Source organism: Impatiens glandulifera, chromosome 1 (assembly GCF_907164915.1).
Source record: "Impatiens glandulifera chromosome 1, dImpGla2.1, whole genome shotgun sequence".
NCBI classification, from domain to species: Eukaryota; Viridiplantae; Streptophyta; class Magnoliopsida; order Ericales; family Balsaminaceae; genus Impatiens; species Impatiens glandulifera.
This window is the reverse complement of record NC_061862.1, coordinates 126,717,848-126,789,936: the sequence shown is the minus strand read 5'-3', so window position 1 is coordinate 126,789,936 and position 72,089 is coordinate 126,717,848. Positions and strand designations below refer to the sequence as shown.

General features: G+C 31.7%; 3 protein-coding genes across 6 annotated transcripts; 2 read left to right on the top strand and 1 right to left on the bottom strand.

Moving 5' to 3' along the window:
* Positions 1 to 15,210: 15,210 nt before the first annotated feature.
* On the top strand, positions 15,211 to 17,782 carry LOC124942720 (beta-glucosidase 44-like). The gene is made up of 11 exons (XM_047483273.1): positions 15,211 to 15,460; positions 15,552 to 15,607; positions 15,832 to 15,907; positions 15,975 to 16,046; positions 16,134 to 16,221; positions 16,333 to 16,622; positions 16,704 to 16,785; positions 16,864 to 17,084; positions 17,178 to 17,209; positions 17,296 to 17,398; positions 17,508 to 17,782. Exons 1-11 carry the CDS (start codon positions 15,211 to 15,213, stop codon positions 17,780 to 17,782), a joined length of 1,545 nt encoding a protein of 514 aa, XP_047339229.1.
* A 13,059-nt stretch (positions 17,783 to 30,841) lies between these two features.
* LOC124927043 (hydroxymethylglutaryl-CoA lyase, mitochondrial-like) lies at positions 30,842 to 35,355 on the top strand. Of its 2 annotated transcripts, none has more exons than XM_047467385.1 (7): positions 30,842 to 31,270; positions 31,347 to 31,526; positions 32,355 to 32,435; positions 32,539 to 32,702; positions 33,221 to 33,357; positions 34,095 to 34,210; positions 34,835 to 35,355. In XM_047467385.1, exons 1-7 carry the CDS (start codon positions 31,043 to 31,045, stop codon positions 35,087 to 35,089), a joined length of 1,161 nt encoding a protein of 386 aa, XP_047323341.1. In that variant the 5' UTR covers positions 30,842 to 31,042; the 3' UTR covers positions 35,090 to 35,355. The 2 variants fall into 2 exon arrangements, with proteins under 2 accessions (XP_047323341.1, XP_047323348.1); XM_047467392.1 differs by having other exon boundaries at positions 30,843 to 31,201.
* Positions 35,356 to 36,647: 1,292 nt separating this feature from the next.
* LOC124919740 (small nuclear ribonucleoprotein-associated protein B'-like) lies at positions 36,648 to 40,172 on the bottom strand. Of its 3 annotated transcripts, XR_007097602.1 has the most exons (3): positions 39,168 to 40,172; positions 36,966 to 37,030; positions 36,648 to 36,799 (listed from the first exon to the last, which is right to left on the bottom strand). XR_007097602.1 is itself a non-coding variant. In XM_047460065.1 (2 exons), exon 1 carries the CDS (start codon positions 40,024 to 40,026, stop codon positions 39,172 to 39,174), a length of 855 nt encoding a protein of 284 aa, XP_047316021.1. In that variant the 5' UTR covers positions 40,027 to 40,172; the 3' UTR covers positions 36,648 to 36,799; positions 39,168 to 39,171. The 3 variants fall into 3 exon arrangements, 2 of the variants coding, with proteins under 2 accessions (XP_047316021.1, XP_047316020.1); XM_047460065.1 differs by lacking the exon at positions 36,966 to 37,030; XM_047460064.1 differs by lacking the exon at positions 36,648 to 36,799 and having other exon boundaries at positions 36,806 to 37,030.
* Between the last annotated feature and the right edge of the window lie 31,917 nt (positions 40,173 to 72,089).

Here is a 72,089-nt window from a genome sequence, read left to right as displayed (position 1 = left end):
GATTCCGCTAATAACCATAGTTGTTATTAAGTATCTCAAATCCTAATTGTCGATAGGTTTGATAGATTGTTTTTATACGATTCCATTAAAAACCCTAATTCTAGTTAGGTATACAAAACCCTATCTGTTGAAAGGTGCGATAGATTGTTTTTATACAATTCTGCTAAAAACTCTAATTTTAGTTATGTATCTAAATCTTATATATTAATAGGTACGAAGATCGTTTGTACACGATTCCGTTGTAAGATTTGTTTATTAATAATCATAGAGATCATTTTAAAGATGATCTGTTAACAATCTTGTCTAATGATAATGACTTGAGGTCATACATACATGATCTAGTTGAATATCCTAATTGTAATTAGGTACCCTAAATCCTATTTGTTAATAGGTCGAGACGTCGTTCATAAACGACTCTGTGACTAAATCATATTGGTTAATAGGTCGAGACGTCATTCCTACACAACTCTGTGACTAAATCTTATTTGTCAATAGATCGAGACGTCGTTTGTACACAACTCCATGACTAAATCCTATTTGTCAATAGGTCGAGAGTCGTTTGTACACAACTCCGTGACTAAACCCTATATATCGATAGGTCGAGACATCATTTGTATATGGTTCCGGTAGAAATCTTATATGTTGATGGTGAGCTAATCGTTCGTACACAATTCTATTTGAAAACTACATTTGTTGATAAGTTGAGATGTCGTTCATACACAACTCTGTGACTAAATCCTATTTGTCAAAAGGTCAAGACAACATTTGTATATGGTTATGCAAGAAACTTTATCTGTTGATAGGTGCGTTAATCGTTCGTACACGATTCTGTCTAAAAACCCTATCCGTCGATAGGTCGAGACATAATTTGTATATGGTTCTGCTAGAAGCTCTATCTATTGATAAGTGCGGTAATCATTCATACACAATTCCGTCTGAAAATCCTATATGTCGATAGGTCAAGACATCATTTGTATATGGTTCCGCTAGAAACCCTATTTGTTGATAGGTGCGTTAATCGTTCGTACACGATTCCGTCTAAAAACCCTATCTATCGATAGGTCGAGACATCATTTGTGTATGGTCTAGAAACCCTATTTGTTGATAGGTGCGCTAATTGTTCGTACACAATTTCGGCTAAAAACCATATATGTTGATAAGTCGATACATCATTTGTATATGGTTCCGCTAGAGAACTTATCTATTGATAGGTGCGTTAATCGTTCATACACGATTCCGTCTGAAAACCCTATATGTCGATAGGTCGAGACATCATTTGTATATGGTTCCGCTAGAAACTCTATCTGTTGATAGGTGCGCAAATCGTTTATACACGATTTTGTCTAAAAACCTTATCTGTCGATAGGTCAAGACATCATTTGTATATGGTTCCGCTATAAACCATATATGTTGATAGGTGCGCTAATCATTCGTACATGATTACGTCTAAGAACTTTATATGTCGATAGGTCGAGACATCATTTGTATATGGTTCCGATGAAACCCTATCTATTGATAGGTATGTTAATCATCCGTACACAATTCCGTCTGAAGACCCTATCTATCAATAGGCCGAGACATCATTTGTACATGATTCCGTCTAAAAACCCTATCTATTGATATGTGAGCTAATCGTTCGTACACTATTCCATCTATAAACCCTATTTGTCAATAGGTCGAGACATTGTTTATATAAGATTCCTTTAAAACTCGATCTCTTAATAGGTAATACTTCTCCCAACATCATTAAGTCTAAATATCTCAAAATAAAAACCTTATCACTAGATGGGTATCCAAGCCTTGTTTGTTAACAAGCACAAAAGTCATTCATACATGATCCTGGCCAAACCCTATCACTCAATAGGTATTCAAACTCTATCATTCGAACAGATACAAGAAAACCCTATCCCTCGATAGTCCTCGACCAAAACCTTATCACTCAATCGGTAATCAAACCCCATCTCTTGAAAGGAAACTCAAGAAAACCATATCCCTCGATAGGTCCTCGACTAAAACTCTATCACTTGATAGGTAACCAAACCCCATCACTTGATTAAATACTTAAGCAAACTCTATCTCTTGATAGGTATCCAAGCCTTGTTTGTTGACAAGCACAACGATCGTTTGTACATGATCCTGTTCAAATCATATCTCACGGTAGGTACTTTGATAAGTTTATGTTCTTTAATAAGTTCATGTTCTCCTTGATAAATGTTCTATTCCCAATTAACAACAACACAAAAGCCTATATGTTGATAGCACCATGATCATTTATACACGATCGTTTTTAACCTCAGATGTAGGTGATCTTCATGGAAAGTTTGTTAACTCCTGCAATAAACATTGACGGTATCATGATCATATATACATAATCACACGATAGTAAAACCCAAAGTAAAGTTTGTCAACTTCCTCACCAAGACCTATTTGTTGATAGTCTCATGATCATTTGTTTATGATCACTCTGAAAATGTTACTTGTTAGTAACCTACATGAAACGTTACTAAAATTTTCATGTTCCCAACATATCTCATGATGTTAACCTTTAGCCTTTTTTTAGAACGTTGGGTTTCGTTGCTCCTATGGAGTGCGACTAATCCCCGTAGGTTAAGTACATAGCCCACAAACATACTTAACCATTTAACCAGGTACATAACTTTCCACCTGACGGGCTTAAACCCAGGACTTCATGGAGGCCTGGGGGATATCTACCTCTTGTTGTCTCTAGGCTAGAAGAGGGGATAACCTTTAGCCATTTATACATTATTAAACATGAATAATCTGTTGATATTCATGCTAGACAGGATTTATTTTAATACCTATGATTATCTTTAACCCATGGATTTTACGGACACTTTTTTAAGTTATGTAAAACAGGATTCCCAAAAATTATCCTTGTTAAGATAAGTATCACAGAAAGATTTCTACAACAAACGCTTGGAAGCACATCGACGAATGGTTATACACAGTATCACCAAGTCACTTCAATAATCAGCATGCTAAAGGTTCCATCTTTCTAAACCCCCTCATTATAAATTGATCTAGATAACCTAGTGTTCTATGTCATACTCGAATCAACGTTTTCAAAAATAGTTTGTTGTATTCAAACTCGATTCGAGAGGGACACTCTATAAGCACTAAAAATCTATACTCCAATTTATAATATTAAAATAATTATTTTGATTTACTTACAAATAAATAAAATCAAAATAATTAATTACATGGCCAAAATCCAATTTAAAACAATTAATTAGACTAATTATTGTAATAATTAAATCTAATTAATTAAGGAAAATGGTCAAAATAATAAAATAAAATTATTTGGGGTAAATATTGTACTCATTTATCTTAAAATAATTTTAGTCAAAATTAGGGATTAAAATAAATAATTAAGATAAAGTGAGGTACCCATTTTATCTCCCAAAATTATTTATTTAACCCTAAAAATATACAAAATAAAATAAATTGGTAAAATATTTGCCATATTTATTTTAATATTTTGTGTATTTAAAAAGATTAAAAGTAAAAATAAAAAGGTGAAAGAAAAATCAATTTCAAACCCTTAAGGTTTTAAAATAAAAATAAAATCAGTATTCAGGTGTAGCCGAAATCGGAAGAAGAAGTTACAGCTTGCCGAAGCTGCAGCCATCAGATGAGCATCGGATATTCATTTGACGCCCCATATATTCCCGCATAGCTCGTTGTAGCAGAAGGAGTGCCCTCCCGAGTTGTAGGGGAACAACTAACTAGACGTTAGTCTCGTTAGCCAAAACGCTAATGAAATGCCCAGACGATGACGGACCGCTGACGGAATGCCAGACGCGAATGAAACGACATTGTTTTGGCCTCTGATTGTGTTCTTCAATGCGACGCCACAAAGATAAGGATGAAGATTTGCGTTCAATTTCACCAACTTGCAGCTCAACCGTTAGTCAACCATGTTGACTAATTTAAAGGCTGAAATGATCACCCTACCACGGTGATCATTTTTCCTACATCAATAGAGATGATTCATCCTTATTTTTGCAAGTGGCCTCAAGAACAATCAAAATACCATTAATGAATTTTGGTTTATTCGGACCACTTGAAGCCTCCACTATTCACCTTCTAATCTTCGAATTTCAAAAATCCGCCATTAAATTTTCAAGCTTTCGAATTTTATGAAAACTCTGGATAAGGCCTTAAAGCTTGTATCTAAGCATCCTAACAACTTCTTTAAGGTCTAAGGAGTGTTGCATTTCACAATCCTCAATTAACACTTTATAGGTAATTTTAAATAACACGATTTCAACAAGAAATGGAGAGCAGAAACCCTAGGGGAGATCACATCAGAATCACGATCGTCGGCACGTCTGGCACATTCAGCACGATCAGCACGATCGGCACATTTGGTACGTTCGGAACAATCAGAATGGTCGTGCGAAATTTAGTTGTTTGATTTGGTCGTAGGTTACGAGAAATGTGGTCGGAGTCACGATCGTCGGTACATTCGGCACAATCGACATAATTGGCACGTCTGGTACGTTGATCTAGAAATTGTTCACTTGTATCACGAATATTGGGTCATGAAATCATAAATACAGTCGCTATGGTTGTTTGAGAACAAGTTTGGGGTTATGATTGCTCTAGGTCATCGATTGCTTTCAGTTCTTAAATCGTTGGGTTGTTAAATAGGATCACTAGTTCGCTAGTCTATGGTCATTCCTGGTTGTAGATTTTTCTTAGTTGTAAGTAAATTGTGTTTGGTTGAGTTGTTTGCATTCTTAATTTCCTGCATTCCAGTTCTTCTGCTAAGATGGGGAGAAAGAATATAAATAAGGCAAAAGAAGTGTATGATTTTGTGGAAATCAATTCAAGAAAAAAAACGATAGATGAAACAGGAAAAAAAATTGAATTCTGATAAACCAGAAATGTAGAAACAGGGCTCTTAGAAGATTGCGGAAAAAAATACATAATGAAACTAAAAGTTTTAAAGCCTGAAATCAAAAATGATGAAATATAGAAGGTTGGATACAACGAAAGGGAAAATATCTATGGACTCAAGAATCAAATTACGACATTGTTGTTCAAGGCAAAGAAATGAGAGATTCTTCTCAGTAATGAAAAAACACATCAAACGACTATCCAAGTCAATATTCACTATCTTCAGGATTAGAACTTACTAAAACAAGAGGAATACAAGAAGATTGTTAGCTAGTTTGTGATGCAGCGTGCGTGGCTAGGATGAACCTTTATCAAGATTCGTTGATTCTTACGAATACCGAAAGTCGATAGATATTGAGGAAACCTCGTTTTCTGATTAATAATCTTCCCCTCACAAAGTGTTTTAAGATTCTTTTAAATACTCAAACCCTAGCTTGCAAAAGAAATAAACAACTTTTAATAAATTGCAAAAAAAACACCCGAAACTAATAAAAATGCGATTTTGAGCCCCTAAACGTTTCCGCCCGAAAAACACTAGGCAATCGTCGAAATCTGACACTTGCGAGATATTTTCGGATGCTGCAACTTTCGCATAAACGCCTCTTCGACTCGCACCGCATCATTCCCCCCAGGGTAGAAAAGATTCGTCCTCGAATCTGGAACCGCATCATCCTCATCAGAAGAAGACTCACCCACAAAAGGAACAAGATGCTTCACATTGAACACATCAGAGGTACGCACATGGCTGGGAAGGCGTAAACGATAAGCATTGGGGTTGATCTTCTCCACAATCTCAACAGGACCAATCTTCTTAGCAGCAAGCTTGCTATATTCATGAGCTGGAAAACGATCCTTAATCAGAATAGCCCACACAAAGTCACCAACTTCAAAATCAACAGCACGCCTTCTCGAATCAGCCTTCTCCTTGTACTTGGCAGTAGCAGCAACCAAGCGGTCATGAGTGGTCTGATGAACCTGAGCCAACTGACCAACAAAATCCGCAGCAGTGGAATGAGGACGCACCTTGCTGGGCAGCGCTAACAAATCAAGAGGAGCACGCGGAGACAGCCCGTAAATCACATGGAAAGGACTGAAACCAGTGGAGCGATTAACAACATGATTGTGAGCAAACTCGGCCTGAGGCAGCTTCAGATCCCAAGCCTTAGGATGATCCCCAATTAAACTGCGCAGAAGGTTCCCCAAAGACCTATTAACAACTTCAGTTTGGCCATCAGTTTGCGGGTGATAGGCACTGCTAAAATTCAGCTGAGTATTAACCAAACGCCAAAGACTCCTCCAAAAGTGACTCACAAAGCGAGTGTCCCGATCAGAAACTATGGAGGCAGGAAGTCCATGAAGGCGATACACATCCCTGAAATAAAGCTGTGCAACAGCCACAGCATCAGAGGTTTTCTTGCAGGGAATGAAATGAACCATCTTCGAGAATCGGTCAACCACCACAAAAATCGAATCAGAACCACGCTGGGTACGTGACAGCCCAAGGACAAAATCCATACTGACATCAGACCATGGTTGAGTGGGAATAGGCAGAGGCAAGTATAACCCGGCATTAGTCGAAACGCCCTTAGCCAACTGACAAACACGACAACGAGCAACAAAACGCCCCACCTCTTTGCGCATCGAAGGCCAGAAATAAGAAGCTGCAAGAAGCTGGAAGGTACGATCACGCCCAACATGGCCTTCTTTGTGGAGTTCCTGAATCATCCTCAAACGCAGGCTGTAATCTGGAATGCACAGCTGCACACCACGGAAAAGGAACCCATCCTTTTTTGGGGTAAGAAGGGCCGGGACAGCACAGGGACTAAGGCTTTCTCGAATGTGTCCCTTAGCCAGCAAGTCCTCCACCTGTCTACGCAACTCTTCATGTTCTTTGGGACTCATGCGGTAATGAGGACGGTTGGGTAGGGCAGCACCTGGAACCAAGTCAATGTGATGCTGGATATCACGTAAAGGAGGCAAGGCACAAGGCAGATTCTCAGGAAAAACATCTGCAAACTCCTGTAACAGCGGCTGCACTGGAATAGGCACCTCAGAACTAGCACCACAGGTAATCAGCGAACAAAATGGAGCAAACACCATGCCCGATTCGACCATGGCGGTCTGAAAAGGACCCCGAGACAACAAGGTGGTAGGGGGGGCGCATGATGAGTGGGGGCAGCACCCTTCTTGGGCTGATTTGGCATCAACACAATCTTGACTCAGCCAGGACAGACGATAAGGCTTGGGGTGAGGTTCAGTGGACAGACCCAGCTTCGAAACTGCAACCTCATAAATCACATTCTCACAACTCCCAGCATCAATGATGAAGGTGCAAACTTTGCCACCGATGGTACAAGTGGAATGGAACAGATTATTACGTAACCACTCGTTGTCAGGAGCACGAGGGGTTAAACATGATCGACGAATCACCAAAAGGGGGCCAACATCACCAGAAACATACTCCTCCGCTGCCTCATCATCATAAACATCATACACTGGGGCTGAATCTGAAGGAAGAGCAGAGTCAGGATCCTCCACCTCAGTAAAAAGACCACGATTGGTGGACTTTGGGTTGCGACACTCTGCTTGGCGATGGCCAACTTCACCACAATTGAAACAACGCAAGCCACCGGGACGTCCCTGCGGGGGGGCTGTAGTGCTGCGAGGGGGGGCTGGGGTGGGATGGGCCGGCTGGGAAGAAGAACCAATGCCACTAGTGGGGACAACCTGTTTTCCAAAGCTACCCGAACCGCGCTTGGCTAGCTGTTTCTCAGCCTGTGAAGCACGCTGATGTGCCTCAGAAACAGTCAAGGGATCAAACATATTCAAAATATCCTGCAACTGGAGGCGAAGGCCACTAATATAGCGAGAAACCAACTGGAGAGGGGACTCAGACAGGTCAACACGAGCCAGAAAGGTGTAAAACTCAGTGGAATAGTCATCCACGGAACGAGAACCCTGACGAAGATTCTGGAACCGCTGGTACAGGTTACGTTCGTAATTATATGGTAGAAACGCAGCCCTAATATGCTTCCTGAATTTGTCCCAATTCGTGAGCTTTGCCTTACCATGACGAACACGTGTCTGTTTCAACTGCTGCCACCATGCTTGTGCACGACCATGTAAGCGGATCGTAACAAGGGGTACACGACGATCTGCAGGAACTTCCTTGAAATCCAGAATCTCTTCAACCTGAGAAAGCCAATCAATAAACTCTTCCGGTGGTAGACTACCATCGAACTTAGGGATGTCCACCCTGAAAGCCTGCTCCCAGCGATGATTGGGGCGTTCAGGGGATCGATTCCGAAGACCACCGAGAGGGTTTTCATCTGTCATCGTAACATCATCTTCAGGGTGGTGCATGTGCATAGATGCATCCATCCGTTGCGTCAACCATTCAACCTGCCGCCTCAAATCGTCGTTATCACGGCGAAACTCAGCGTTTTCACGTCGCAACTCAGCAAGGTCACCATCATCAGCACCAGGGGTAGGGTTGCGCGGCTGTCTTCGGGGCGGCATACCTCAGGGTCGACTGGAAACTGATACCAACTGATGCAGCGTGCGTGGCTAGGATGAACCTTTATCAAGATTCGTTGATTCTTACGAATACCGAAAGTCGATAGATATTGAGGAAACCTCGTTTTCTGATTAATAATCTTCCCCTCACAAAGTGTTTTAAGATTCTTTTAAATACTCAAACCCTAGCTTGCAAAAGAAATAAACAACTTTTAATAAATTGCAAAAAAAACACCCGAAACTAATAAAAATGCGATTTTGAGCCCCTAAACGTTTCTGCCCGAAAAACACTAGGCAATCGTCGAAATCTGACACTTGCGAGATATTTTCGGATGCTGCAACTTTCGCATAAACGCCTCTTCGACTCGCACCGCATCATTATTTTCGGATGCTGCAACTTTCGCATAAACGCCTCTTCGACTCGCACCGCATCAGTTTGTGGAAACAATGAGGGAGCTTATGAAGTGACCAAAAACCAAGACATATACTATCAGAAGTAATTCTAGTTGGAAAGTTAATGAAGTATGGAAGAAAAATTCAAGATAGAAATATGAAGAAGGGGAAAAATATAAAGGCAAAACTTACCTGGGAGATTTTAAACCCAAAGTTGAGATTTTTAATCTCCCTTTTGAGTTTAAATTACCTATTGAAGTGGAGAAAATGTATTAAAGAATGGGAAAATGTAGTTGTTGAGAACTACATAGGTATGAATCGTGTATCTTTCTCAGTCACTAAGAATGTTTTACTAAAACAATGGGAGCATATGGGACTGGAAAAAGGTATCAGCAAATATCCATGATCTCTATTTATTGAAATTCAAGTAGGGAACAAATCTGAAAAATATTCTGTAGTTGGGACACACATATATTGGGTCAAACTATATGAATTAGAAAAATGGTCTGAAGGTATGAACCTACTCAGCAAACCGAAGGAAATAGCTCATATTTGGTTCAAACTAAGGAACATTCCATCTCATATGTATAACGCATAAGAGCTTAGCCATTTCTCTAGTCTCTTGGGGAAACCATTATATATGGACCCAATAATGGAGGAAAGCGAACACATTACATATGCTAGGATAAGCATTCAAGTGCATCCTATAAGCACTTTACTAGCAAAGATGACAATAATTGATAGAAGAGATAAACCCACAAACATGGATATTACATATGAATGGAGGCCAAACAGATGTACGTTCTGCAATACTTTTGAACATCCCAGTAATAAATGTGTAAAAGAAATTGAAGAATAAAAGGAAACGCTAAAAGTTCGAGAGCAAAATGAGGAAGCTGAAACTGAAAAATCAGACAACGAGAATGAGGAAGTTAAAGATGGAGATGTAGATGATGGGAATGATGAAGAATCAAAGGAAATGAAAGATAAAAAATTAGAGAAAGAAGAAGATGAAGAGTCAGAGGAAGGAAAAAGGGAAAATCAGAGAAAGAAAGTGATAAGAATGAAGTGGATGATAGTGAAGATAAAACTTTAAAAGTAGACCGAAGCAAGTCAGAGAAAAATGAAGCAAATGAATGTAAAGGTAAATGTGAAATTCCTAAGATACTAAAACATAATTCCTTTTATCAGATTGGTGCTGACTCCTTTAAAGAAAAACTGATCCAAGGGAATAAGTCAATGATCACAAACAGTCATCATCTAATGCAACATTTCAATCACCAATAAAGAAACATAGAGCCAAACAAGTGATTAGAAAAAGTAGGTGGGCTGTGAGAGCAACAGACTGGGATCCAAAAGTAGCGGAAATGATATTAGCTAAATTGAACAATAATGTTAAGTAGTATGATTTTTATGCTTTAGTTGTCTGTAATCTCTTTTTTTTGTTTGTTTCTAATTAGATACTCTAGAGTCGTTTAATTCTTTTAATCAAAGCTATAGTTTGTCTAACTTTGATAATTGACAATTTCTCCCACTTTTGGGTTCTTAATGAAATAACGTTAAGTTATTTTCTAAAAAAAGGTCTAAAGAGTGTTCTTCAATTATTAGTAAGGATCCAATCACCCTCTAATTCATATTTATAGTTTTAAATTGAAATTTTTATATTTTAAAATGCATAAGCTTATGTTTTATGGTTGAATGATCCTAAGATCATAAACTATCTGTAATAATAGAACCGATCAATCGATCTTAAAAACAAAACCCAAATTTGAATTTTTAAAATCCAAAAATCGAGTTTGTTGTTCGTGGGTTAATTCTGTTGAATCACAGCCCAGAGAGCATCCCAGCATAATTTTAATCATGTTGGGCAACTATTTGGATCATGTTTCATCCATCTCAATCATGTTTGATCAAAATCAAAAAAAAATTAAATAATTAAATTTTTTGAGTTCTTGAATTGGTTCAAACACTTGTTTTGGTACCAACATGTTATATGTAGTTTAAAGAAGATATTGGATAGCTCTTTACACTTCAAAACAACTTTAAAATTAAAAACCCTAATTTTAATCATAAACTGTTTTGAACAAATTGATTACCATATAGGTCCATTGATACCTTGAGATTATGATCAACATGTTCCTCAAAGTTTTTTTAAGCTACCTAAACCCTTGGATCAACATACCCAAGATAAAAAATGAATTTAAAAAATAAACTTTTGGTGTTCTTGAGGACTGAGGTTTGTTAGCCTAAGATTGAGAGATCCGACCGAGGATCCTCGGTCCTAGCCAAACCTAGGACCGAGAAATTCGAACCTAGGACTGAGAATTTCAAAAGGATCAAGAGATCTGATCGATATTCTTGAGGTAAGACTGAGAAATCCAACCGAGCATTTTCACATAGGACCGAGAAGTCTCGGCTTAGGACCGAGGATTCCAAACTCGGGACCGAGACTCTCGAATCTTAGGACCAATATATCTAACTTTGGGACCAAGAATCCCAAACTTGGGACTGAGAATCCCAAACTTGGGACTAAGAGCTCCCAAGCCCAGGACCGAAGGACTTAGCCCAGAGCTAGCCTAGGACCGTGAGGTTTATACACCAAGACTAGTAATCTTGGCCAAGGATCGCGAGTCCTTAGCACCTAGACCGACGATTTATGGACCTCGACCGATAAAAATGAACATGAAGATAAGGACTCCGGTCCTAAGGCATGTTTAGTTACACTTTTTAAAATCCAAAATTACTTTTGTAATTTTGGGACCGCAAATCATTTTCTAAAAATCCCAAAAATTTAGAAAATGATTTCAAAATATTTTTGGATTTTTCCACAAAATATTTTTGACTAAGACATGTTTGTTTTTTTTTCTAAACCCTAACAACTTTAAAATAACTGATGTTCTTCAGGTATAATCCTTCCTAGTTATCAACAGTAATATGTATCAACATTTTAAATATTGTTGTTTAAATATTTTAAATAATGCTAAAACATAGAATCATGACAAGGACCAAAAGATACTTTGTTAAAACTTAAACATTATACAATCGATTTTCAAAAGCAACTTTATAAGTAGAGATCGTTTTTTAAAATAGGTACGGAGGACATACGGGAAAACCCTTTCCTGAATATCACTAAACTACGAACTAAAATAAACTCTAACCAATATGTTTGCATAAGTATACCAACTTTTATTGATTTTAAAAATTAATTAACGATTTTGTTTCAAAATAAATAATCTTTTAAATTATTTATGTTTAATTAATTTAAAGTAAATGATTTTCTAAAATCAAATTATGATTTGATTATTATAAATTATCGAATTACTTAAAGTTGAAATTCAAATTAATTATTTTTAATTAATTTTAAAATTTTATCAAGAATAAATGAAATATTTTAAAAATAAAATTTTACGCAAATTGAGGTTAAATTTTTCGAATCTCGAACTTTTCACGAAAACTAGCGTAAGGGTTTTTCTGAGGGTTATAAATATGAAGAATAAACTATATTTATTTAATTTAAATATTATATTAATAACTTTAATAAAAATAAAATTAATATATATAATAAATAATATTATTTATAAATATAAAATTTTATAATCATCATAATTAATAAAATTATCGTAATAAATATATATTTTTTAATTATAATATTGGACTGTTTCTTTATATAATATTAAAATTATTAATATATATAATAATATTATTAAAATTAAATATAATATACTTAATAAATTATATATAATATTAATAAATTGTATAAAGATAAATTAAAAATAAAATAATATAATCTATAAGAATAATTATAATTTTATACCAAATAATATATAAATTATATATAGTTATAAATTTATACTAGAAAACTAGCCGACCCAATTAATATAATTATATTATTTCAGCCATAGCAATAGTGTTATGCATCCAATTATTACATACTAAACACTATTTAGTATTAGATTAAAAATATAATTTTTTATCATAATAATAATAATTATTATTATTGAAACTAGAATAAAAAAAAGGTTAATTGTGTTTTACTTTAATAACAAATTTAGACTATTTTAAATAAATAGATTATACAATTTAATTATAAAAAAATAAGAGAATAATGTAAATAGTCACAAGTTTTAAAATAGCAATCCAAGATTTATCCATAATAAATTATATATGATATTAATAAAAGATAATGATAAATTAAAAATAAAGTGATATAAAATAATTATTTTACTTATAAAAAAAACTAGTTATAATTTTATATTAAATATATGAGATATAAATTATATATAATATAAATTTATATATAAATAATAAAAAACCTAACAAACACAATATTAAAATTTATATAAATAATGTTATACCTCTTATAATCAAATGTTAAACCGTATATGATTAATATATAAATTTTCATAATAATAATAATTATTATTATTGAGATTAGAAAAAAAAGGTTAATTGAGTTTTACTTTATTAACAAATTTGCATTCGTTTTAAATAAATACAGTATAATTTAATTAAAAAATAAGAGAGTTTAAATATTAATAAAATATATTTTCAATGGTTAATTATATGAGAATTTCATAAAAGAGGGAAGAAGGAAACAAGTTAATGCTGAGTGAAAAAAAGATGAGTATAATCTTTTATTTGAACAGTTTAAAGTTAGTTATTATATTTTTTTTTCAAATTTTTTTTTTTTTTTTTAGAATTTATTAACATTTCATTTCTTAAATTTATTGTTATCATTTGATGATTTAGAGTTTATGATTTAGGATTGAAACAAGTTTATATTTAATTTTATATTCTTTATATATATATATATTAATGATTTAATATATATGTATATAAATATTAAAATATATATTTATATTTTTTTTAATTTGATTTATTCACTTTTCATATTATTTGTAAATTGAAAATTAAATAAATAAATAAATTAGATAACATAAATATTTTTCATACAGGAGGTGATTAACATAAAATATATAAATATATTTAAAAATGAGTAAATAAGAAAATAAAATAATAAAATAACTAATTCTGAGTAAAATGAGAGAAACAATTAATAGGGAGTGAAGAAAGAAAATAATAATTTAAAAGAGAGAAGTTAGAAAATTGTAAATTCTAAATTCTATTAATCAAAATTTTGACTCCCTATTGTAAATAAATAAACTGTACAATTTAATTAAAAAAATAAGAGAGTTAAAATATTAATAAAAATATTTTTTCATGATTAATTTTATGAAAATTTCATAAAGAGAGAAGAGATAAACAAGTTAATGTTGAGTGAAAAAAATATGAGCATAATCTTTTATTTGAATAATATAAAGTTAATTATTATATTTGTTTTCAAAAGCTCTTTTTTTTTATAAAATTTAATAATATTTGATTTCTTAAAATTTTGTTATCATTTAATGTTTTAGATTTAGAATTTATGATTTAGGATGGAAACAAGTTTATATATATATATATTAATGATTTAATATATATATATATATATATATATATATATATATATATATATGTTAAAATATATATTTTTATATTTTTAATTTGATTTATTCACTTTTTATATTATTATTCATTTTAAATATATATATATATATAATAAAAAGAAAAATGACAGAGAATTGAAAAATTGGATGAAATTATCTTAATAATTGTCTTAATTGTGCCGATAATCAGTGCCTAATAAAAGTTACGTAAATGACCACTTCTTATTTTTCGGACAAAAATACCCCCATCTTGCGACGGCACGCTCGTCACGCGACGACACACTCGACGAATTAGAGTTCTGCCGCGTTACACGACGCATCGTCGCGTTATGCTCACATATTTTTGTTCAAAAAATAAAAATGATCATTTACGCAATTTTTATTAGGTACTAATCATTTGCGCAATTAAAGCAAAATATCATTTGTTTAAAAATAAAATAACAATTTTGTATTCTTTTCTTTACCCTTTATCTTTTTTTTTATAATAATAGGATATTAAGTCATTCACTCCTCATTTCTTATTAAAAAATGAGTAAATAAGATATTAAAAATAAAATAATTAATAGTGAAGAGAGAGAAACAGTAAATAGAGAGTGAAGAAAGGAAATAATAATGAATTAAGAGAGAAGTTAGAAAACTGTGGGTTCTAAATTTTATCATTAGGAAGTAATCAAAATTTTGACTCCCCTATTATTGTTGCTACACTCTATATAATTGTAAGAGAATAATTGAAGTAGTCACAAGTTTTAAAAAAGATCCGAGATTTATCAAAATATTCCGAAAAAAATTAACGAGGCATTTGACTCCTTATCCTTAATCACCTATAAAATGCACAATTCTCCTTACAATACCTACAAGTTACATTCTTCTTTCTTCCTTTTTAAGTATAAAGATGGAGAAAGTTTTGAAATTACTTCTATTTGTTATGGTTATCCAATTTGCAATGCAGAAAGTCCGTGCAAGGCAATTAATCATGCAACCGACTCCTCAATTTGAAATATTTAACACGGGTGGTCTCAATCGTAAAAGTTTTCCAGAAGGATTCATTTTTGGAACAGCTACGTCTGCTTACCAAGTAGAGGGGATGACCGATAAAGCGGGGCGTGGACCTTGTATATGGGACACTTTTATCAGGGATCATGGTGAGTGTTTATATTGTTTTATTTAAAATTGAAAAGTATTACTTCTCGTAAAACTTTGATTTAGTTAATTTATTTATTTGTGTTTCTACAGGAATTGCATCAGGAGCTAATGCAAGTATTACAGTTGATCAATACCATCGTTATGAAGTATGGAGATATTTCAATTAATTTCCTAACAAAATCATTTAAGCTTTAACTTCTAATAATAGAGAATTTCAAGAAGAAATATTTTATGATGTTTCTTTTGAATTGTTGAATCAAAATATTTACATTTTTAGACAAAAATGTTGTATTAATTTACAATAGAAAAATCAAACTAACTAAATACAAATTATCAAATATTGATATTTTAAGATTTTACTCTTTTGCAGGAGGATATGGATCTGCTAAAAAGTCTCAATTTTGATGCATATCGTTTTTCAATTTCGTGGTCGAGGATCTTCCCAAGTAATAATATTATTAAAATATATAATTATTTACGAACTTGAAATTAACAATGTGATATGTTATATAGATGGAAGTGGAGTTGTTAATCAAGAAGGGGTTGACTATTACAATAGATTAATTGATTACATGATTCAAAAAGGTATAATTTGAAACATAATTAATGATATAAATTATGAAAACAAGTACATGATTATAACTAATATCATAACAATGTTCACATGAACAGATATTATTCCATATGCCAATTTATACCATTATGATCTACCTCAAGGACTTCAAGACAAGTATCTAGGATGGTTGGATCGTCAAGTTGTGTAAGTTTCATAGTGGCTAATCTTTTTTAATGTGTGAAAAAATGAAAAGTTTGTTAACTTCAATTATTACTATTTATATTTCTTATAATAAATATATTTCATATTATAATTTTTCAGGAAGGATTATGCGGATTATGCAGAATTTTGTTTTAAAACATTTGGAGATAGAGTTAAAAATTGGATGACTTTCAACGAGCCAAGGGTTGTTGCAGCACTTGGATATGACGACGGAACACATGCACCCGGAAGATGCTCTAAACCTTATGGAAATTGTACCGAAGGTGATTCTGGAACTGAGCCTTACATTGTAGCCCATAACTTGCTATTATCTCATGCAACTGCAGTTCAAAGATATAGAGAAAAATATCAAGTAAGAACTTTATTTCTTTATATTTCTATAAGTCACTTTCTATAAATCTATATCACTTCTCACATTATATCATTATAGGATAACCAACAAGGACGTATTGGTATTCTACTAGATTTTGTCTGGTATGAATCTCTTACTAGAGGAAAAGCCGACAACTATGCCGCTCAAAGAGCTAGAGATTTTCATGTTGGATGGTAAACATTTTCAAACAATTTAAAATTTATATTTTGATTCATATATAATAATGATTACCATCGTGGATGCTTGTATAGGTTTATACATCCTATAACTTATGGAGAATACCCAAAGACTATGCAAAATATTGTTGGTGACCGATTGCCAAAGTTCACTAAAGAAGAGATTCAAATGGTGAAGGGATCGATGGATTATGTGGGAATTAACCAATACACGACATATTATATATATCATGATCCTAGTCAAGATCATCCAAAAGTTTTGGCCTATAATCAGGATTGGCATGCTTCCTTTGCTTGTAAGAATCTTCCATATATTTCAATAATAACAAAAACATGTTAGTAATAAATTTGAATATTTATAAATTGTTTCTCTTGGTTATAAAATGCAGATGACAAGAATGGAATTCCAATTGGTCCAAAGGTAAAAAACTAAATAATGTTTTAATTAATATTTACCTATATATATTATGCTTTTCTCATTTATTTTATTCTATTATATTACAAAAGGAATATTCGGGTTGGTTATACAATGTTCCATGGGGACTTTACAATGCCGTGTCATACATTAAGGAGCACTATGGAAATCCTACAATGATTCTAGCCGAAAATGGTAACTTCCTGTTCATAATTTATGTACATGTTTAAATTTAAAAAAACAAATATTGTATCAATTAATATTTTCTCGATCTATATTTTTCTCTTCTATATGGGTTTTGTAGGAATGGATGATCCGGGTAGTGTAGACATTGCTCATGGACTGAATGATACTGCAAGGATCGAGTATTATAAGGCATATATAGGCGAATTAAAGAAGGTTATCGATGAAGGTGCAAACGTTGAAGGCTATTTTGCTTGGTCGTTGCTCGATAATTTTGAATGGGCACTCGGTTACACCTCAAGATTTGGTCTTACTTATGTTGATTTTGAGACACTAAAAAGATATCCCAAAATGTCGGCTAATTGGTTCAAACAGCTATGCAATCAAACTATTTAGCGAGTGAACAAAGAAAGGTTGTTTGCTATCTTTTTTATCTTTTGGTAGTCTTTACGAGGTAGCTCAGTCTAGTCTTAAAGGATTTTCTTTCCTAGTCTAGGCAAATAAATGTAATTGCTCCTCTTTTTTCTACTTTAGTAAGTTTAAGGCTCCGAGAATAATTAATAATTTCTTTGTCTAATGTATATTCTGCACATTAGATCCAACTTCAACTGAATTATCTCATTGCATAGATTGAAATTAAAGAAAATTCAATAGTTTCTGTCATTTCTTATCATTTGTTTGTAGTATATTTATACACCAATCATAAGATTCTGGAAAGCTTTTTGGAACCCTTCATTTTAATTAACACACAAATTAAAGTGGGAAGCATTACATGCATGTACTTGATGAGGTACTGTTCCTATATATTTGTAACATTTAGAACAACTCCTTTTTATTTTTCGAATCTATAATAAGATATAAAAAAAAATTATCAATTACTAATAAATTAAAAGAGTAAAGGCATATAGATAATTTTTGTAAGAAATTTTTTTTATAGAGAATGATGTATCATCTTATGAGTGAAATACAAATTTAAAAATTATCGCTCTTAAATGACGCATCATTCATTACAACAATATTTATCCTTATTCAAATTAAAACCAAGAGAAATTTAAATATTAATTTTTGCTACTATTCTCAAATCCAATATTAAAAAAAAAAAAAAAACTAGCCACTAGATGTACAATGCAGATGAAAATTTATTATAGGATTTATGACAAATTCAAATCCAAGGTTTTTCGGAATGTGTTATTCATAAAGGAAAAAGCTATGCTTAGCCCTATATTAATAGATTTGATCAAGCAATTGAAATACACATAAATAGTGGTATTCGGGTGTAGAAATATAATACTGTTGCCTATTGAAAATAAATATACTAAGATTAATTAGTTTGAATTTTCTTGAGTTGATTAATAATTTGAAATTAATTAATTTTTGCAAACTAGTTTTGCTTGAACTTATTTGGAGTGAATATAGCTAAATTTAATTTTAAAAAGTCATTAAATTTAATTTTAAAAAGTCATTAAATTTAATGGCATCAATTCAAATGCACGGATAAGAATATATATAAAATATTATTTATCTATACAAATAACATTATTCAAATTTAATTAATTTAAAATTAGTTTAGTTGGTAAAAATTAAGTTTAATCTTAAAATTAATATTAACATATATTATATCCTCTCGGCACCCACTTAATCGACACCCACTTAACTCCTCAATTGACCATCATCTTGTGACTCACACTTTTTTATATGCATTTTTATCCCCTAGGCAAACCACTCACCAATCTTAGTCGACCTGAATTGATGATACACTTCTTATATCTCGTCAAACTCAACCACTAACTTTCTAATTGACTCTCATCTTGTGACTCACACTTTTTCATGTCTCTTTATCCTCTCGACAAACCACCCACTGGTCATAATCTTGTGACTCACACTTTTTCATATATCACTATCCCTCGACAAACCACTCGCCAATATTAGTCAACCTCTCTTTTACTCTCATTTCAACAAATCAACAACCAATCTCAATTGATCATAGACCTCTTATCAAACGTCAAAATAACCAATAATCACCACATGCCCTCCATCTCGTGACCTTACACTTTCAAACATGCTCTCCAAACCAACCACTAATTCCAACCTCACACTCGACAAACCACCCACCACCCGACCTCCAAATCGTGACCTCACACTTTCAAATACTCGCCAAACCAATCACTAACCACCACCCGACCTCTATCTCGTGATCTCACACATTCAAATTCTCGCCAAACCAACAATTAATTTAGATTGATCACAGATCTCTTATCCAATATCAAACCAACCACTAACCACCACCTGACCTCTATCTCGTGACCTCACACCTTCAAATGATCGCCAAACCAACTACTAATTCCAACCTCACACTCGACAAACCACCCAACACTCGACCTCCATCTCATGACCTCACACACTTTCAAATGCTCGTCAAACTAACCACTAATTCTGACCTCAAACTCGACAAACCACCGGACACCCGACTTTGATCTCGTGACCTCACACTCGACAAACCACCCACCAACTGACCTCCATTTCATGACCTCACACACTTTCAAATGCTCACCAAACCAACCACTAATTTCGACCTCACACTCGACAAACCACCCACCACTTGACCTCTATCTCGTGACCTCACACACTTTCAAATGCTCGTCAAACCAATCACTAATTCCGACTTCACACTCAATAAACCACCCACCACATGACCTCACACTTTCAAATGCTCGCCAAACCACCCACTAATTCCGACCTCACACTCGACAAATCACCCACCACCCGACCTTTAAAATATAAATTTGTATGTTTTGGGATTCAAACCCTGGTCTTAAGCATGAAATGTGAACACTTAAACCGTTAGACCCCTTATGATTGTTGACATAATTTTATTATTTTGTGTATGTATATATTTTGTATTTAATATTTATTACTAATTAGTTAACTTTTATATTAATCAAAAAATTATTTATATTCTTAAAGAAAATTATATATATATATTATATGATGAGAGAAAAAATATATGAGAAAAAATAAAAAAAAAATGTATTTATATAAATTTATGATGAAAAATATATATAAGGTAACTACATTTAATATATATATATATATATATAATTAATAAGAGAGAAAAAAATTTGGAAAGAAAAATTAGTTATTATTATTTATCTATATGATAAGGAAAAATAAAATTTAATTAAGAAAGAGAGAGGAGAGAGAAAATATATGATGATGACGACTTGGATTATAATTGATGATATTATGGATTAATGTGGTGCTGGTTGACTTTAAGCATCATTATATATTAGGAGTCTAAATGAGCCGAGACGAGCTTGAACTAGCCCTGGCTCGAGTTCGGCTCGACTCGTTTTTTATTGGCTCGTCTCGAGCTCGATCGAGCTTTTAATATTAAGCTCGAACTCGGCTCGATCAAATAACCATAGGCTCGAGTTCGACTCGATAGGCTCGATAAGCTCGAAGCTCGAATTTAAATATATTTATATATAAATATCTTATATTAAAAAAATATAAATCACCATTCATAAATCACTAGTTCACCAAAATAATATTTAATATCTTTAGTTACATATTAATAAAAAAAAGACAAACATAAATCAAAATATAGCTCATAAAAGATAAAATTTCAGCAGCATGTGTGTTCATCTCAAATTTCAGCAATATGCATGTTCATCTCAAATTTCAGCAACATGCGTGGTCATCTCAATCAAAATTTCTCGATCATACAACCTTTATTACTACATAAATTCATTAACATAAAGCTATAGTATACTCAAATAATAATATAATAATTGCACTAGAAAAACAAATTAAACAAACTAGAAAGAACTAAAATATAATATATTGAGATTACATATATTAAATAATATTATAATATAATTATATTTTTTTTATTTAATTTTTAAAAATTATATTTTCGTAATTAAATTAATATCAATATATTTATTTCCTTATAAGTATTATATAATATATATATTTTAATTTATAAATATTATTCTTGGTATATCTTGATATACTAAAATATTGAAATTCTCATCACCTTCCTTTTATGTATTAATAATTTTGGTATCGATATAATAAACAATAAGTGCATAAATAGTCTTACGGGTGTTTCAAATTTTTATTATAAAATATAATATAATAAAAAAAATATTATTAGGTTCGAAAAACCTCGACGAGCCATCAAGCGAGTCTTACCTAAGCTCGAATTCAGCTCGAATCTTAAACGAGCTGGCTCGAGCTAGGCTCGAATTCGATTTTGACCGAACTCGAATCGAGCTTTGACCGAGCGGCTCACGAACGGTTTGACTCATTTACTCCCCTATTATTATTATTATTATTATTATTATTATTATTATTATTATTATATATATATATATATTATGGGAGGTGCTTTTCCCACTCCGGCTCCATTCTTCACTCACCTCCCAAAATTACTTATTTATTCTTATCACTTTTATATATTTAAATTTCTTATTTTATTTATTTTATTTTATTTAATTATTAAATTTTTCTTATCATTAAATATAATTAGTTAATTAATTTTTAATATATTTTTTTCTACTTTATTTATTTATTTAATTAAAAATATAAAATATTATTATTTTTATATTATAATTGTTTAAAATATATAAAATATTGAAGTGTGTCCTAATTTAATAAAATATAAGTATTTAATATTTTATTATATTAATTATATATATATATATATATATAATTTAAATATATATATATATATTTAAATACTTATAAATGATTCAAATTTTTTATTTATAAATAAAATTATCAATCAAATTAAAAGTCTTTAAAATATTATATATTAATAATTAATCAAATTAAATATAATATTTTACTTAATAATATATACGATAACATTATTAATATTTTCATTTATCGTTATTCATAACTAAAAAAATTATAACAAATAAGATTTAACGTAATTAAAATGAATTCATATTTTATTTTAAATAAAAAATAATTCTTAACCGAAATAAGAAAACAAAAATAAATATTCGAAAACTGATATAAAGAATATTAAATAAAAATATATAAAAAAAGATATTAGAAAATAATTAATTAAATTTAATGAATAAAAAATATAATAATTAAATTTAATTATCGTCGCCCGAATATCGCCGTCGACTATCCTCGCAGTTGCAAAGAACTCACGAACCTCCAGTTTGTGAATGATGAAAGGTCCACCTAAAAACGTTCTCAAGTCGGAGGCTTCAAGAGATTTGAACATTTCAACCATTTCTGGAAGCGCCAAAGAGAGGACGGACTCAAAGTCTACTTGCATTGTGTTCAGAACAAGGGAGGTCATTTCTAGGTTTAGAGAATAGACGATGAAGAAGAAGACTTAGGGTTGTAGACAACTAAGAATCTCAAGAGATTTCTAGAGAGAGATACCTCACTAGATAATGGTCTACTCTACAAAAAATATGCAAAATTTATCTTGCAAAGATTTGTGGATGCTGGAGATCGAGACGATCGAAGGTCCACATCTGTGTTTGTTTTTCTTTGTGGAAACACTGACATATCTTGGAGTAGCATGAAATAAGGATCGGTATCCTTGTCTACAACATTAGCGGGATACAAGGGCTCACGCAGCACAAGAGTGCATGTGGCTTCGTAGACTCTAGGAGGATTTTCATGTCACTTTTGATCAATTGGTTCCTATCCATGGAGATAATTTGAGTGCTATTAAATTGACTTCAAATCCATTGTTTCATGATATCTTTACAAAAGCACTTCCTAAAAGTCCTTTCGAAGATCTACGATCTAAGTTGGGACTAGTTCATTGGACATCACTTTAAGGGGGAGTGTTAGAAATTAAAGTAATAATAATTAATGTGTATTTTTTGTTATTCAAGAGTCTCTTGGATTGTCTAACTCTCCTGGTCTTATTTCTAATAAATGAGACTCTTTATGTGTCTTAGTTTAATGTCAAAGTTTTGTTTTAATTTAATATATATAAGTTTGTAATCGTGTTCTTATTTCAATAAGTTCAATAGACATAATTTCATTTCAAGTTTGTTTCATTCACTAAAGTCTGTATTCATTTTTTAATAAGTTTTTTCACGGTTCGATCATCGAAGTTTTGTTTGTGATTTCGTTACAAGTAGAACAAATTTGCCTCTTTAGTTCTTTTCAAGAAAACAAGAAAGGTTATATGAACTAATTTAAAACATACTAGAGATTAAAAGTGTCTACCATTCAGATAATTTCTTCTTCAAGAAGATGTTATCAACACATTTTACTCTCATATCATTGTCAAACACTAACTATACATTTGAATAAAAAAAGTGAAATTCTTCATGTCATATTCTAATGAGTAATGAGTTAAGTAAATTTAGTTGGAAAGCAAAAGGTTGCAAGTGTATGCTCCAACAAATGCAGACATGGTTGCAAGGTAGTGTTCCCAATGCTTGCAACTTCTCACCGACACCTAACATCGCTTACAAAGGTTGAGAATTCTATCCCGCAATCACTTTCGAGAATCTAGTAAGCTAATTCATTTTAAAATATATATATATATATAAATCAAATTTCTAATGTGATTACCATAAATTTTGCAATAACTAGCATACAATTACTAGAAACAGCACACTTAGCACAAACAAAAAAGAAAGAAAATCAAATCAACAATGTAAATGAAAGTCTTGAAGTACAATAACAAAAAAAAAAAAATTATCCAAAACTATTTCTATCGAGTCTAAAACAAGTCTACTCCTCGGTCACATTTGTTTTGCAGAACGGACAAAATTTCTTACGCAACAGCCATGACTTGATGCATTCCAAGTGAAAAATATGGTTGCATTTTAAATTATTGACATCTTCTCCACATATATATTCTTCCTACAAGTTAAATACAAAGTAAGTATAAAATAGTTATTTAAAAATTATTAAAAGAATATTTTTTACCAGACAAATACAACATAGTTCAGCTTCTCCATCTTCAAAAGATTCACGACAATATTTTGTTGGATTCAAGCACAACATTATCTCCTCTTCGCTCAATCCTACATCATCGTTGATGATTGAGGGTTGCTCTATTTGTGCTGATAAGATTACCTATTCCAACATCAAGCATGTTTACTAGTTAGATGGATAATCATGTCATAATAATATTACCGAAAAATCAAGTATGATTGAGATCTTCATTTACGTTTCCTTCGACATTTTCCTCTTCCTAATAAAAAAAACAAACATAAATTTTACTCATTTAACAATCAAGCATATAATAGAAGGCTAGAAGCACACATGCATAAATAGAAAAAGGTTCAAAAGATCACCTCAAGCTCAACTCTTCTTGCATGCACCCATTCATTGAAGGAACCATAAATCTAAATAGTATTGCAAAGATATATAATTACTTAGTGAACTCTTAAAATTAAGTAGTGATATAGAACAATCTTAATTAATTAAGAATAGATAAATAAATAATTAGAAAATTTATAATATTTAATTACCGGATCATTCGCAACCGGACCTGAAGTTAACCTAATTATACGAGCATATTCCAAAGCACTAATAGAGTTGATAACTTGCCCAATCGAGGATCCTCGATCGTCCAACCTTGGTTGGACATTGGAACCAACAGATAGAGCGCTCGCTCGAAGCAAGTTAAGTAACATTATCGATGTCTCATTACTTGTCACAATATTAGGATTAATGTTTCTTTCTTGTAATTGACTAGCATTAGTACCATCAACTAGTTCATCCCTTGGTTGGACACTTCTAGTTTCAAAGTCATTATCGTTATAGGAACTAACAAATATATTTGAAGTTATAGTACCTTCCACATGAATCAAATCCATTGTTAGTTCGTTAACTTCCATTTCGAAGTTATCATCTTCTATGTTATCTTGTATAGTTCCAGGCATTATGAAGCAAATTTTGTCGAATATTTATATATCTGCTCACCAAAAACAAATTAAAGCCTTTAATATATATCAATAGTATTTATATTTAACAAAAAAAAAATAGAGAGAGTAAGATTATTTTGTCTAAAGATTTACTCATATAAAACTACATTTCTCATAAATTTTCACTTATTTGAAAGGAAAAAACTAAACTAAGAGTATGCTATAAAAAAAATCACTCAAGTAACATTAATTAGCCACTGAAAACTAAATCAAGGTAAAAAAAGAAATATATGTGTATTTGTTTTTGGTTGAATTCAGGCTTTTTTAATTGTTTGTAGTTAAATTATATACATGTTATTTTTAAGAATATAATTAAAGAGATTATTAGATCTATAAATAAATTAATTATTAGAGATTGAAAAATAGAGAGAAAATAGTATTAATTATTTACTATATTTACATTGTAAAATAAATAAAATTAAAATGCTTTCATTAAAAAAAATGTAGATAGTGTAGATTTGGAGCCTCGAGGGAGGGAATAATTGGACTTATAAAGAAAAATAATATAAGATAATTAGATATATATACATATATATCATATCATTGAAGTAAAGAAATAATAAAGTAATAAGATATAAATTAAAGATGTATACATTAAAACATTGGTTATTCTTTACATATTCAAAGACAAAATTAAAATAATAAGATATACATTAAAGATTTAGAAAACATTAATCTTTGACTTGTAAAGAAAACCATATGTTTAGATTTGTATAATTGAAATTGAAACTTAAAAATCATATACAACTCAATTCTATTAGAATTAACATAATTTGATTATTTTTTATTTTAAAGTCATAAAAAAATCATTGAAAAAAAGAAAAATGAAATGAGTTATCTCACCATTTCAAAAACAAACAATGGATTTTAAAACCCTAATCAAACATATATAGTTTATCAAGATCTTCATCATCTAATTAAGAACATAAAAAAAATTAAACTATGATTTTACTACATGTATGGCTATTTTTCAAGGAAGAAACATACATTTTTCAAGTAGATATATATCTAGAGAAACAAAAAAAAAATAGATTACCCGGTTGCAGTAGAATCGATCGTTTCCTAAAACAACATATTTCTTGTCTTAAGAAACGAGAAGAAAACCTTGGTGTAGATAAAGATTAGGAATTATATATATATATATATATATATATATATATATATATATATATTCCAAATAAAATGAAATAGTAATTGCAAAAGAAAAATATATTTTTTAAATGCTAATTTATCTTTTGAAAAAAGTGAACCAAAGAAATTAATAAATATATATATATATATATATAAATGTAAGAATGCATTTATTGATTTATATAAAATTTGATACATTTGACTAAAATAAAATAAAGTTATAAATGTTTTGACTAGCTTTTAGTTGTGAATTTGAATTCTTTGTGGAAGTGATATTTGAAAACACATATTAGTTGTTAATAAACAATATTTTTTTTAATTACAAGTTCAATTGTTACGATAACGTTACAAAATTATAAATATAATTATTCGTTACACAAATCTAACATGTATAAGTACATTTAAAATTGAAATATAGTTCTAAATAGGTTTACAATCTAGACATTAAGTTTCTCTCGTATCCACGAATCACACCTCCACACTCGTAACATTAATAAGTGTGGTGAGCTAATTTTTGTTGTTTAACCATGATGACAAACCAATTTTAGACACTTCAATTTCTTCCTAGAATTGTTTTAAAATAATTATTTTGTTAAACACGAAATGATTAATTTGTAATGTAGAGTCATTTTTTTACAATAAATTTAATCTTTATCCATAATTTTAATTTAATTTCATTATCAACTGATCAAATTTTATAAATTTTATTAATAAATTAAGCTATACAAATTTTGTTTTTGTCATATATTTTATTAAATTTAACAAAATTGAATTCTATTAAAATTAGAACTCCAATATTTTATTTTTAAGTCATAAAATAAACAAAAGAATAATAATTGAATTTCAATTCCAGATCACCAAACATAATCTAATATTAATTATTTTTAATTTAGTATTATTATAATATTTACATTTAATGACCTAATGAAATTATATAATCAAAATTGATTATAATATTTAGAAAAAGATTGAAGGGAATTAATTGTCATTTTTAATTAATAATTTATTATAAAAGTGCCAATAAATGTAGCATTTTAATTTTAATGTACTTAATTAGTTGTTCAAAAGTATGTAGTATTACTGTTATTTTTTCAAAAGTAAGGTTTTTTTTATTATTTGATCTTTTAAATATGGTATATTAATATAATATTATTGTTTATTTATTTTGATAAATAAAATTTTTAAAATCTAATCATAATAAAAAAAATCTCTCAAAATAAGGTTAATATTTTTCGTTTACGCGATACATATCATAGTTTTAAAATACGCGGTCCGATCACGATATGCAAGGGAGGAGCTAGGATTTGAAATATTCCTAAACTAAAAAATTTTCAAAAAAATTACTCGAGCTAGAATGAAAATAATATCAAACAAACAAAAAGCATAAACTTGTTTCCTTTTGTTAATTCTTTTTAATGACGGAAAATTCATCAATAACTACGGTATTTTTCGGTTGAAAAGTTAGCTCAATACTTTACCTTTCTCTCTTCCCTTTACCTAAATTTCAATCATTTTCTTCAGACTTTTTTCATATGAATTTTAATTAGATTCTTGATAGATCAAAATCTGTCTTTTGAGAAAACAAAAACTTGGTTCATTCTGAGTTTGTTTTACACTCGAAGTGTCGTGTACGTTATTGTGTACTCATCTTATTTGGTTACTCTCAGAAGCTCGTTAGAAAGATTATAAATTGGTGGTGGAAAGATAGAAGTCTTCAGGTTTGAGAATTCGGATCCAACCATCATTTTTCACTTAAAGATATTTAACTGTTGTTATATCTTAGTTATATCCCAACACATTGAAGAGGAACTAATTTTGGAATATCTATTACTGGCTAGGGCTAAGCGTCGACCTGCTTAGGGTATAAAGATTTCTATACTCGATAGTTGTATATGCGGATTCAGGTATTAAGTTTCGGACTTGAATTTCTCTATTTTGAGTTCAGATTAATAGGGTTTCTTACAGCTACTCTGTAATCTGTAATTTAAATGTAACTTGCATATTGTGTTCTTTGATTTGATTCAAATGCTCTTTGACAATTGTTGGATGTGGGCTCAAGAATTGCGTAAATCATTCGCTTAGTATTTGAATGGATTAAGTCATGTTTAATATTTAACATATTCTTTTGAAGTAACTAAATTCTTACATATACTTGGGTGTGACTTTATGTAACGAATTGATTCGAAATCTTAAAATAAACTTTAAAATGTTTATTGATGATTTGTAATGTATATCAGAAAATTGACTAAAAAAATTGTTTTTTAAATAATTTCAGAAAGAAGATGGGAAGGTATTCACTATTAGAAATTATTTCTTCTGTAACGACTTCTAGTAACGGCGCTCGAACGCCCTTACTAATATATTTTATCAGTAACGGCTATGAAAAACCGTTACTATTATTAGGACATCAGTAACGGCTATGTAAACCGTTACAAATATTACTTAATTTAACGTTATTATTATTGCATATCTGTAACGGTTTTTCAATATGCCGTTACTAATATAGTGTCTGTAACGGTTATTGACAAAACCGTTACAGATATGCTTTCGATCATAACGTTCTTTTGAATTAATGATTGTATTTTTGGGTTTTTGGTTATTGATGATTGTAGTTTTTGGTTTTGGTTATTGGTTATATTAATGATTGAGGTTTAAAATAGGTAAAAATTTGTAAAAAAAAAAACTATTAGGATTTAGTAACGGTTAAATAATTACAAAAACCGTTAATAAAAATCTAACTGTAACGGTTTAAGAAATAAAAAACCGTCACAGAAACAAAACGAGCATCTGTAACGGTTTTCGAAAACCGTTACAGATAAAATCAGTCTTTTAGTAACGGTTTTTAGCCGGCTAAAACCGTTACTGTTGTTCCATTACTATCTGTAACGGTTTTATAAAACCGTTACAGATGCTCGTGTTGTTTCTGTGACGGTTTTTACACGGCTAGAACCGTTACTGTTATTCAATGACTATCAGTAACGGTTTTCGAACGCCGTTACTGATACCTGTGAAGTTTCTGTAACGTAATTTTTTGTAACGATTGGTAACGGTTTTATGTGCCGTTACAAATAAGTTTCAGTAACGGCGTTCGATGCTTTCAGTAACGGTTTTAGCCCTTACTAATACCCTTTTTTCTACTAGTGATTAATGGATAGTGATAGAATTACTGAAAGGTTCGAACATCGGAACGGTCAAACCAAAATTCGCCAAAATACTCGAGTTGATAATCGAAACGATTTTCAAAACTATGGTACATAGACTGTCTACAAATTCCAACCATTATTTGTGTTGATTATTACTCAATATTAATTGTTTTTACTTAAAAGTAATAAATAATCCGATTAGTATTGAATTTTTTTATGAGAATTGTTGAATAAATTTGACAAGAAAAATAATAAATTATTGTCATGTTTTATAATATTTCACTAGTTGGTCTGGTAGGAAATTAAAGTAATTTAATTTAAAATGAAAAATAATAATTTATATTTAGGAAAAAGATGTATATGTGTACAATTTGTTCATTCAGATGTGTACTAATAAAATATCATTTAAATTTTTGTATTATCAAAAATTGGTTATTTAGATTAATAAACCATAGTTGAATTTTATTTTTTATTTTATATATTTATTAATTAAATAATAATATATTTTCTATTTCCTTATTTTTTATTAATTAAATTTATTTTATTTTTAATTCTTTTTATTATTTTTATATTAATTTCTCTTTTTTTTTTCTTTTTTTATCCGTTTTTATTTCTTTTAGATCTTAAATTCTTATTTTTAAAGAAATTTTAACAACTTATTTATGAATTTTGTTTACTGTAATATTTTTGTGAAAAGTTTATTTCTTATTTAATTTTTTATTCATGATTTATAATAGTAATAAGAAATATTATTTTTTCTAATATTTGATTATTATTTTCTTGTTGTTTGATAAATGAATTGTTATTATTATTATTATTATTTAATTATTAATTAATTTATTTTTGTGTTAAAAGATTTTTATTGTTGAAAGGATAAGTCATGTTCTAATTATTTATATCAAATAATTTTAAAATACTTAATAATCAATGTTAATATAAGAAATATATATATATATATAAAAGATAAAATTAAAATAATTAATAATAAATACTCATATAAGAATAATAAAAAAATTATGAAAATAATAAAAATAAAGAGTCCATCCATTAATAAAAAAAATATATATATTAATATTTAAGAAATACTATATGAATAAAAAAATAAAAATTAATTATAATTTATTAGAAAAAACGAAATGAGTCAATTTTTATATTAAGTATTTATAATTTTTTTTTCTTATATTTATATATATAATTGGTGCAAATTTAGAAACAGGTCCTTGAAGAAAACAAAAGATGCTGAAAAGGTTGTAATTATTGATTTGTTCACCGCATTCTCCCCCAGAGTCTCTCCCGGCGTTATCTCTCTCATTCGTTAAGCAAAATCTTAATAGATTTGTGATTTTGATCTTCTTAATCCTTCGATTCTGATATACTTGATCCTCGATCACTTCTGAATCTGCTACCCAATCATTCCACACCCACTAATCGCACTTTTCCAACCTATTCATTCAATGCTATCAGCTAGGAATTCTCATAAATGGAAATTGTTCTTCTGTCTCACAAGTACTCGCAATATTTCCAGTTTGAAGGCAACATCCTTTCATGATAAGTGGCTAACGTCGAGAACGAACAGGCCTCACAAGCTTAGTTTTGGTGATCTGTTGAACGGAGTAAGAGTAGTGAAGAACAGAACTTTTTCATCGGAACGAGACAACCCATGTCCTGTACATCGGAAACATGTGTGTGAAATTTGCTAATTTATACAAACCTTCATTGTAGTGATGATTTATTGTTTGAATCTGACATGATTTTCAGCTTTTGGATACAATGACTGGATATGTGAAAATTGTGGAAGTAGGTCCACGAGATGGTTTGCAGAACGAAAAGGAAATTATTCCTACTGCCATAAAAATTCAGTTGATTAAGATGCTTGTTTCTTCTGGTTTGCCTGTTGTTGAGGCTACTAGTTTTGTCTCGCCAAAATGGGTTCCACAAGTAAGTTTTGGTCATTTCCTTCAATTTAAATCTTACATTTGATGTATATTCTTTGATGGTTGTTAATTGTTATGGTGACCCATCTCATTTACCAACAAATTTCTTTCAGACATTTAGATTATTCCAACAAATTTCTTTCAGACATTTAGATTATTTCATCTACTTGAGCTTTTACTGAGGGTTTTCGTTTTGTGTTTTCTTGGTTCTTCATTTTGACTATGGAACATTCTAGTGAAGGACTATGATTTAAGTGGATCCTAGCATAAAATCTCTTAAAGATTGTGTTTGGCTATGGATTGTCTCAATTTTGTTTATGTTCATATTATATCATTTTACAATAGTTGAGAATCATCTAAAGTTCATCTTGGGCTTGTTTGATGTAAACCATTTATCTCCAATCATTTCTGTAAATCATTCAAAACACTAAATTACTCTTACTTTATTCTTTATAACATTTTAAAATATGAAATACTAAGGATTTTTTTGTCATTTTACCCTAACTATCTAAATAAACCGTTTTTTTACATTAAACGCGATGTTTTTTAGATAAACTGTTGCAAAAACAAGATCAAACAAGCTATTAAATTACAGATGGATTCACTTTTAGGTGGGTGTTTTAATTTGCATTTGAGAAATGGGTACTATAAATGATGTTGTTATGTTACAGAACTTTTCTGTAGTAAGAGTTGGATGAACTTAATTTCACAAACATTTTCTATTGCACCCATTTCATTTTCCGGCCATAAAACAACGAGTGTTATGAATAACTGAATTGGTCAATGAATTATCTTTTGCAATCAGAGTGAAATCTCATAGAGAAAATTGCAGCTAGCAGATGCAAAGGATGTGCTTGAGTCTATCCAAGGTGTTGATGGTTGTAAATTTCCTGTTTTGACACCAAATATTAAAGTAAGTTCAATTTTTAGAGATTCAGATAATGGGGTTCTTTTTAACATGTTTTTTCAATCTGATCAGACAAGGCATCTGCTATTTCTTGTTGTTGTTGTTTTAGGGCTTTGAGGCAGCTGTTGCAGCCGGAGCAAAAGAAGTAGCAATATTTACAGCAGCATCAGAGTCTTTTGTGAGGTCAAACATAAATTGCACCATTGAAGACAGTCTTGCACGATACCAAGATGTTGTTCATGCAGCTAGAGAACTTTCAATTCCTGTTCGAGGGTAACTTCTATAATCTAATTTTATGTTGCTCTCATCTGTTTTGAGTTTTTCTTTTTCAAGAAAAGGACGAACCTTTTATTAATTAAGAAAATGAATGTAATGTTGTGAACAAATAAATAGAAATCATTACTAAAATGTTATATTTCTCAAATAAAGCGAAAGAACACACTAAAACTAAACTCATGCAACAAAGCTAGTTAAGCAACATTTTTGAAGCGTCTATACCCCATTCCATGTAAAGTAACACATCTTGAGTAGAGTTAGAAACTTTGTTTCATATTCCACTTTGAGTACTTCTACATTTTTTAATCTCCTTCCAAACTACTTCAAATTGATTCTAGGTTTGAATTTTTTTGCATTTTCTCCTTCCATATTTCATAAACACAAGTTGCAAACAAATATTTATTTTGAGTTAAGCGTTCTTTTGTTAATCGCTTATATTTGATAGTGTTAATAATTATTTTAATCTTCCAGTCATGATCTTCCTTCTCCCTTACTTCATCTGGTAAGATTTTCAGGTATGTATCATGTGTAGTTGGTTGTCCGGTGGAGGGGGTTGTAGTTCCATCGAAGGTAGCTTATGTGGCGAAGGAGCTTTTTCGTATGGGATGCTATGAAATTTCTCTTGGAGACACCATTGGAGTTGGTACTCCAGGTATCCACAAAGACTTCAAACTTGTTTGATGTGGGGTTATTTTAAAATAATTTGGAGCTTGCTTGATAAGGGATATGAGATAATCTTTTTTTGTGTGTATTATCCTATATGACCATTGATATGTAGGTGAAAATGCAAAATTTGAAAAAGATATATGGTATTGGTTGATGAATTGAATGAAGTGGTTGATGATGAGATGAGATAGTTTGGATTAACCAATCATCGAACAAGGCCTATAGTTTCATGAAAAAAGGGTTATTTGGGTCAAATGATCAAAATATTTTTAATAATATAATGAATCATGTAAGTGTATTTCAATATTTTAGTTCATGATTTGATTGAAGTGATTGGTGATAGGAGTTGTATTATTTTGGCCTTGATTGGATTGAGAACCGACCAACTTTTCATACATCCTCTCATCAATTTACATCATTCAAATCATCAACCAAAATATCTTGTATAGGCTCTATTTCATTATATATATTAACCTTTTAGATATTTTTACTCAAATAACCAGCTTTTTTATAACCCCAAGGTTATTTAAATAAGCTGAATCCTTACAAGGCCTTGTATTTAATCCAAATAACCCACATCAAACAAGACCTTTTCCTTCCCCTAAGTGCTTCTTAAGATTCAAATTCTTTTCATTGGATCCTTTCTATTTGTTGCAATTTAATCCTTCTGGAAAATAACTTGCATCTTACTTGGTTTTACATCCTTCTCCTTTGTATGTGCAGGATCAGTCATCCCAATGCTTGAAGCTGTTTCGGACGTTGTTCCACTTGAGAATCTTGCTGTTCATTTTCACGACACATATGGACAAGCTCTTGCCAACATCTTTGCGTCCATCCAAGTAAAGCTACTTTTTCATCTTTCCTTCTTTTACTGGAATATATACCCTTACAAAATCTCTACGTTGATACCTAATTTGCAAATTGGGTGAAACATCTTTACATGTCTAAGCTTGTAGAGAGTCTATGTCAAATGATTGAAGATGGTTTGATTTTTTACACATTCTTCATTTTGGATTTGTGCCTAAGAAATTAGTCCCATTCAAAAACACTTTTTTGGTTCCATTTGAAAACAATTTCTGGAGCTGAGGCTGTGTTTGGACGAGGAAACGTCAACAAATTTAGGAATATTTATCCAATTAAGTTATGTTCCAGAACATTTTCTTATCTAAATCAATATACAATTGAGATACTTGACCAAAAAAATGGTTTAGAAGGCAATGTATTGACGTTTTCTCCTCCAAACCTAGATTCAGGTCCAGAAAGTATTTCCAATGGGTTTAAACGGATATCTCATCTAAATAGACATCACATTCAAAAACAGAACTTAGATATACACAAATTCTGAAATTTATTGACCAGATCCAAAACTGAAAGTGTTTCCATAAACAATAATATAAACGAGTTGAAACTGGTTTACTTTAAGGTTTTCCATGATATAAATACTAAATCATTTTGACGTGCAGATGGGAATAAGGGTGGTAGATTCATCTGTATCGGGCTTGGGGGGCTGCCCGTATGCGAAAGGGGCTTCTGGGAACGTTTCGACAGAAGATGTGGTTTATATGCTTAATGGACTTGGTTTTAAAACTAATGTCAATCTGGAAAAGCTCCTTTTAGCAGGAGACTTTATCTGTAAACATTTAGGTAGACCATCTGGTTCAAAGGTTGCCATTGCTGCCTTGAGCAGAAAAGGGACATCTCATGTCTCGAAGTTATAATAATTATAAACCTAATTTGTGGTTTTTTCATAAAATGGCTCAGTACTAACAACAACCCTTTAGTAAGTTAAGCGGAGTAAAGAAAAACGAAGGACACTGTCTATCACTAGTAGGCAGAACTGTCTTTGCTTTCTTGAATTTGGCTTATTCTTATGTCTGTTTTCTCCCCCCTTGTAAAATTAACTTCTTTTGAGTCATAGATCTAATGTAAATCTTTTCACGTTGATTGTTATATTGGTGACTGTTAATTTATGGTGTTTCTGACATGATTCTAGAGTTTGTTTGGTCATGTTCAAGAAGATGGATGATAGATATGATATAATAAGGGTTACTTGGAAACATTACATAGTTTTGTTGTCTTTACTCAATAATAGAAACAACTTTTGTATATGTTTTCTTTTTTATATAATGTAATTCAGATTATACTGTAACTTTAAATCGTTTTTGTATAAGATTATTTTATGAGCTATGATTGCACTAAAAATACCCATGCCAATTCCAACAAAGTGTTATATTTTGTTGTCTTATCATGGGGTATTTTGCTTACAAAGTGACCCCAATGAGTGAGATGAGTAACTTTGTGATAGCTTCTATCAATTTTTAAAAAAGATAAGGATGTCCAATAAAACATAATCTCTCCAATGGAAAAGTAACAAGATGGCATTTGAAATTGTCCTGTGGTAAGACCTTGTTTGTGACTGTTTTTCCTTGAAATCGAGTTCCTGTCCCGGTCTCTGAATATTATAAAAACACAATTAAATATATAAAATTATTAATATATTTATTTATTTATTTTACTTTATAAAAGTTTAAATTTATTTTTTATAATAATATAAAATTTCAATTTATTACTATATATATATATATATATATATTAAAAAAAATCGTTTATATAATTTTATTTATTTTTTTATAAATGTTGTTCCGCGGAGATTCTTCGAAATCGAACAAGACGGAAATAGTATTAAAAAATGGAGATGATAAATACATCCCTAAAAATAACTTTAACTTAACAAATTTACCCAGTTACCTACCAACGACGAAAAATAAAGACTTAATTTTTATTGTTTTAAATATCAAAAAAAAGTTATAATAGATGTTTTATAAGATAAAATTATAATAATTTTTATTATATAATTTTAAAAAATAAATATTTTTTTTTCCGAATAAATTAGTGAGAACTTAATATTTACGTAGTTAATACTTCAACTGATAATTTAAAAATAAAAATAAAAGTTTGGTTATCATATATTTAAAAAAAAGAGGTTTTAAAATTAGTAAAAAAAAGTTTAACAAGTCAAAAAGATATAAGCATGTACAAAATTTGTTTAAATGATAAAATACTAAATTTGTAAAGAAATGGGGGGACATTTTGCCATGTCTAATAAATAACACACCAGCAATGAAACTTCAAAGGTAAATTTGGACATATTTTCATAAAATTGCATACAATTCTAATTTTAGAAAGAAAAACAAAAGGTCTTCCAATTCTAGTTCTATCTAACTAATCTCATAACCCAATAACAGAGATGCAAACATTATCCAAGAAAAAAAAGAATGACAAAGATAGAGCACTAGTGATATTTTTTTAAGCGGTAAAAGTGTGATCTCAATAACACAATCTAGACAAAACTACGTCGCAATTCAATACAAAATACTAGCAAATTTGAGTAGTAGTAGTAGTAAATAATGTAGAAACTGCAAGATCCCCTGTCAAGATAACACAAGAAAATTAGACACAATTCAAAGCAACAAACCCCAAGATGCAGAATTTTGTAAATTAAATTGATCATCAAATGATGTGTCGCTTTCTAACACCCCCAAGTTCAAAACCCACCAATCCAATGAACCATGTCATAAAACCCCAATCAATAACCTTTGAAGAATGAATGCTTGGTTTAAAATCCCAAAAGTTGAACAACAGTCTGCTTGTAGGTTATCCTGTTTGAAAATGAAGTATTACATAAGCTATAACAGAACAATCATGAAACTAGGCATTGTTCAATATATTAGTTCGACTCAATTTTACCAAATCAAATCACCAATGATCTCTACAAACTGATCGGTCAAACAATTGTGGTTTGCAAAATTCCTAAGTTCAATATAGTTGAACCAAACTAATACTACTTACAATTTGACTTGTCTACACAATCTTATAGATAGATCTCTGAGAATTATCCAAAATAAAGAAACTCGTGTATTGTTTTAATATTTAATATTGATTAATATTACTTTTAAGCTTTATTCAAGTTGGGGGCTTTATATAATAACCACTCATATACTAGAAAAAAGATTGATAACAATTGTTCCAACAAGCAAAAGAAAACAGGGCAAAAAGATCAACAAGTGCTAATAATGTTAGCAATCAAATTGATAATATACTAAGCCTGTCTATTACTAGTTAGTTATTAGTAACAAGTTCAATATTTTTTCTTGTTTAGAAATTCGTTAGTATTATTATTTTTTAATAGGATTTATGAACTCATCAAATTTTATTTAAATACACTACTTTTATTGAATAATTTTTAAGTTCTTTGGAAGCATATGGTTGTCACTAGAGATGTAATTATCGACTTGTAACAAGGATTAATAAAAAATAAGATAAAAGTGAAGGAACAGAATTTTGCTTTAAGGTAAAAACACTCAAATGTTTTCAGTTGTTAGAATAAAATTTTTGCTTAAAGAAAAGTAGGTTGTTGGGTAATGTACTGAAAAACAATCATGTAAAATATACTAAATTGATGTTAAAAAATTAATTTTTAGAGAATGGAGAAGGCGAAAAATGAAAATGGATGCCAAAGAAAAAAAAGTAAAGATAAGGAAGTGGTCAGAATCCAATTATTTTTAAAAGGTTATTTGTTAAAATATTAGATTTTAAACGGTGTTAACAAAAAACTAATGAGAGGACTCGTTTTGAGTAATTTTCAAAATTTTAGCAAGCAAGTTGAGCATGTCGCACACTAAACAAGAAAAATGAACCTTTTCAAGGCTTCAAGCAAAACAAGCTTCTTTCCTATTTTTTATCTTATACAAGATATTTATACTTAAATAACTAATGATTATATATCTTATTATTTGTTTTGAAAATGGTCCAGATATAAAGACTCAAACCCATGACCTTAGGGGCATGAATTCTTGTGCTCAATGAGCTAAGGAGTCTTCTATTATATAATTTATCATAAAAGCAATAAAGCATATTTTGCTCCCTGCAGTAAACCCAATCGAGTATTGTGACATGAACTTACAAGAAACTAATAAATAACTCTCAAGTAACCTAGAAAAATTAACATTGTCAAGTGCCATGTGGTTGTTGACTTGGATATTAGTTATGTAACTTGAATTAGTTAAAATTTAAAAAGAAGTAGCTATGAGAACAAAATATATTCAATAAACTTTGGTGTGAGATATAGCAAAAATGTTGCTAGAGAAAAACAAAGAAGTTGTGATTCAAGATACAAAGAAAGTGTGTTTATCATCACTATAGCTACCCACTAAAGATAAAAGGCAACCCAACAACACCACATGGTACATAAGTAAATAAAAAAACACTCAATCAACACATGTAAAACATATGGACCAACATCTCATGCATACAACAAGAAATTGATTGACATGCTAAAGAGCTCATCTAACAACACAATGACCTTATTTGGAAACTATTTTCTTCTTTCTTCTCACAGACAGATTCAAAAATGGAGTCAGACATATCAAATACCACAAAGAAACGGATTAAAAAAGTGTTTTCAAAATGGGCAAATCATTTTGAATACCATAAAGAACAAACATCTTGAATAATGAGATCAAACACTTTGGTGAATGAAGATTTTATCCTACATCTACTCTAAAGATTGAAGTAATGAAATGGGCAAAACCCGCTCTGAAAACATTTTTGAGTCAGACTTCAAAAAGGAAGTCATAAATTATAATTTGCAAACAATAGCAAGACTTAGAAATCATTTTAAATCTTTTTGTAATAAGAGTCAAAACAATACTCCAACTAATATGCATACTTTTAACATGAAAAAGGAATGATGAATACAAATATATATGAACAGTAATCAGAATTGAAACCACATACCGAATTACTGCTGCTGATGGTGTTGGTGGTTTGGTGGAGGGGGCATACCAGGACGAGGAGGACCAAAAACAGGAACAGCAGAGCCACCAGGTGGAGGAGGCATTCCAGGGCGAGGAGGTGGCATTCCAGGCATCCCTGGGTGAGGTTGTTGACCTGGAGGTGGTGGCCCTCTCATCATTTGTGGAGGAGGAACCATCGGACGCTGCCCAAAATGTGGAGGAGGAACTGAAAATTGTGGAGGCGCAGACCCTGGCCTTGGAGGGAACTGAGGCGGCATACCAGGTGGCGGACCTCGTACCATTGATTGTTGTGGCTGTCCAGGATAAGGAGGTGGAACCTGTCCAGGCGGCCGCATAACCGGAGCAGATGAAGGCGGATAAGAAATAGGCGGAGCAGAAAGCTGGGGAATAGGTGGACGAGCAATCTGTGGCTGCATCATTCCTGGTGCAGGACCTCCAATACCACGTACAGGACCAGAAAGTCCTGGTTGTGCCTGGATCAAGGGAGCAGTAGGAACGCCGCGTCCTGCGGCTCGACCTATTCCAGGGCCAGACATCGCGGCGGCTCCTGCAGCCTTGGCTCTGGATTCATCTGGAGGAGGAGGTCCTTCGACAGTCATGGAAACAACTTCTTCACCACGGAGGAGAACGAGACCAAGCGTGCGGCGTTCTTCTCGTTCTTCGTTCTTTTTGCCTTTAGCAGGAGGAAGCTTACGGAATTCCTCGCAGTCACCGAGTACGAGATTCATGTGTCGATCAAAGGCCATGAATTTTCCGATGAGTTGACGACCGTCTTGGATCGTGACTCGCATACGGTAATTGATGTACTGCAGCATTTTAGATCCCTTGGACATCGACATCTTGAAGGTAAGCAATCGGAAATCGTAATGCCGGAGAAGAGAAATGTATAGAGAGCGAGAGAAGACGGCTAGCGCTAGCCCTAGCCGGATTGAGAACTGATGCTTGAAATGGTTTTGCTAGGGTTTTGCAGCGGCAAAACGCTAACGATGAAGCCGCGTTTGTTTCACTCATATAGACTATCAATTATTATTTTTAATATAAAAATAATTTAAATCATAATTTGATAAAAAAAAATATATTTTTATATTAAATAGTTAATTTTATTTAAATCATAAAAAAAAATGTTATACATATAGGGATGAAAAAAATACTAATATTAAAGGCATATAAAATATCTTACCGTAATATATTTTAAATATCAATTTTTAAAATTTATAAGGTATATTGAAAAAAATAAAAAAAAGAAGGTAAAGTATGATAACGATAGTAAAGTGGCATATCGACAAATGAATGTTCCTACTCTTACTTATCGTAAGAGATTTTTAAAATTTGGGTATAATCAATATATATATATTACCGAAATAATAGTATTTATAAGTTAAAATATATATATATATATATATATATATATATTTATAAAAAAATAATTAAAAATTTTGATATTAATTTAATTATAAAAATATAATTTTTTAATAATATCATAATATAATTATATGAAATATTATTTTATAAATGTCTCTCTATCTTATTTATATCGATAAGATTGATTTTTTTTAAGCTTATATATTTTTTAGGTATAAAGGTATAATAACAAAATTAAGGTATACCGAAATTAAGGTAATGTAAAGATGATATGAATTTTTTGTATATCGAAATTAAGGTATATCGAAATCAATGTATACCGAAATCAATGTACCGAAATCAAGGTAAGGTAAAGATATGCATTTTTTACATACCAAAATTTTAAGAAAGGTATAAGGTATGGATACATTAAGATATAATATAATGACCCACCCCTATATACATAGAAAAATATTTCAATTTTAACTTGATTATTCTATAATAATAGCCTCACAAATTACAAAGTTCATAGTTATTTTTAGAATAAGAATTGGTCAAATTCTAAAAAATAAATAAATAAATTGAAAATGCCAATTTATCCGTATAATTTTAATAAAATTATTTCCTATATATAAATAATTAGTATTAGGGTTTTCATTCCGTATTTCTTTTCTTCATCTTCTTTTTAATCTTTTCTTTCTTTGTTTAGGTTATTGTCAATCAATATTTGCAGATCACTCCATCTCTTCCGTTATACAATGGACTTTAAGTAAGTTTTTTTTTTATTTAATCTTTCAAATTTTCTCTCTTAAAATCTTTTATTATAATGCTTTTGATAGTAATAGAGGTAGATAAAGTTATATTTTCTTTTATTTTGATGATTATTTGGTTACAAAACCCTGATTTGTTGTTTTGTTGGCCAGATCACATTCTTTAGTCCATTTTTTTTGAAAGATAATATAATAGTTTAGTTTAATTTGTCTATCTCCTTTCATCTCCTACAATAAGCATGCTGTTTTATTTGGTAATGAATTTCTTGGGCCACCAAGATGAGATATTATTTTTTATTTACTTTTTCAATCTTCAATATTACAAATTGTAATTTTGTAGAAAATATAATGATAAAGTGTGAATTTTGAATTCTCCTTCATGTTAAGTGTCAACATAGGTAATTTGAAATGGATTAAACTTGGTTCTCCTTTAGGGTTTGGATTTTTTTTTAGTTTTATCTGAGTTTTATCCTAAAAACCCTTGTTTGGTAAAAATTAAAAAAAAAATGGTTTTTAAAATTTGAAAACTAATTTATCTTTTGACTGTAAAGGGTATGGTGTAGGTGAGAGAATGATGGTTTATAGAGAGAATAAAATTATATAGTAGTTTTGATATTTAAATGATAAAATTATTTGATTTTATGGTTGATAAAATGTTTAGGTTTTAGGATAAAAACTGAGTTTTATCTCAAAAACCACTTAATCTAACAAGTTCTTCATGAACCAAACAAGTTTAAGGCAATATTTTAGTATTTCTTTAATAATTTTTTCTAAAACTGTGTTCTTCTTTTTCTAATTTAAGTGGGGTTCTTTAGGATAGAAATTTCATTTAGGTTATTCTTATATGAAATGTTGACTTATTTTATGATAAGTTCATCCTCATATAAAACAATTAATTTATGTTACAGATAAAATGAAGGACGGTATTGAAGCTACTGAAAAAGACGATTGGAGTCCTTCCATGGAAGGATCGCCACCATGTACTCCTAATAACAACATAATCGTTGAAGTTGATTTGGATATGAAGATACCTAATAGTTATGTATTTCCAGCTAACATCGAACTTTCAAAGTCTAAACGGCGGGAGACAAACAAAGATGAGAGTATTAAGTATCAAATATTAGAAGTTCTTAAAAATTTAAAAGAATCGGATATATCGAACTTAGAAGAATGCTTAAAAGTTCTTGATGACATGTTTGATGTGAATGATCCCTTATACTCTATTGCGGGTGCAATTCTTTGTGACTCTAAAGCAAATAGAGAATGGTGGATGATCCTTGGTAAGAAAACATTTGAAGCTAGAAAACAATGGCTTCTTGTGGTAGGAAAGAAGATGGGTTTAATATAAAATTTAGATCGGTTAAATATGAAGACTTCTTTTTTTGTTTAATTTTAATAATGGATTCAAATTGTTTTGTTAGTTTAATTGGATGATTTGTTTTTATATATTTGTAGTTTAATTACATTAGTTTATATTTTGTTTAGCTCATATTTTAATTTTATTAGTTTTATTGTGTTTATAATTTTGTTTTACAAGTTTATTGTATTGAAAAGTAGAGTAATTGATATGTTTCTTAGAAACAAAAAGATATAAATCACCACTCTATAGTACCTAATTTTTCTTAAGAGAAAATGGCGAGTTAGTCGAAGATCGAATGTTGTTTTTTACTTAATAGAGCTAATTATGTAAAATAAATTATTGAAGGAAATTCAACTCATTGTTAAGAAATGCTTAGGATGAAGAAAGAAGCTTTTGTTGAGATTTTCTTTGATTTTAGAGAAAAATGATGGTTAAAAAATAGTCGTTATATTTCGGTGGAAGAAAAAATTGCAATGTTTTTAATTACCTTAAGTCATAATTTACCAGTAATTTTTGTCATATTAAGAATATTTTGTTATTCAACACAAACAATCAATTTCTATTTTCATGAAGTGCTAGTAGTTATGTGTAGATACTCGATTTATACACCCGAATATACTATGATAAAAAATTCCGACGGTATGATAATCATACATGATTATTTAATCAGAATCCAAAATATATTGATTAATCCAAGAACGACTCTCTTTGAACGGTTTTCGGGTAATTGAACCGTAAATATTTTATAAAAAGACAAAATATAAACAAATATATAATATTAATAACACAAGCTCGTAGAGAGTTTTGGCATTAATATTGTGCTTTATACATGTAAACGATTGGATTTTTTTTATTTCACAGGGTCGCCACAAGCTGGTGTGGGTGACAACGTGTGGCGGACGGTAATCGCCGACAAGAGTAGTGACAGGACGACATCGGGTCAAACCAAGTAAAACCAAACCGAGTCAACTCAACTCAGCCTCGTCAACCCACCTGATTTTTATTGGCAGGAAGCACGTGCATGGCTCCTCCTTTGTCACTTCATTTTCGAAATAAAAAATGGGATGTATCTTTATAAACCTTCCAATGGGCTTTTCCATAAACACCCTTCCGCTAGCAATTCCTCAAAAGGCCAAAACTGAATTTCTTTTGGGAGTCCATGTGATCGCTTTGACCTTAATATGGCATCAAAATTTATCCACCACCTATTAGATGACCGAAACACGATCCTGTTTAGACGCAAATAATCTAAAAAAAAAAATCGTGTCCCAATTAGGGGTGAGCATAATTTGGGTTTACCCAAACCCAACCCTAGCCCAAACCCAAAATATTAATTCGGGTTGGGTTTAGTATGGGTTGGGTTGAATATGGGTTGGATTTAATTTGGGTTGGGTTAGGGTTACCCAAATTACCCAAATTATATAAATTTAATTTAATTCTCTATTATTAATCCAATATAAACTAATCATCTTCCAACTTTAAGTCGAACATGTTTTCACACGTTTAACACGTTTTTAATATTTTTAACACATTTTCACACTTATAACACGTTTTTCACTTATTTAACACGTTTCACGTTTTTGGCATGTTTTCACGTTTTTGGCACGTTTTCACGTTATTGACACGTTTAACATGTTTTTGACATATTTAACACGTTTTCACACTAATAACACATTTTTCACGTTTTTGTCACGTTTAACATGTTTTTGACATGTTTAATACGTTTAATACGTTTTTGACAAGTTTAAGACGTTTTTCATATTTTGGCACATTTAACACGTTTTTGACATATTTAACACGTTAACATGTTTTTGATAAGTTTAACATGGTTTTCACGTTTTTGGCACGTTAACACGGTTTTCACATTTTTGGCACCTTTAACATGTTTTTTACATTTTAATACGTTTAACACGTTTTTGATATGTTTAACACGTTTTTCACACGTTTAACATGTTTTTCACACGTTTAACACGTTTTTCACACATTTAACATGTTTTCACGATTTTGGCATTATTAACACGTTTTTGACATATTTGACACGTTTTCACGTGTTAATATGTTTTTACCATTTTTGGAACATTTAACATGTTTTTGACATGAACACGTTTAACACGTTTTGGCTCATTTAACATATTTTTAGCACATTTAATACATTTTTGCACATTTTAACGTTTTTTGCACGTTTAAAACGTTTTTGAAACGTTTAACACGTTTTTGACATTTTAGCACATTTAACACGTGTTTGCACATTAAACATATTTTTGGCATGTTTAACATGTTTTTTGCACGTTAACACGTTTTGATAAGTTTTAACACATTTTTGACACGTTTAACACGTTTTGACATGTTTAACACGTCTTCACGTTTTTAGCACATTTAACACATTAAATGTGTAAAATATGTATTAAACATGTCAAAAATGTGAAAAACATGTTAAACGTGTCAAAACGTGCCAAAAATGTAGAAAACGTGTTAAACGTGTCAAAACGTGCCAAAAATGTAGAAAACGTGTTAAACGTGTCAAAACGTGTTAAACGTGTTAAACGTGCCAAAACGTGAAAACTATGTGAAAATGTGTTATAAATGTTAAAAACGTGTTAAACGTGTCAAGAATGTGAAAAACGTGAAAAACATGTTAAACATGTCAAAACTTGTTAAACGTGCTAAAAACGTGAAAAACATGCCAAAATGGGTTAAACGTGCCAAAAATGGGAAAAACGTGTGAAAATGTGTTAAAAATGTTAAAAACGTGTTAAACGTGTCAAGAATGTGAAAAACGTGAAAAACATGTTAAACGTGTCAAAACGTGTTAAACGTGCTAAAAACGTAAAAAACATGTCAAAATATGTTCAATGTATCATCATCGTGAAAAACGTGTCAAAACATGTTAATCGTGTTAAACATACCAAAATATGAAAAATGTGTCAAAATGTGTTAAACGTGTCAAAAACGTGTTAAACGTGTGAAAAACGTATTAAACGTGTTAAAAACGTAAAAAAAAACGTGTTCATCGTGTCAAACGTGCCAAAAACGTAAAAAATGTGGAAAACGTGTTAAAATGTCAAAACGTGTTAAATGGATTAAAATGTGTTAAATGAGTCAAATACATGTTAAATAAAAAATAAAAAAAATAATAATTTGGGTTACCCAACCCATACCCAACCCAACACAACCCATACCCAACTCATATTAGTAAATAATATGGGTTGGGTAATACGGGTTGGGTCTACCCGTTTGCTCACCCCTAGTCCCAATCGTTCCAGAATCGAGTTGGAAGCCCAAAGCATAACATTTGACCCGACCAATGACCACTTTACCTTCTAACAAAGATTGATGAGGCTATGATGCACCAAAATAGGCTCATTAGCTATCAAATTATTCACAACTCAATAAGGAATAATTTGATACCAACCTCAAGCTATCATTCAACCTTTACAAATCGGAATGTTCATTGGAAGGGTAATGAATAACACAATCGAGCAGTATGAGCTAAATGGTGATAGCCTAGACTCTAACGAAGAGAAGTCTAGCTACACTCAACCATTTGACGTCTATGAGCTACCAAATTAAGAATATGTTGTTGAATTAATTTATAATTAATTCAATAATTATTGGGTCTTTAATGCAAAATTTATAGTGTTGGGCTATTATGTAATAAACCTAAACTAAAGTAATCAAATACGATAGTAAAGAGGTTTATGGGGTACGTGGGTTATTAAATAAATGCATAGAGAGCAAATGATTATTTAAATATCTATGAGGGGCTGATTTATAAATAAACGAAAACTAAAAAAGATGGTTATGGTCCCCAATCTATACAACGCTACACTGGATCAGACTCATTGGACTTAATACATTCGATTCATATTAGTAGGGTTACGACATTCAGTAGGTGGGAGTTTGTATTTATTTTATTTTTATACTCTATTGTTTGTTCTAGACGTATGGTTTTACGTGTAAATAAATTAATAACTCTCTAAATCAATAAATTTATCCGATCTCGACATTATTAATTTAAAGAGATTCTACTGTATATATTTTTTCAAACAAAAAATTAATTATTTTATCATTTACGATACGGTTAACGTATTGAACCAATATATATTTTTTAATTTAATTTTTTTAGTTTAGATAGTTAACGAGTCGAACCAATATATATATATATATATTTAAAATATTAATATAATAGGATAATTGTTTAAACATAAAACAAAATTAATACAAAAATATGAGTGTTCACCTTGTCACAAAACATACCAAAAATACAACGAGATTAAATATTTAAGAGAAATAATGAAAAAAACAACAAAAAATGCTCATTAACGAATAAACATAACATAAAATCAAATATTAACGAACTCGGAGATCCTTAAGAAGATCAATGAATTTATCGACTGCTTCCACCGGTTTTTCAAAAAAAAATATTTCATATCGTCATAATAATTAAGGGTGAGCATATCTTGGGTTGACCCAAATCCGAACCCTAACCCAAAATACTAATTTGGGTAAATTAATTTGGTTTGTGTTGAGTTGAGTTTGAGTTTGTTTAATTTGAGTGGGTTATGAAATTTAATTAATTTTTATTTAATTAGTCTACAAAATTCACGTTTTCTCACTCACTATATTGTTATTTGACCTCCTCATTACTTACTAAAGAGAAATAATTTGTGAAACCTACACTCAAGTGGGGATACAATTTTTTTTTTTTTTAATTTATTAATAATATATTTATTGTATACAATAGTTCAGTAATAAAAAAACACATTACAATTGTTAAAACATATAGACAATCAATAACACATCTCTTTAATATTTAATTTGATTTTAAAAATAAACAAAGTTTACCATAATCAAAACTTTGTTTATTCATTCCACTTATTATTTCATCGATTAATTTATTAATTAAAATATCAAATGGATAAAAAATATTAAACATTTCATAAACGTCTTAAACGATCCAAAACTGGTAAATATGTAAAAGTGTATTAAACGAGTTAAAAACGTACTAAAAGGGTCAACAACGTATTAAACAGATAAAAACAAGATTTTTGTGCCCTCTTTATTAAGGCAAATCATTAAAAAAAATTGTTAACAAGTTGTATACGCGACCCTAAATTGCGGTCCCAACCATTTTTTTAGCTTGTGGTTGTAGAGGGATATACAGTTTTATCTTCTCGCTGATAATCACAATTTTGTCCATATTTGTCTCCAATAATAGACCACCATCCTCTCGCTCGTCTCCAAGGCGATTAATGTGTCCCTTACCTTCTCAGCCTACAATCACTTTCCTACTTCACCTTTCTTTCCATACTTCTATAGTCATTGCCACTCTCTTTCGTCCTCCCAAAAAAGCTTCCATGGAGTGACATTTCTTTCATCTCTTGTTACTACTACAATCTATAAAATTTCAGCTTCAGTGTCCGTTAGGGCAGATTTTACTCTTCTTAAAAGAGAACAGATAGCTCCTCATTTTAATGTACTCATCACAGGCTCTACGAAAGGTCTGTCTTGATCCTTTTTCATTTTTCTTCATCTCCTATATTTCTTGACTCGTTTTGAGAAATGAAAAATATAATGGAAAATGTAGTATGTTTATTATGGAAAGTACAATGGATGTAAATAAGAACCAACTTGTGGATGAGCTAAAATAGAAGGTTTGTGTTGCCACAATAAACCCACCATCCAAAATTTTACCCGAGAGCATTAACAACCTAAAAATTATTAGTGTGATTTCAAATACAAATCACTACATAAATAAAGAAGGGAACTAATCTGATACACATTCAACTTTTTTCTGTAGTACCTCCCAAAATGCGGCAAGTGAGATTTAAAGCAATATATAGAAACTATGCAAATAGATAATGTAGCTGAGGCGAGATCAAACAAGAGAAAAGTGCAAACATTATTTGAAATACTCAAAAGATCAAAATTCGAGATGGATACAACCTATAATAATTGTGTGACTCCAATACATTGTCATAAAGGATGTAAAGTTGATAATAGGAAAAGGAGGAACACTACATGTTAGACATTGAAACAAAGATTTAAAAGTTGATAAATACCACAAAAAAATAAGATTCTTTAGGAGAAAACATTGAAAAGGAGAAAAAGATGAAGTAATTTGAAAAAAAATGAAAAAGATAATGAAAAAGATATAGGGAGATCTGGAAATAAAAGAAAATGAAGTAGAAAAAAATAGTTGAAAAGAAATCGATACAAGAAGATCCTACTGAAGTTGATGGAGCCATGTCCTCAAGGCTCCAAGGTGGACAATGAGTATAATATGCTGAAATTGTCAATAGTTAGAATCCACCCAAACAATTTTACAGCTCAAGGATTTGTGTGTGATATGTTGCTTTGTTAGACTGCTCATAACGAATGCTCAATTTGGAGCTGAGATTGATCAGGTAGCGGAAAACATTTATTCAGATGCCACATTTGATCAATTACCAAACACCTCATTTAATATAATACCGGACTTCAAACTACCGGACGCACATTTAATATAATATCGGACTTCAAACTACCGGAAACATTAAATACCGGACGCGCATTATTAAATAACCGAAACATTTAATACTGGACGCACATCATTAAAAAACCGGACGCATTTAATACCGGACGTGCATTATTAAATAACCGTAACATTTAATACCGGACGCACATCATTAAATAACCGGAACATTTATTACCGGAGCTCATTGCAAACTACCAGACTCGAAAACTACTAGATACGCTTTGATAAAATATCGACTTCTTATAATACCGACTACGTTTCTATAAAGCCGGTTATATAATACCAGATATGTCTTCACAAAAAGCCGATTTTGCAGAAAACCGATTACATCTTCACAAAATGCCGAGGTTCAAAATGCCAGACAACTTTTTATTTTTTGTTTTCTTTAATCTGCACATGATTAAATTTACATAATTAAGTTTTTATTTAATAGTTAATTAACATTAATGATTAATTAACTATTTTGACTTAACACATTATTTACAAAATCATAACAAAAGTGATAACCATCAAACTTCAACCACTTATGCATAAACTAGTTTTTGAACAACAAGGTGGATTCGTTCGAAGAAGACAAATCCTATGCAATTTATTCATATCATAAGAAGTCGTGTATAACTTAAGAAAAAGGAAAAAATACGAATTTGCACAAAAACTGGCATGATAAAAGCCTATGATAGACTAGAATGAGAATTTATCAAATTTAATGGAATAAATGAGATTCTCAAACCATTGTATCAAGTTAATCATGCAATGTATAACAACAATTTCATACAATATCATACTCAATGGGAAGACATTGTCATCTTTCAAACATACAATAAGAATCAGACAAGGAGACCCTCTTTCCCCCTTTATTTTTTTAGCCACAAAAGGACTTATGAAAATTATTTCTAACTCTATTAAATGTGGTGAAATTATAGGAATCAAAGTGGAAAAAAACGGATCAAAAATATCACATCTTCTTTTTGCAGACAATGCATTAATCTTTAGATAAGGAAACATAAAGGATATTCAAAAATTCATGGTCATTCTTAATAAATATTGTCAAGCATCATGTCAGCTCCTTAATTTGAATAAATCATGTATCACATTTAGCACTAATACACCCATTAAAATCCAACAAATTTAGTTAGACTTATTAACATACCTTTGAGTAAATATGCTAGAATTTACCTTGGAATCTATATATATATATATATATATAATGATGCTTAATTTTTAAAGTGTCCGGATTGCCGGATCGAGAGCTGTGGTTAATTTGGATATTTATGTGAGAGTAAATGGATACTTGGGTCGGATTGTGGGTTGACCCGCCCATAAACTTAAAATGGTTAAAAATAAAATTAAAAATGCTATTTGTATGTTTCGATCTTGCAACCTAACAAAACAAGTACAACACATTAATCAACTAGGCTAACAACACTTTATATTTAAGATTCAACACCAAATTTGATGAATGCGAGACATTTTAACAATAAAAGTTCTAACTTTTAACTAACTAATCTATATATATATAATGCTACTTAATTTTTAAAGTGTCCGGATTTCCGAGTCGAGAGCTGTGGTTAATTTGGATATTTATGTGAGAGTAAATGGATACTTGGGTCGAATTGTGGGTTCACCCGCCCATAAACTTTATACGGATAAAAATAAAATTAAAAATGCAATTTTATGTTTCGAACTTGCAACCTAACAAAATAAGTACAACCCTTTAACCAACTAGGCTAACAACACTTTATATTTAAGATCCAATACCAAATTTGATGAACGTGAGACATTTTAACAATAAAATTTCAAATTTTTAACTAACTAATCTATATATATAAATAATGATGCTTAATTTTTAAAGTGTCCGGATTGTCGGGTCGAGAGTTATGGTTAATTTGAATATTTATGTGAGAGTAAATGGATACTTGAGTCGGATTGTATGGTACGAACATGAAAATTAAAACGGTTAACAATAAAATTAAAAATGCTATTTGTATGGTACGAACATGCAACATAACAAAACAAGTACAACCTTTAACCAAGTGTGATTGAGATGTGGTTTGTCGAGTGATAATAGACCGGTATCATTTTAAAGTTGTTAAACAAATATGAATCAAATATTTGATTGACCAAAGTGTGAGGTCACGATGCTAATTATTAAAAATATGAATCAAATATTTGATTGACAAAGTGAAAGTGTAAAGTCACGAGATGAAAGATTCATTCAGAAAAAATATGTGATGAAACATGTGAGAAAATAAATTGTTTTACTAAAGTGAATAAAATGTGGAATGAGAGCATTCTATTTTTTATTTTAATATATTATTCGTGATTATTAAGAATTTTAAACATTGAATACATATTATTATGATTTTTTAATTTATTTTGTTTTTATTCGTATCCGTGTGCATCGCACGGAAATTTTCCTAGTTCCATCTGAATTGAGAAGATCAAAGAAAGAAATGTTTAATAATCTGTTAGGAAAAATTGAAGGGTGTAACAAGGAAAACTCCTCGTGGAGATGTAAGAGTTTGATGTGGGGCAAGGAACTTCTTACAATAAATATAAAATGGAAAATCATTTCAGGTAAGAATATTAAAATTTAGGAACATCAATGGCTTCTCTCGGGTAACACACTTCAAATTCCAGGTAATTATCCACAACAATTTATCAAAGATCTTATTATTCAAGGAACTAAGACATGGGATAAAGAACTATTAAATAATCTTTTTCACATTGATATTGTCAATGAAATTTTATCAATTCCATTGAGTGAGTAAGACACATAAGACATTCTAGTTTGGACACACACCACAAAAGAAATATAAAATGTGAAAATAAGTTGTTTAGTAGAAACCTCACATGATTGAAGTTAGTCAAAATCAAAATCAAATTTGGGATTTAAAATGTGCTCCAAAAAAAAAAAAATTATGTGGAGAGTTGTGAAAGAAGCATTTGCAACGAAGGTCAATATTGCTATCAAAATTTTCGAAATGACTTATTATGCATAAAATATCAATCTAACCATGAAACAACTAGATATACTTTAATCGAATACATGTTTATTAAAGAAATTTGGCAAAAAGCAAATTTGCATACCACGAATCCTAGCATACCTAATTTTAATTTTTAAGATTAGATTAGTCATAACTTCAAGAAAAGAGACGAGTAGAATAAACGTATTGCTCATATTTGTTGCCAAATTTAGAAAGCAAGGAATAACTTTATTTTTAGAGGACAAACAACAAATGTGGATAGAATTTTGAACCTATTTGTACAAGAGAACTATTCACAACAGCAAAACCTCGAACATAAGTTAAAATTTAGGTTGGGAATAACACATTCATTGCATATACTGATGCATCCATTAACAAAATGTAAACACAAGTCATATTGTAGTAATTATTAGCATAAACAAAGAGAAAAATTTATCAGAAGAGTAGAGAGAACAAGATCTTGATATATTTAAACTCTTACTCTTTTAAAACCTTCAGACGATCTAAAGAACTGATGAAAGAATAGAACAAAGCAATCAAATAGATCTGAGTCTAAACACAGATCGCAGTCGACAAAACAATGCTAAAAGTATAATAATGATAAATGAAGTGAGAGATGGATCTCCGAGAAGAAGTCATCAATGAACGATCCAAAATTCAAGCTCAAAATAGTTTTTTAAAACTTTTAAATATGACTTAATTTATGTCTATTTAATTTTTCATATGTTGGTCCACTTTACCGAGTTGTATTTGTAAATGCTATAAAATATACACAACTTTGACCAATTTTTTTTCACTTTTCTTAGCTCGGAATTGTAATTTCAATATATATATATATATATACGGTAGAAACTCTTTAAATTAATATTCGGTAAATTAATAAACTCTCTAAAATAATAAATTTGTTTGGTCCCGACTTAGGCCAATGTAAAAAATTGAAAAACTCGATAAAATAATAAGATAATATTTTTTCGGGAGATCCCTTTATAATTTTCGTTCTCAAGAAAATCATAAACTAATAATTCATAAAAACTGAAAACATATATATATACATTCAAATTTGTTCTCTTGTTTATATTTATAGTGGTACTTTAAAAGTCATTAATAGTACTAAGTTTGGAGTCCCAATGCTGCAACGTAATTCTAAGAGACATAGACTAATTTGTCTTTTTGTTTGATATATATAATTACTTATTTTATACGGATATATGAATTATACGTTGAATTGGTTAAAAAACTCTTTAAATTAATAATTATTAATTTATCGATAAATTAATAACTCGCTAAATTAATAAATTTCTCTGATCCCGACATTATTAATTTAAAGAGTTTCTACTATATATATTTTTTCAAACAAAAAATTAATTACTTTATCATTTACGATATGGTTAACGTGTTGAACCGATATATATTTTTTAATTTAAATTTTAGTTTAGAAAGTTAACGAGTTGAATCAATATATATGTTTAAAAATTAATACAATATGATAGTTGTTTAATCATAAAAACAAAACTAATACAAAAATATGAGTGTTCAAATTGTCACAAAATATATTCAAAAAACAACAAGAATAATTTGAGAGCAATAATAAAAGTTTTAACAAAAAAATGTTCATTAACGAATAAACATAACATAAAATCAAACATTAAGGAGTTTGGAGATCCTCAAGAAGATCTATGAGTTTATTGACCGCTTCCACTGGTTTTTCAAAAAAGACATTTCATATCATCATAATAATTAAGGGTGAGCATATCTTGGGTTGACCCAAATCCAAACCCTAACCCAAAATATTAATTTGGATAAATTAATTTGGTTTGTGTTGAGGGGGAATTTGATCAAATGACCCTAAAAAAGGGTCATTCCCAAAAATAACCTAAAAAATGTCAGTTTTTATTTTTAACCTTTTTTTTTATTAATTTTGGACAGTTTTACCCTTTTTATATATTTTTTTCTTCCTTTTCCTTTTCCCCTTTTCCCCGTTTTCTTTCCCCATTCCTTTTCCTCTCTTCCCCGCGACGGCTGCTCTCCCCACGATTCCACGCCCGCCGACTCACCCACGATCGCCGGACGACTACTCCTCGAGCCCAAGCCCAGCCGGACGATCGCCAATCCCCGGAGACGCTGAGCCCGTCTCCCCGACATTCGTCCAACATTACTGAGGTTAATTTAGGGTTCAGGCTTTAGTTAGTTCTATTGTTTTGGTTTGAAATGCTTTGATCCGAGAAATGTTCAGGTCTCGATAAGGGTTTCTAGCCTTGTGTTTTTCATATAATGTTTATGCATATGTATATATCATAAGGACTCAGGAGACCAGATTGTTTCCAAATTTTGTTTGAAGTATTATGCCATTTTTCAATCAGAAAACAATTTTCTTCGGAAGCTTCAAATTTGCATGAGTTGTTATATTATGTTGTTTCAGAAGTAGTAGTTGTGGTTCTTTCCCTCTTGTTAACATTCTGAATCATGTGCTTTTGTTTGCAGGATCTATTGTAGGTTGTACTTCCATTTGATATGTTCCTAAATCGAAGAAGGAGAGTGAACTTTCTTCATAATCTTCAAACTTCTTTGACTCAAACAAAACCAAAGGTTGTAAGAGATGCGGGAATTGCTTTAGCATCTCTTGTTGCTTTTGAAGAAGCACTTGAGAGGGAGTTATTCATATCAACTTCGTAGGACCACAATTCTCCTCTCCATATAGAAGCGTTATTAATTATTAAAAAGCAAATGAAAGCATTACATAGGAAATTCTTGTACATTGATTTTTTATTTCTGCTCAAATTTGCAGCTATGTACCAGGAATGGAAGTAACTTTGTCCAGTCGTCTGAAAAGCTTATATAGTATTATAGCAAGGTAAACATGAAACATGAGGTGAAATTGTGAGTAACATTTGTTCTTTAGGTGGTAAAATATCTATGTATGCCATCTGTGTATAAGCTCATTAGTTGGTCAAAGAACGATTATGGGATGTGTCTTAAGTATTCAATGTAGATTTCTTTATCATTTGTTCTTTATCATTAACTTGTGGGTAAAATAATATTCAATGTAGATTATGGGATGTGTCTTAAGTACTCATTATCTTGTGAGTAACATTTGTTCTTTATCATGCACATGAAGCTTGTAAGTTTCTAGAGAGAGAACAATTTAACTAACCAATGGAGTGTGCTCTTAACATTGATTTTGATCTGTATCAGTGATATCATCTAATGTCATGTTGGGGAATGCATCTTTTTTGTTTTTTTTCTTGTCATTATAAGAGAATAATATCCTTATTGTTTGATATAGGTGTTTGACATATACCTTGCTAACATTTCTTCCTCTAAATGCAGGCTTTGGACACCTATTGATGGTGAATTTGATGACTACATTATTAATCCAAAACCAAGTGGCTATCAGGTAATAAATATTTCCCTTTTGGAAACTCATTAATACCCTGAAATGGGCTTACAAAGGCTTTGTGATGTAAAAGTATGTAACTTGGCTTTGTATATCTCACTGTGTGAAGGCATGAATATATCAGCAAAAAGATTACATGATAGGGTTTAGTCTGGGTCATCTTAAGAACATAAATAGTTTATATTATTGTTTGCATGATTATCTAATATGGTATGCCAATATATAAATTTATGGATCATGGGTTCTTTATGTCCCTACTTCAACATACAGTATGTTGGCATATGTTTGAGAATGATAGAAGGTTTTCTGTAATATTCTTCTCCCTATGTTAGGCGATAGGCATGAAAGATATGTTTGAGTATGATAGAAGATATGTTAGCAAATATCTTCTTCATGTAAAAAATGCAGCTTCTTTTCTTTGGAAAATAAAGATAGATCAAAATAACTTATGTATCTTCTAGCTTTGGATCGTGGAGGTGGGGTGTGGGGGTTGTGCGAGGGGCGTGGGGTAGTGCGTGGGCGTGGGCGTGGGCGTGGGCTTAGGCGTGGGCTTGGGCTTGGGCTTAGGCGTGGGTGGGGCGTGGATTTAATTGCAATTCAATTGCGTACCACGCAATATATAAATCGAATTTAATAAATTTATTAATAAGCGGGGATAGCTCAGTTGGGAGAGCGTCAGACTGAAGATCTGAAGGTCAAACACCGCAAAAGTTTTTTTCTATTGAAAATTTTAAACAAACTATGTGACATCCCTGGTAAAACAGATTTAGAAACAAGTTTGTGTTCAAGTAAATTATATAAATGTTTATGTTTTAATTGTTCCATGCATAGTGTAGTCATTTGTTTTCTGTTATTATTATAAATATATGCAAACAAAATTATGTTAAGCCACAACTGTTAATTTGTAATGCAAATTAGAGTATTCTAAAAGTGTATAAATTAAAATTTAACATTAAAAACTAGAAGAAAAAGTTTTTAGAAAAAAGACAATGAAGAAAAGAAACGCATCATCTCAAAAAAATGAAAGAGATCTCATATATGAATTCAAATAGAACAAAGTGTTTTAGAAACAACATTAACAGTTATTTTTAATAACAATAATACAAATATATTGAAGTATATATGTGACAAAATAATAGCATTAAATAAAACTCCAACATAAGCCGCTAGCAAATTCCTTCTTCCAAAGTATGCCCAAACACAATACATTCTCTTATGCATTTATTGTGGACACATTATGCATTAACAAACGAGTTCAAGACAATTTCCAAGCAGAAGAAATCAAAGAATATTTTAACACCTACCCATTCACTAATTGGTTCATATCAGACAGAACGTCATTAACACTCTTGCAAACCTAGTAATATGAATGAGAAAATCCATCGAAGCACCATCATGACAAAGAGTTAAATATCTATCATTGTGGAATATGACAATTCCCAGAGAGAATTCAGTTATAACATCCATTAATGGTAAAATGTATTCTTAGACATATTACCTTTTCCACTCCTCCCTGTCAAAGAAGCCAAATATGAGCTGCAGAATTAAGTAAAATAGGGGTGTTACATGGAGCTCTAGAGTATTCGCACTCGGTATATCATATCATCGCAAGTCACGTGAATCAAAGAGCTTCTAACACCTCTTACTCCATTCACTAATTGGTTCATAATTTTCCAAATAGTATAAAATTTCCCAGCTGGAACAGAACACTGTTAAAGCTGGAACAGAACACTGTTAAAGTCATAGTATTTTGAATGAGAAAATTCATTGGAGCACACCATCAAGACAGAGTCCTAGAATATCATTGTGAAATATAAAATTTCCAAGCTAGAACAAAACACTGTTACAGTCATAAAATTTTGAATGAGAAAATTCATTGAAGCACACCTTCAAGACAGAGTCCTAAAATATCATTGAAATCAAAGAATCTTTTAACACCTACCTATTCACTAATTGGTTCATATCAGACAGAACGTCATTAACACTCTTGCAAACCTAGTAATATGAATGAGAAAATCCATCGAAGCACCATCATGACAAAGAGTTAAATATCTATCATTGTGGAATATGACAATTCCCAGAGAGAATTCAGTTATAACATCCATTAATGGTAAAATGTATTCTTAGACATATTGCCTTTTCCACTCCTCCCTGTCAAAGAAGCCAAATATGAGCTGCAGAATTAAGTAAAATAGGGGTGTTCCATGGAGCTCTAGAGTATTCGCACTCGGTATATCATATCATCGCAAGTCATATGAATCAAAGGAGCTTCTAACACCTCTTACTCCATTCACTAATTGGTTCATAATTTTCCAAACAGTATAAAATTTCCCAGCTGGAACAGAACACTGTTAAAGCTGGAACAGAACACTGTTAAAGTCATAGTATTTTGAATGAGAAAATTCATTGGAGCACACCATCAAGACAGAGTCCTAGTATATCATTGTGAAATATAAAATTTCCAAGCTAGAACAAAACACTGTTACAGTCATAAAATTTTGAATGAGAAAATTCATTGAAGCACACCTTCAAGACAGAGTCCTAGGATATCATTGAAATCAAAGAATCTTTTAATACCTACCCATTCACTAATTGGTTCATATCAGACAGAACGTCATTAACACTCTTGCAAACCTAGTAATATGAATGAGAAAATCCATCGAAGCACCATCATGACAAAGAGTTAAATGTCTATCATTGTGGAATATGACAATTCCCAGAGAGAATTCAGTTTTAACATCCATGAATGGTAAAATGTATTCTTAGACATATTGCCTTTTCCACTCCTTCCTGTCAAAGAAGCCAAATATGAGCTGCAGAATTAAGTAAAACAGGGGTGTTCCATGGAGCTCTAGAGTATTCGCACTCGGTATATCATATCATCGCAAGTCACATGAATCAAAGGAGCTTCTAACACCTCTTACTCCATTCACTAATTGGTTCATAATTTTCCAAACAGTATAAAATTTCCCAGCTGGAACAAAACACTGTTAAAGCTGGAACAGAACACTGTTAAAGTCATAGTATTTTGAATGAGGAAATTCATTGGAGCACACCATCAAGACAGAGTCCTAGTATATCATTGTGAAATATAAAATTTCCAAGCTAGAACAAAACACTGTTACAGTCATAAAATTTTGAATGAGAAAATTCATTGAAGCACACCTTCAAGACAGAGTACTAGGGTATCATTGAAATCAAAGAATCTTTTAACACTTACCCATTCACTAATTGGTTCATATCAGACAGAACGTCATTAACACTCTTGCAAACCTAGTAATATGAATGAGAAAATCCATCGAAACACCATCATGACAAAGAGTTAATTGTCTATCATTGTGGAATATGACAATTCCCAGAGAGAATTCAGTTATAACATCCATGAATGGTAAAATGTATTCTTAGACATATTGCCTTTTCCACTCCTTCCTGTCAAAGAAGCCAAATATAAGCTGCAGAATTAAGTAAAACAGGGGTGTTCCATGGAGCTCTAGAGTATTCGCACTCGGTATATCATATCATCGCAAGTTACATGAATCAAAGGAGCTTCTAACACCTCTTACTCCATTCACTAATTGGTTCATAATTTTCCAAACAGTATAAAATTTCCCAGCTGGAACAGAACACTGTTAAAGCTGGAACAGAACACTGTTAAAGTCATAGTATTTTGAATGAGAAAATTCATTGGAGCACACCATCAAGACAGAGTCCTAGTATATTATTGTGAAATATAAAATTTCCAAGCTAGAACAAAACACTGTTACAGTCATAAAATTTTGAATGAGAAAATTCATTGAAGCACACCTTCAAGACAGAGTCCTAGGATATCATTGAAATCAAAGAATCTTTTAATACCTACCCATTCACTAATTGGTTCATATCAGACAGAACGTCATTAACACTCTTGCAAACCTAGTAATATGAATGAGAAAATCCATCGAAGCACCATCATGACAAAGAGTTAAATGTCTATCATTGTGGAATATGACAATTCCCAGAGAGAATTTAGTTATAACATCCATGAATGGTAAAATGTATTCTTAGACATATTGCCTTTTCCACTCCTCCCTGTTAAAGAAGCCAAATATGAGCTGCAGAATTAAATAAAACAGGGGTGTTCCATGGAGCTCTAGAGTATTCGCACTCGGTATATCATATCATCGCAAGTTACATGAATCAAAGGAGCTTCTAACACCTCTTACTCCATTCACTAATTGGTTCATAATTTTCCAAACAGCATAAAATTTCCCAGCTGGAACAGAACACTGTTAAAGCTGGAACAGAACACTGTTAAAGTCATAGTATTTTGAATGAGAAAATTCATTGGAGCACACCATCAAGACAGAGTCCTAGTATATCATTGTGAAATATAAAATTTCCAAGCTAGAACAAAACACTGTTACAGTCATAAAATTTTGAATGAGAAAATTCATTGAAGCACACCTTCAAGACAGAGTCCTAGGATATCATTGAAATCAAAGAATCTTTTAATACCTACCCATTCACAAATTGGTTCATATCAGACAGAACGTCATTAACACTCTTGCAAACCTAGTAATATGAATGAGAAAATCTATCGAAGCACCATCATGACAAAGAGTTAAATGTCTATTATTGTGAAATATGACAATTCCCAGAGAGAATTTAGTTATAACATCCATGAATGGTAAAATGTATTTTTAGACATATTTCCTTTTCCACTCCTCCCTGTTAAAGAAGCCAAATATGAGCTGCAGAATTAAATAAAACAGGGGTGTTCCATGGAGCTCTAGAGTATTCGCACTCGGTATATCATATCATCGCAAGTTACATGAATCAAAGGAGCTTCTAACACCTCTTACTCCATTCACTAATTGGTTCATAATTTTCCAAAAAGTATAAAATTTCCCAGCTGGAACAGAACACTGTTAAAGCTGGAATAGAACACTGTTAAAGTCATAGTATTTTGAATGAGAAAATTCATTGGAGCATACCATCAAGACAGAGTCCTAGTATATCATTGTGAAATATAAAATTTCCAAGCTAGAACAAAACACTGTTACAGTCATAAAATTTTGAATGAGAAAATTCATTGAAGCACACCTTCAAGACAGAGTCCTAGGATATCATTGAAATCAAAGAATCTTTTAACACTTACCCATTCACTAATTGGTTCATATCAGACAGAACGTCATTAACACTCTTGCAAACCTAGTAATATGAATGAGAAAATCCATCGAAGCACCATCATGACAAAGAGTTAAATGTCTATCATTGTGGAATATGACAATTCCTAGAGAGAATTCAGTTATAACATCCATGAATGGTAAAATGTATTCTTAGACATATTGCCTTTTCCACTCCTTCCTGTCAAAGAAGCCAAATATGAGCTGCAGAATTAAGTAAAACAGGGGTGTTCCATGGAGCTCTAGAGTATTCGCACTCGGTATATCATATCATCGCAAGTCACATGAATCAAAGGAGCTTCTAACACCTCTTACTCCATTCACTAATTGGTTCATAATTTTCCAAACAGTATAAAATTTCCCAGCTGGAACAGAACACTGTTAAAGCTGGAACAGAACACTGTTAAAGTCATAGTATTTTGAATGAGAAAATTCATTGGAGCACACCATCAAGACAGAGTCCTAGTATATCATTGTGAAATATAAAATTTCCAAGCTAGAATAAAACACTGTTACAGTCATAAAATTTTGAATGAGAAAATTCATTGAAGCACACCTTCAAGACAGAGTACTAGGATATCATTGAAATCAAAGAATCTTTTAACACCTACCCATTCACTAATTGTTGATATCAGACAGAACGTCATTAACACTCTTGCAAACCTAGTAATATGAATGAGAAAATCCATCGAAGCACCATCATGACAAAAAGTTAAATGTCTATCATTGTGGAATATGACAATTCCCAGAGAGAATTTAGTTATAACATCCATGAATGGTAAAATGTATTCTTAGACATATTGCCTTTTCCACTCCTCCCTGTTAAAGAAGCCAAATATGAGCTGCAGAATTAAATAAAACAGGGGTGTTCCATGGAGCTCTAGAGTATTCGCACTCGGTATATCATATCATCGCAAGTTACATGAATCAAAGGAGCTTCTAACACCTCTTACTCCATTCACTAATTGGTTCATAATTTTCCAAACAATATAAAATTTCCTAGCTGGAACAGAACACTGTTAAAGCTGGAACAGAACACTGTTAAAGTCATAGTATTTTGAATGAGAAAATTCATTGGAGCACACCATCAAGACAGAGTCCTAGTATATCATTGTGAAATATAAAATTTCCAATCTAGAACAAAACACTGTTACAGTCATAAAATTTTGAATGAGAAAATTCATTGAAGCACACCTTCAAGACAGAGTCCTAGGATATCATTGAAATCAAAGAATCTTTTAATACCTACCCATTCACTAATTGGTTCATATCAGACAGAACGTCATTAACACTCTTGCAAACCTAGTAATATGAATGAGAAAATCCATCGAAGCACCATCATGACAAAGAGTTAAATGTCTATCATTGTGGAATATGACAATTCCCAGAGAGAATTTAGTTATAACATCCATGAATGGTAAAATGTATTCTTAGACATATTGCCTTTTCCACTCCTCCCTGTTAAAGAAGCCAAATATGAGCTGCAGAATTAAATAAAACAGGGGTGTTCCATGGAGCTCTAGAGTATTCGCACTCGGTATATCATATCATCGCAAGTTACATGAATCAAAGGAGCTTCTAACACCTCTTACTCCATTCACTAATTGGTTCATAATTTTCCAAACAGCATAAAATTTCCCAGCTGGAACAGAACACTGTTAAAGCTGGAACAGAACACTGTTAAAGTCATAGTATTTTGAATGAGAAAATTCATTGGAGCACACCATCAAAACAGAGTCCTAGTATATCATTGTGAAATATAAAATTTCCAAGCTAGAACAAAACACTGTTACAGTCATAAAATTTTGAATGAGAAAATTCATTGAAGCACACCTTCAAGACAGAGTTCTAGGATATCATTGAAATCAAAGAATCTTTTAATACCTACCCATTCACAAATTGGTTCATATCAGACAGAACGTCATTAACACTCTTGCAAACCTAGTAATATGAATGAGAAAATCTATCGAAGCACCATCATGACAAAGAGTTAAATGTCTATCATTGTGAAATATGACAATTCCCAGAGAGAATTTAGTTATAACATCCATGAATGGTAAAATGTATTTTTAGACATATTTCCTTTTCCACTCCTCCCTGTTAAAGAAGCCAAATATGAGCTGCAGAATTAAATAAAACAGGGGTGTTCCATGGAACTCTAGAGTATTCGCACTCGGTATATCATATCATCGCAAGTTACATGAATCAAAGGAGCTTCTAACACCTCTTACTCCATTCACTAATTGGTTCATAATTTTCCAAAAAGTATAAAATTTCCCAGCTGGAACAGAACACTGTTAAAGCTGGAATAGAACACTGTTAAAGTCATAGTATTTTGAATGAGAAAATTCATTGGAGCATACCATCAAGACAGAGTCCTAGTATATCATTGTGAAATATAAAATTTCCAAGCTAGAACAAAACACTGTTACAGTCATAAAATTTTGAATGAGAAAATTCATTGAAGCACACCTTCAAGACAGAGTCCTAGGATATCATTGAAATCAAAGAATCTTTTAACACTTACCCATTCACTAATTGGTTCATATCAGACAGAACGTCATTAACACTCTTGCAAACCTAGTAATATGAATGAGAAAATCCATCGAAGCACCATCATGACAAAGAGTTAAATGTCTATCATTGTGGAATATGACAATTCCCAGAGAGAATTCAGTTATAACATCCATGAATGGTAAAATGTATTCTTAGACATATTGCCTTTTCCACTCCTTCATGTCAAAGAAGCCAAATATGAGCTGCAGAATTAAGTAAAACAGGGTGTTCCATGGAGCTCTAGAGTATTCGCACTCGGTATATCATATCATCGCAAGTCACATGAATCAAAGGAGCTTCTAACACCTCTTACTCCATTCACTAATTGGTTCATAATTTTCCAAACAGTATAAAATTTCCCAGCTGGAACAGAACACTGTTAAAGCTGGAACAGAACACTGTTAAAGTCATAGTATTTTGAATGAGAAAATTCATTGGAGCACACCATCAAGACAGAGTCCTAGTATATCATTGTGAAATATAAAATTTCCAAGCTAGAATAAAACACTGTTACAGTCATAAAATTTTGAATGAGAAAATTCATTGAAGCACACCTTCAAGACAGAGTACTAGGATATCATTGAAATCAAAGAATCTTTTAACACCTACCCATTCACTAATTGTTGATATCAGACAGAACGTCATTAACACTCTTGCAAACCTAGTAATATGAATGAGAAAATCCATCGAAGCACCATCATGACAAAAAGTTAAATGTCTATCATTGTGGAATATGACAATTCCCAGAGAGAATTTAGTTATAACATCCATGAATGGTAAAATGTATTCTTAGACATATTGCCTTTTCCACTCCTCCCTGTTAAAGAAGCCAAATATGAGCTGCAGAATTAAATAAAACAGGGGTGTTCCATGGAGCTCTAGAGTATTCGCACTCGGTATATCATATCATCGCAAGTTACATGAATCAAAGGAGCTTCTAACACCTCTTACTCCATTCACTAATTGGTTCATAATTTTCCAAAAAGTATAAAATTTCTCAGCTGGAACAGAACATTGTTAAAGCTGGAACAGAACACTGGTAAAGTCATAGTATTTTGAATGAGAAAATTCATTGGAGCACACCATCAAGACAGAGTCCTAGTATATCATTGTGAAATATAAAATTTCCAAGCTAGAACAAAACACTGTTACAGTCATAAAATTTTGAATGAGAAAATTCATTGAAGCACACCTTCAAGACAGAGTCCTGGGATATCATTGAAATCAAAGAATCTTTTAATACCTACCCATTCACTAATTGGTTCATATCAGACAGAACGTCATTAACACTCTTGCAAACTGTTAGGGTCTAAAATCAAGTCTCGGTCCTAGAATAAATTCCAGCAATCTTTTTCGACACCCGGTCTCGGTCGTATGGTGCACATGGGCCAAATTTCTGTTTTGTTGTTTTATTATTTTGTTTTGCTTTCCTTTTCTACTTTACAAACTGAATTCTGTTATTTTCTAGTTATTGTTGTAACCGAATATTTTGGGGCAAGACATCACCTATATAAGGCTGATCTTTCTTCCCCAAGGACCCATGAATAGAATGATGAAGATATGACTTCGCCCCTATTCGTCTATTATTATTATTATGGACTGTTTGGTATAGACCAACAGTATTTCTCTTCGCACCCTTGATTCTTCTATCCCTTCCCCCCCAAATTCTCTATCGAAAACCTTCCGATGCCCTTTGATTGTAGAATTTCACCGGTCTTTTAGATCAAGAACGTGATTCTTGAACCCAAAACACACCTTACGAAACAAGTCGTAACATTCTTGGTATCAGAGCAAGACAATTCTCAAATGAAAGAAACCAGATAGCAGCAAAGATGGATGATCTTAAGACCCTACTCGAAGGGCTGACCCAACAATATGCCTCCATGAATGCTGCCCTGCAACAAAATATGACCGAACAGGCTGCCTTGCACAATGCTTTTCAGCAAAATATGGACAGAAGTTATGCTGCTGGAAAAAGCTTGACAGCCATTGAAAAAGGTGCGTTTAATAATGGCCAAGATCCCCGCACCCGACCCTATAATATTGCTTCTTGCTACCTTCCTCCAACCCGGCTCACAAATATTGATATTCCTGAATTTGATGGGACTGATTTGGAGGGCTGGCTCTTATTTGCCGAGCAAATATTTAGGGAGAGCAAGACGAATGATGCCACAAAGCTGGACATTGTCCGCACTCACTTCTCAAAAGAGGCAAGAACGTGGCATGAATCATATTTACGGAATCGCAACCATATGGAAGCATTGGCGTGGCATAAATTCAAGAAAGATCTATTGCTGCGATTCGGTCGCAGGCCCTTGTACAGCGCCAAGCCGCCGCTGCTGCCCAAACCATGCATTTCTAACACGGTCTGGCTGAGCACAAACCAGACGACCGATCCTAAGGAAGACCGGCGCTACACTTGCAATGATAATTGGGAGCCCAATCATAGGTGCAAATCCAGATTGTTCATGGCCCCGGCTGATCATCAAGAAGTCCAAGAAAGCGTTCAAGAACCCGTCCAAGAATCAGATTTTTATGTCCCACCTTTGGTGCTTGAGACAAGGGATGAACGTGTCATTATCTTGCACACTTTCTCGGTCCAGCAAGGTGTCCCTCGGTCGCGGGTCAACATAATACAAGGCAGCCAGCTAGAAAAGGTCTTTGAAAATCATAATGTTGCTGCCACAGTACAAATAATCAGCAAGAACGAATGCCAAAGTGTTTCACTTGTTTTGGAAGACGTTGCTGAAAATTTCCAAAAAATAATCAAAGGGCTAACCCAGCAACCCAACAACCGAACACCAGCCAGGAAGGTAGTTGGAAGACATGACTATGTTGTTGCGCATGTGTTTCTGGTCTGGATAAAGGACTGGGCTTGGTTATTTGAAGACATTCTAGAGTATGCCCGGAAGAAAGATGACCCTTTTGCTGCACTTGGCGTGCTGGGCCGAAGGAAGGACTGGTCGTGGAGCAGGAAGACCGAAGGCTTCTAAGAAATGCGGTTCTAGACTCTACAACACTTGCGGGACTTGCTGAAGTCCGACCGAATTTTTTGAAATATTGAGCATGCGCATTAGAGGCTCGGCAGACTCGGCAGACCACGGTCTTTTTCGTCGAGGGCGACGAATTTTGAAGGGGGGGGATAATGTTAGGGTCTAAAATCAAGTCTCGGTCCTAGAATAAATTCCAGCAATCTTTCTCGACACCCGGTCTCGGTCCTATGGTGCACATGGGCCAAATTTCTGTTTTGTTGTTTTATTATTTTGTTTTGCTTTCCTTTTCTACTTTACAAACTGAATTCTGTTATTTTCTAGTTATTGTTGTAACCGAATATTTTGGGGCAAGACATCACCTATATAAGGCTGATCTTTCTTCCCCAAGGACCCATGAATAGAATGATGAAGATATGACTTCGCCCCTATTCGTCTATTATTATTATTATGGACTGTTTGGTATAGACCAACAGTATTTCTCTTCGCACCCTTGATTCTTCTATCCCTCCCCCCCAAATTCTCTATTGAAAACCTTCCGCTGCCCTTTGATTGTAGAATTTCACCGGTCTTATAGATCAAGAACGTGATTCTTGAACCCAAAACACACCTTACGAAACAAGTCGTAACACAAACCTAGTAATATGAATGAGAAAATCCATTGAAGCACCATCATGACAAAGAGTTAAATGTCTATCATTGTGGAATATGACAATTCCCAGAGAGAATTTAGTTATAACATCCATGAATGGTAAAATTTATTCTTAGACATATTGCCTTTTCCACTCCTCCCTGTTAAAGAAGCCAAATATGAGCTGCAGAATTAAATAAAACAGGGGTGTTCCATGGAGCTCTAGAGTATTCGCACTCGGTATATCATATCATCGCAAGTTACATGAATCAAAGGAGCTTCTAACACCTCTTACTCCATTCACTAATTGGTTCATAATTTTCCAAACAGTATAAAATTTCCCAGCTGGAACAGAACACTGTTAAAGCTGGAACAGAACACTGTTAAAGTCATAGTATTTTGAATGAGAAAATTCATTGGAGCACACCATCAAGACAGAGTCCTAGTATATCATTGTGAAATATAAAATTTCCAAGCTAGAACAAAACACTGTTACAGTCATAAAATTTTGAATGAGAAAATTCATTGAAGCACACCTTCAAGACAGAGTCCTAGGATATCATTGAAATCAAAGAATCTTTTAATACCTACCCATTCACTAACTGGTTCATATCAGACAGAACGTCATTAACACTCTTGCAAACTTAGTAATATGAATGAGAAAATCCATCGAAGCACCATCATGACAAAGAGTTAAATGTCTATCATTGTGGAATATGACAATTCCCAGAGAGAATTCAGTTATAACATCCATTAATGGTAAAATGTATTCTTAGACATATTGCCTTTTCCACTCCTCCCTGTCAAAGAAGCCAAATATGAGCTGCAGAATTAAGTAAAACAGGGGTGTTCCATGGAGCTTTAGAGTATTCTCACTCGGTATATCATATCATCGCAAGTCACATGAATCAAAGGAGCTTTTAACACCTCTTACTCCATTCACTAATTGGTTCATAATTTTCCAAACAGTATAAAATTTCCCTGTTGGAACAAAACACTGTTAAAGCTGGAACAGAACACTGTTAAAGTCATAGTATTTTGAATGAGAAAATTCATTGGAGCACACCATCAAGATAGAGTCCTAGTATATCATTGTGAAATATAAAATTTCCAAGCTAGAACAAAACACTCTTACAGTCATAAAATTTTGAATGAGAAAATTCATTGAAGCACACCTTCAAGACAGAGTCCTAGGATATCATTGAAATCAAAGAATCTTTTAACACCTACCCATTCACTAATTGGTTCATATCAGACAGAACGTCATTAACACTCTTGCAAACCTAGTAATATGAATGAGAAAATCCATCGAAGCACCATCATGACAAAGAGTTAAATGTCTATCATTGTGGAATATGACAATTCCCAGAGAGAATTCAGTTATAACATCCATGAATGGTAAAATATATTCTTAGACATATTGCCTTTTCCACTCCTCCCTGTCAAAGAAGCCAAATATGAGCTGCAGAATTAAGTAAAACAGGGGTGTTCCATGGAGCTCTAGAGTATTCGCACTCGGTATATCATATCATCGCAAGTCACATGAATCAAAGGAGCTTCTAACACCTCTTACTCCATTCACTAATTGATTCATAATTTTCCAAACAGTGTAAAATTTTCCAACTGGAACAAAACACTGTTAAAGCTAGAACAGAACACTGTTAAAGTCATAGTATTTTGAATGAGAAAATTCATTGGAGCACACCATCAAGACAGAGTCCTAGTATATCATTGTGAAATATAAAATTTCCAAGCTAGAACAAAACAATGTTACAGTCATAAAATTTTGAATGAGAAAATTCATTGAAGCACACCTTCAAGACAGAGTCCTAGGATATCATTGTGAAATATGACATTTACCAGGCAATTCAGTTAAATGCATTCTTAAACATATCTCCTTGTCCAGTTCTCCACCCAAAAAGCCAATTAGTAAAATGAAAAACGAGTTTCATGGAAGTTTCGCAAGTCGTCTAAATTGATACCATAAACCATAATTGGCAATTTTATACTATGTGCTAATAGTACTGAAGACACTTAATCCATATCCATAGATTGAGATCAAACGCCTTCCACTGAATCCGCGTCGCTCTTCAAATCAAGACTCAGATCATTACAATTACTTATATCTAGCGATACCGTTCCTCTCCTCGCAATCTCATTGTGAGGCCATCTTGTATAGAACGGTAACCTAAATAGTCAATTCATTAATCTTCAATTACATATAATCAATCGCATCGATTTACTAGCTACTTACTTGATAGAATTCATTTTCTTCAGTACTTTCACTTTATTCTCATTTTGTGGTCTCGGTGATGATCCTGTTTGATTGCGATTCGAATTAGGGGTTTTGAAATAGAATCTAAAGGTAAAAAACTTTAATCCTGGTGAAGATCTGAATGTCAGTTTTAGATAAGGAATCCATTACAACATAACAACTCTGTTTTACTAGGGATGTCACATTGTTTGCTTAAAATTTCCAATAGAAAAAAAAACTTTTGCGGTGAAGGTGGATCGAAGACGCTCTCCCAACTAAGCTATCCCCACTTATTAATAAATTTATTAAATTCTTTTTACATATTGCGTGATACGCAATTGAATTGCAATTAAATCCATGCCCCACCCACGCTCCACCCATGCCCACGCCAACGCCCAAGCCCACGCCCTGCCCACGCTCCACGCCCCACCCACGCCCAAGCCCAAGCCCCACCCACGCACTACCCCACTCCCCTTGCCCCACCCACGCACTACCCCACGCCCCTCGCACAACCCCCACGCCCCACCCCCACGATCCACGCCCCATTCACAAATCATTCAAAGCATTTCTCGAATCAAAGCATTTCAAACCAAAACAATAGAACTAACTAAGCATTTCAACCCTAACTAAAGCCTAAATTCCAAACTAAAACCCTAAAACTTCATACTCAACATGCAAAAAACGGAAAAATCATTGGGGAGTAGAACTAATTAAGCATTACTAACCTGAGTAATACTGGGCGAACGTCGGGCTCAGCATCTTCGGGGCTTGGCGAACATCGGGAGTCGGCCTGTTTGTGATTCCAGTGAGCAACGATGGTTGGGGCTGGAGCAAGGTCGCCGGGGAAGATAGGGGGACGGCGGCTGTGGCTGGCTGGGGCTGGAGCATTATCGCCGGGAAGAGATGGAGAGAAAACGGGAATGAGAAATGGGGGAAAAGGAAAAGAAAAAGAAAAGGAAAAGGAAAAGGAAAAGGAAAAGGAAGAGGAAAAGGAAGAAGAAGAAAAAGAAAAAAAAAAAGGTTAGTAAAGAGAAAAAGGGAAAACTTTTATAAAAAAGGTTAAAAATAAAATTTAATATTTTTGAGGTTAATATGAGAATGACCCTTTTTTGAGGGTCATTAGATCAAATTTCTCGTGTTGAGTTGAGTTTGAGTTAGGTTTAATTTGAGTTGAGTTATGGTTACCCAAATTAAATAAATTTAATTATTTTCTATTTAATTAGTTTACAAAATTCACATTTTTCTCACTCACTCTATTATTATTTGACTTTCTCATTACTTACTAAAAAGAAATAATTGGTGAAACCTACACTTAAGTGAGGATAATTTTTTTTTTAAAATTTATTAATAATATATTTATTATATACAATATTTCAATAATAAGAAAAATACATCACAATTATTAAAACATGTAGACAACCTCTTTAATATCTAATTTGATTTTAAAAATAAACAGAATTTACCATAATCAAAACTTTGTTTATTCTTCCTACTTATTATTTAATCGATTAATTTATTAATTAAAATATCAAACGGATAAAAAAAAATTAAACATTTTATAAACGTTTTAAACGATCCAAAACTGATAATTATATAAAAGTGTATTAAACGAGTTAAAAACGTATCATCTCAAAAAATGAAAGAGATCTCATATATCAATTCAAATAGAACAAAGTGTTTTAGAAACAACATTAACAGTTATTTTTAATAACAATAATACAAATATATTGAAGTATATATGTGACAAAATAATAGCATTAAATAAAACTCCAACATAAGCCGCTAGCAAATTCCTTCTTCCAAAGTATGCCCAAACACAATACATTCTCTTATGCATTTATTGTGGACACATTATGCATTAACAGAGTGCAAAACAATTTCCAAGCAGAAGAAATCAAAGAATCTTTTAACACCTACCCATTCACTAATTGTTTCATATCAGACAGAACGTCATTAACACTCTTGCAGACCTAGTAATATGAATGAAAAAATCCATTGAAGCACCATCATGACAAAGAGCTAAATGTCTATCATTGTGGAATATGACAATTCCCAGAGAGAATTCAGTTATAACATCCATGAATGGTATAATGTATTCTTAGACATATTGCCTTTTCCACTCCTCCTGTCAAAGAAGCCAAATATGAGCTGCAGAATTAAGTAAAACATGGGTGTTCCATGGAGCTCTAGAGTATTCGCACTCGGTATATCATATCATCGCAAGTCACATGAATCATAGGAGCTTCTAACACCTCTTACTCCATTCACTAATTGGTTCATAATTTTCTAAACAGTATAAAATTTCCCAACTGGAACAGAACACTGTTAAAGTTGGAACAGAACACTGTTAAAGTCATAGTATTTTGAATGAGAAAATTCATTGGGGCACACCATCAAGACAGAGTCCTAGTATATCATTGTGAAATATAAAATTTCCAAGCAGGAACAAAACACTGCTACAGTCATAAAATTTTGAATGAGAAAATTCATTGAAGCACACCTTCAAGACAGAGTCCTAGGATATCATTGTGAAATATGACATTTACCAGGCAATTCAGTTAAATGCATTCTTAAACATATCTCTTTGTCCAGTTCTCCACCCAAAAAGCCAAATAGTAAAATGAAAAACGAGTTTCATGGAAGTTTCGCAAGTCGTCTAAATTGATACCATAAACCATAATTGGCAATTTTATACTATGTGCTAATAGTACTGAAGACACTTAATCCATATCCATAGATTGAGATCAAACGCCTTCCACTGAATTCGCGTCGCTCTTCAAATCAAGACTCAGATCATTACAATTACTTATATCCAGCGATACCGTTCCTCTCCTCGCAATCTCACTGTGAGGCCATCTTCTATAGAACGGTAACCTAAATAGTCAATTCATTAATCTTCAATTCCATATAATCAATCGCATCGATTTACTAGCTACT

Coding starts and splice junctions, on each gene's coding strand:
- LOC124942720 (XM_047483273.1), top strand. CDS start 15,211: ATGGAGAAAGTTTTGAAATTACTTCTATTTGTTATGGTTATCCAATTT. Junction 16,047..16,133: donor TGATTACATGATTCAAAAAG/GTATAATTTGAA, acceptor TCACATGAACAG/ATATTATTCCATATGCCAAT. Junction 16,786..16,863: donor AGAGATTTTCATGTTGGATG/GTAAACATTTTC, acceptor ATGCTTGTATAG/GTTTATACATCCTATAACTT.
- LOC124927043 (XM_047467385.1), top strand. CDS start 31,043: ATGCTATCAGCTAGGAATTCTCATAAATGGAAATTGTTCTTCTGTCTC. Junction 31,271..31,346: donor GTCCTGTACATCGGAAACAT/GTGTGTGAAATT, acceptor CATGATTTTCAG/CTTTTGGATACAATGACTGG. Junction 34,211..34,834: donor ACATCTTTGCGTCCATCCAA/GTAAAGCTACTT, acceptor TTTGACGTGCAG/ATGGGAATAAGGGTGGTAGA.
- LOC124919740 (XM_047460065.1), bottom strand. CDS start 40,026: ATGTCGATGTCCAAGGGATCTAAAATGCTGCAGTACATCAATTACCGT.